Source organism: Nicotiana tomentosiformis, chromosome 4 (assembly GCF_000390325.3).
Source record: "Nicotiana tomentosiformis chromosome 4, ASM39032v3, whole genome shotgun sequence".
Taxonomy (NCBI): domain Eukaryota; kingdom Viridiplantae; phylum Streptophyta; class Magnoliopsida; order Solanales; family Solanaceae; genus Nicotiana; species Nicotiana tomentosiformis.
Window position 1 is genome coordinate 61,172,908 of NC_090815.1, and position 72,089 is coordinate 61,244,996.

A 72,089-nucleotide genomic window follows, 5' to 3' on the forward strand; every position below is an offset into this window, starting at 1 on the left:
GAGACAATACCTTTTTCAGTCAATCATTTCACATCGTACTTCTTTCATATACTTTCAATTCATTGGCACTAGTGATTACGATTACAAAGTTATTCTTGGCACTTGGCCGTATTTCATAGTTCCGGTCCATTTTTTTCCACATTCAAATATCATTATCATTATACACTACAGTAAGGCTTCCCATTCAATACATTAGATTCACATATGAGCAATCTGGGAATCTTAGGCTCATAGAGGCTTTTCATACAATTTGGCATAACAACCTTTTTTTCGATCTTGACATGAAGCCTTAAGATTCCTAACACATATTCCATATTTTGAATATTTTCTCAAATGGCAAGATGACATGATGAAGAATTTAGAATAAACATTGAACAAATATCCTTCAACACAACCACATTAGGAATAGCCAATTCAATAATGATCAAGGACTTACTCCAATTACATGAACACCATGGGATTCGATTCTAAGAAGAAGGGGGTTTAGCCAACATACCTCAATTGAGCTTCTAAGACTTTAATACGATCCAGAATTCTTAGCAACTTCAATCTATTTTAGAAATATAACAAGTTGGACAATAATTATGAAGATGGTCATGATTCTAGCTCATTTGAGCATATTATCAAACACTAGGTGTGCATCAATGTTTTAAGGCCCTTTTGTGAAAGACTCCACCAACCCACACCCCATTATTTTCTATCTTTGACTCACAACCTCCCCATATACCTTAGGAACACATGCATGCAAGTACTCTCATCCCCATGAATTACCTTACTAATGGCCCATTATAGTTACATTTTGAAATTAAGAGTTTGGATGATAGAATCTTAGCTCTTAGGAAGAAGACCAATGTGCCTCTCTTGATAATCTTCAAGGTTTTAAGTGAGAATTGAAGAGCAATTTGATGAAGATCACTTCCTCTCTCTAGGACCCTATCTCTCACTCTAAAAATATCAAAAAATATGATCAAAATGTTCCAAGGTAGGTATTTTAACGGAATAGGGTTGGGTTTAAAAACCCCAAAAATGAAGCTCCGGAACGGGTGCCAAAACTGGAAAAAAAACCTGATCTGGTCTGCAGTCACTATGCGTCCCACAGACCAGTTCTGCGGTCGCATAATGCACCGCAGAACGGTTCTGCGGTCGTATAGTGCACCGCAGAACCTCCCTCCAAAAAGTCTAAGGATGATTATGCCACCAAAGTGCGGCCCGCGAAACAATTATGCGATCACATAATGTCCGCGAAATTGACATAAAAAGTGCCCCAGAAACTGCCCCACTATGCGACCAGGCTGCGGTCCGCAGAGTGGTTCTGCGGCCGCAGAATGGGCCGCAGAAATGCGTACTTCTGCCTAATATTTTTCTTCAACTCCCAACGCACTGTTCAATCCAAAAAGTCCGAACCGTGGCGAGCAAGCTCGCTGGGAAGCATTTCTACTATTATTTACCTCCATGCCTACTTTGGCATCACGGAATACGGGTTTTTAGGAAAAAATTTACGGGGCCTTACATCCTCCCCCACTTATGATCATTCGTCCTCGAATGAGGATCAAGGTCTGCTATTAGCACCTTATGCAACTCAGTTTTTCATACCCTACACCAGCAACCCCAAATTTAACTAACTCCCAAAATGTCCAAAACCTTCGCTAGAGTTTCCTTTGTAACAAGGCCTATCCACCTGTCAGAGAGCCCCAGAAACACATCTTACAAACATATGCACAACCCAACAGCGTAACAAACTTATAACAGTACTAACCGTGGCCTCATAAGCAACATATAATCAAAAGGAATACCTTTACATTAACTGAACAAAGGATACAAAATTCATAGGCGACAAGTTCATAAAAAGAAAGGATTACATGACTATTCAAACAAGTAAGGATGCTTCTTCTTTATTTCTTCCTAGGCCTCCCACGTGGCCTCTTCAACCTGCTGGCTTCGCCATAAGACTTTGACGGAGGCAATTCCTTTATTCCTCAACTTTCAGACTTGAATATCAAGAATGGCAACCGGAATTTCTTCATATGACAATTCTTCATTAACCTCAATGGTATCAACTAGCACAATAGCTGACGGATCTCCAACTACCTTCTTCAACATAGACACATGGAATACCGGGTGCACTAATGACATCTCGGGGGGTAGCTCAAGCTTGTACGCCACCTCACCAATCCTCTGGATGATTTTGTACGGCCCGACATATCTCAGACTCAATTTTCCCTTTTTCCCAAACCGCATAATACCCATTATGGGGGAACCTTCAAGAATACCCAATCATCTTCTTTGAACTCTAAGTCTCTGCCACGGACATCCGAATAGTATTTTTGATGACTTTGAGCAGTTTTCAACCGCTCCTTTATGATCTTAACTTTTTTCATAGCTTGATGTACAAGGTCTGGCCCTATCAACTCTGCTTCCCCAATCGCGAACTACCCAATGGGAGATCTACATCTCCTACCATACAATGCCTCAAATGGTGCCATCTGAATACATACATGAAAGTTGTTGTTATAAGCAAACTCTATGAGTGGCAAATGATTATCCCAGCTACCCTTAAAATCAAGAACACAAGCACACAACATGTCCCCAAGCGTCTGAATAGTTCGCTCTGCTTGCCCGTCGGTCTGTGGATGGAAGGCTGTATTAAGATTTACATGAGTACCCAAACCTTGCTAAAATATCTTCCAAATATTGGTCGTGAATTGAGCCCCTCAATCGGAAATGATTGAGACTGGAGTGCCAGGTAGCCTGACTATTTCCTTGATATACAACTAGGCATACTGTTCCGCTGTGTCGGTAGATTTATCAGGCAAGAAGTGTGCTGATTTTGTGAGTTGGTCCACGATCACCCAAATTGAGTCAAACTTGCACGAAGTGCGTGGTTATCCTACCACAAAATCCATATTAATCATCTCCCACTTCCATATTAGAATTTCTACGTTTTGTGCCAACCCACCAGGCAGTTGATATTTGGCCTTCACTTACTGATAATTCGGACACCTTGCCACAAAGTCCGCCACATTCCTTTTCATGTCATTCCACAAATTAGATTTCCTTGAGGTCTTGATACATCTTTGTAGAACCTGGATGTACGGAATACCTAGAAGCATGAAGCTCAGTCATGATTCTTTTTCGGAGACTATCTACATTCGTAACACATAGTCGCCCTTGGTACCTTAGTATACCATCATCCATGCCAAGAGTAAAAGCCATAGTTTTATGTTTTTGAATCCCCTCCTTCAATTTCACCAAAAATGGATCGTTGTATTGCTTGTCTTTGACTTCTACAACAAGCGATGATTCAGCCCTATTTTGCACAATTACCCCTCCTTTACTAGAGTCCGTAAGACGAACTCCTAAACTAGCCAATCGATGGACTTCCTTGGCCAATGGCCTTTGATATACCTCCAAGTGTGCTAAACTACCCATAGATTTCCGGCTAAGAGCATCCGTCACAACATTGGCTTTCCCCGGGTGGTATAGAATATCGATGTCGTAATCCTTGAGTAACTCAAGCCATCTTCTCTACCACAGATTCAGCTCCTTTTGTTTGAAAATATATCGAAGACTCTTGTGGTCCGTGAATACCTCCACATGGACCCCATACAAATAGTGACGCCAAATTTTCAATGCAAAAACCACCGCCGCAAGTTCTAAGTCATGAGTTGGATAATTCTTTTCATGATTTTTGAGTTGACTAGAAGCATAGGCTATAACCTTGTCGTGTTGCATTAATACACACCCAAGCCTAATTCTTGAAGCATCACAATATACCACGAATTCATCCGTACCCTCTGGCAAGGTCAACACTGGTGTTGTAGTCAATCTTGATTTTAACTCCTGGAAGCTCCTTTCACAAGCATCAGACCATTGAAAATTAACAGCTTTGTGAGTCAATTAGTCAACGGAGAGGCAAGAGTAGAGAACCCCTCCACAAACTTCCTATAATACCCTGCTAAGTCCAAGAAACTGCGAATCTCGATGGGCGTTGTAGGCCTAGGCCAATTCTTTACTGCCGAAATATTTTGAGGATCAACCTTGATTCCTTCTCTAGAGACAACTGTCACGCCCTAACCCCGGGAAGCGCGATCGCGCTCAACCGAGAGAACCCGACCGAGCAAGCCTATTAGATACTTTCTACCCAATTAACCCATGGTTAAGAAAAGACGTGATTTCATTAATTTTTTACAGTAGGAAGCTCATTCTTACAATCCTAAATCGTTTCATTAGTCATTGCGCCTTTAAGTCTCAAAATACACATTTCCTATAGTTCGAGTGGAACAAGTGATCAAACACAACATAACTTGTTTAACATTCCCAACACCCATATCCAACCCACATAGAGTCTACGGAGACTCTAAAGATACAAAAGAGAGTAAAGATAGTGCCGGCAATAAGGCTCTAGCTATACCTCAAAAAGTGACCATAATATAAATAAAAGGTTCAATACATGACCCCGGAATGAAATGGGGCTCACCGAGTCCGCTGAGAAGAGGATGCAGCACTATCTGTGATCAACATTGTATGCTATGTAACCACCTGCATTCATTTAAAGATGCAGCACCCCCGAAAAAAGGGATGTTATTCCGTCGAATCGCACTAGTATGTAAAGCTAAACACCAACTCAATAGAATGAATAATAATACAAGAGGAACATTCACGAATTCAATAAGGGCTTCAAATAATATTAGAACAACAAGTTAAGGATCATATACGTTTTCAAGTCAATTTCCATATTATTAGATTGGGTGATCTTTAGTACAGATATTCCACAATTCACAATACCTCCATATTCTTACACGGAGTCTGATCTCGACCTGATCAGCTAGGTCGTCTCATTTGAGGCATTACCACAATTTTGTTATAATTACCAGCACAGTACTACCATGTGTGCGGCATGGCGTCCGATCATAGCCTAATCGGCTAGGCTATCTCATTTGAGACATCAACCATTTTCATAATTTCATCCACAATGCCACCCTGTTCTTACACGGAGTCCGATCATAGCCCGATCGGCCAGGCCATCTCATTTGAGACATTACCTTTTTTAGTCAATCATCTCACATCGCACTTCTTTCTTATACTTTCAATTCATTGGCACTAGTGATTACGATTACAAAGTCATTCTTGGCACTTGGCCGTATTTCATAGTTCCATTCCCTTTTTTCACATTCAAATATCGTTATCATTATCCACAACAATAAAGCCTCCCATTCAAGACATTAGATTCACATATGAGCAATTTCGGAATCTTAGGCACATAGAGGCTTTTCATACAATTTGGCATAACAACCTTTATTTCAATCTTGACATGAAGTCTTAACATTTCTAACACATATTCCACATTTTTAACATATTCTAAAATGGCAAGATGACATGGTGAAGGATTTTGAATAAATATTGAACAAATATCCTTCAACACAACCACATTAGGAATGGCCAATTCGATAATCATCAAGGACTTACTCCAATTATATGAACACCATGGGATTCTATTCTAAGAAGAAGGGGGATTAGCCAACATACCTCAATTGAGATTTTTAAAACTCTAAGATGATCCAGAATTCTTAGCAACTTCAATCTATTTTAGAAATATAACAAGTTGGACAAAAATTAGGAAGATGGTCATGATTCTAGCTCATTTGAGCATATTATCAAACACTAGGTGTGCATCAATGTTTTAAGGCCCTTTTTGTGAAAGACTCCACCAACCCACACCCCATTCTTTTCTGTCTTTAATCACAACCTCCCCACATACCTTAGAAACACATGCATGCAAGGTAAGCACTCCCATCCCCATGAATTACCTTACTAATGACCCATTCTAGTTACATTTTGAAATAAAGGGTTTGGGTGATAGAATCTTACCTCTTAGGAAGAAGACCTAGGTGACTTTCTTGAAAATCTTCAAGGTTTTAAGTGAGAATTGAAGAGCAATTTGATGAAGATCACTTCCTCCCTCTAGAACCCTCTCTCACTAAACAAATATCAAAAAATATGATCAAAATGGTCCAAGGTAGGTGTTTTAATAGAATAGGGTCGGGTTTAAAAACCCAAAAAAAGAAGCTACGGAAAGGGTTCTGCGGTCGCATATGTGATCACATAATGGTTATGCGGTCCGCGAAATGACCGTGAAACTTGGTGTCAGAACTGGAAAGAAACTGACCTGGTCTGCGGTCACTATGCCGCCTGCAGACCAGTTCTGCAGTCGCATAGTGCACTATAAAACCTCCCTCCAAAACAGTCTAAGCATGATTATGTGACAAAAGTGCGGCCCGCAAAACGGTTATGTGGTCTCATAATGGCCGCAAAATTGACATTAACAATGCCCCAGAAAACTGCCCCACTCTGCGACCAGTCTATGGTCCGCAAAGTGGTTCTTCGACCGCAGAATGGGCCGCGGAAATGCCTACTTCTGCCCAACATTTTCCTTCACTCCCCAGCGCATTATTATTTACCTCCACGCCTATTTTGGCATCACAGAATCCAAATTTTTAGGAAAACTTTTACGGGACCTTACAACAACATGACCCAAGAATGTGACAGATTCGAGCCAAAATTCACACTTCGAAAACTTCACATACAATTGGTGCTGATGAAGAGTCTGCAAAACTGCCCTGAGATGATCGACATGGTCCTGCCGACCCCGTGAATACACAAGAATATCGTCAATGAACACTATCACAAAGGAGTCGAGGAAAGGCTTGAAAACCCAATTCATAAGGTCCATGAAAGCTGCCGGGGCATTTGCTAGCCCAAAAGACATTACCCAATTCAGACTTGACTATCAAGAATGGCAACCAGAATTTCTTTATATGACAATTCTTCATTAACCACAATAGCTGACGTAGCTCCAACTACCTTCTTCAACATAGACATACGGAATATCGGGTGCACTAATGACATCTCGGGTGGTAGCTCAAGCTTGTACGTCACCTCACCAATCCTCTGGATGATTTTGTACGGCCCGCATACCTTGGACTCAATTTCCCCTTCTTTCCGAACCGCATTATATCCTTCATGGGGGAAACCTTCAGAAATACCCAATCATTTTCTTGGAACTCTAAGTTTTTGAGACGAACATCCGAATAGGATTTTTGACGACTCTGAGAAGTTTTCAACCACTCCTTTATGATTTTATTTTTTTCCATAGCCTGATGTACAAGGTCTGGCCCTATCAACTCTACTTCACCAATCTCGAACCACCCAATGGGAGATCTACATCTCCTACCATACAATGCCTCAAATGTTGCCATCTGAACACTTGCATGAAAGTTGTTGTTATAAGAAAACTCTATGAGTGGAAAATGATCATCCCAGATACCCTTGAAATCAAGAACACAAGCACGCAACCTGTCCTCAAGCGTCTGAATAGTCCGCTCTACTTGTCCATCGGTCTGTGGATGGAAGGCTATACTAAGATTTACTTGACTACCCAAACCTTGCTGAAATATTTTCCAAAAATTGGCCGTGAACTGAGCCCCTCGATCGGAGATGATAGAAACTTAAGTACCATGTAGCCTGACTATTTTCTTGATATACAACTGAGCATATTGTTCCGTTGTGTCGGTAGATTTAACTGGCAAGAAATGTGCTGATTTCATGAGCCGATCCATAATCACCCAAATAGAGTCAAACTTGCGCGGAGTACGAGGTAATCCTGCCATAAAGTCCATATTAATTATTTCCTACTTCCACATTGGAATTTTTATGTTCTGTGCCAACCCACCAGGACGTTGATGTTCGGCCTTCACTTGCTGACAATTCGAACACATTGCCACAAAGTCTGCTACATTCCTTTTCATGTCATTCCACGAATAGACTCCATTGAGATCGTGGTACATCTTTGTAGAACCTGGGTGCACCGAATACCTATAAGTGTGAGCCTCGGTCATGATTCTTTCCCGGAGACCATCTACATTCAGAACACATAATGGGCCTTGGTACCTTAGTGTACCATCATCCAAGCCAAGAGTAAAACCCATAGTTTTATGTTTTTGAATCCCCTTCTAAATTTCACCAAAAATGGATCGTTGTATTGCTTGTCTTTGACTTCTACAACAAGCGATGATTTAGCCCTATTTTGCACAATTACCCCTTCTTCACTAGAGTCCGTAAGACGAACTCCTAAACTAGCCAATCGATGGACTTCCTTGGCCAATGACCTTTGATATACCTCCAAGTGTGCTAAACTACCCATAGATTTCCGGCTAAGAGCATCCGTCACAACATTGGCTTTCCCCGGGTGGTATAGAATATCGATGTCGTAATCCTTGAGTAACTCAAGCCATCTTCTCTACCACAGATTCAGCTCCTTTTGTTTGAAAATATATTGAAGACTCTTGTGGTCCGTGAATACCTCCACATGGACCCCATACAAATAGTGACGCCAAATTTTCAATGCAAAAACTACCGCCGCAAGTTCTAAGTCATGAGTTGGATAATTCTTTTCATGATTTTTGAGTTGACTAGAAGCATATGCTATAATCTTGTCGTGTTGCATTAATACACAACCAAGCCTAATTCTTGAAGCATCACGATATACCATGAATTCATCCGTACCCTCTGGCAGGGTCAACACCGGCAGTGTAGTCAATCTTGATTTCAACTCCTGGAAGCTCCTTTCACAAGCACCGGACCATTGGAACTTAATCGCTTTTTGAGTCAATTTAGTCAACGGAGAGGAAAGAGTAAAGAACCACTCCATAAACTTCCTGTAATACCCTTCTAAGCCCAAGAAACTGCGAATCTCGGTGGGCGTTGTAGGCCTAGGCCAATTCTTTACTGCTGAAATCTTTTGAGGATCAACCTTGATTCCTTCTCTAGAGACAACATGACCCAAGAATGTGACAGATTCATGCAAAAATTCACACTTTGAAAATTTCGCATACAATTGGTGTTGATGAAGAGTCTGCAAAACTGCCTGAGATGATCGACAAGCTCCTCCCCACCTCATGAATACACAAGAATATCGTCAATGAACACTATCAAAATAGAGTCGAGGAACGGCTTGAAAACCCGATTCATAAAGTCCATGAAAGTTGTCGGGACATTTGTTAGCCCAAAAGACATTACCAGAAATTCAAAGTGCCCATACCGGGTTCTAAAAGATGTTTTCAGAATATCCTGTTCCCTGATCTTCAATTGGTGGTACCCGGATCGTAAATCAATTTTGGAAAAGTATCTAGCACCCTGTAACTGATCAAACAAATCATCTATTCTTGGTAGTGGGTATCTGTTTTTGATTATGACTTTGTTGAGCTGTCGGTAGTCAATACGCATCCTAGATGATATATCTTTCTTCCTCACAAAGAGGACCGATGCGCCCCATGGTGACACACTCGGTTGGATGAAATCCTTTTCTAACAAATCCTTCAATTGTCCCTTTAGCTCCTTCAATTCTACTGCTGCCATACTGTAGGGCGGAATAGATATAGGATGCGGGCCCGACATCACATCAATCCCAAAATCAATCTCACTATCTGGCAGAATCCCAGGGAGCTCATCAGCAAATACCTCTGGAAATTCATTCACAACTGGCACAAATTCGAGTGTAGGTGCCTCAGCATTAGTGTTCGTAACCCGGACCAAATGATAGATACATCCCTTGTTAATCATCTCCGTGGCCTTAAGGTAAGAAATAAACCTACCTTTTGGCATCACATTATCCCTCTTCCACTCAAAAACTGGCTCATTAGGAAATTCAAACCTCACAGTTCTACGTCGAGCTTAGCAAAACATGAATAAAGCCAATCCATTCCCATAATTACATCAAAATCAACCATCCCCAATTTAATGAGAATGGCCACGGTGTCCTGACCACGCACCGTGATACCACGACCCCTATAAACCTTTGCGACCACAACAGACTCACCAATTGGAGTAGATACAGAGAATGGCTCAGGAAGCTGTTCTGGTTCTATCCAAAATTAAACAACAACATAAGGGGTAACATAGGATAATGTGGAACCGGGATCAATAAGAGCATATACATCATGAGTCTGGACAGTCAATATACCTGTGACAACAACTTGAGAAGCCTCTGCACTATGGCAACCACTCATAGCATAAAAATGGCTGGGTCCTCCTGAAATCTGCGCACCACCCCAAGTTGCACCATGCCCTGCTAGTGCCGGAGGGACTCGAGGTGGGGGGGGTGCTGAAGATGTAGCAGCTGCAGAACTGGATGGCTGTGTTGTGCCCCTGCTCGCACCCTGGCAGGATGAACGACACTCCCTCTGAATATGACCCCTTAATCCGCACCTGTAACATATAGGTAAGTCCATGTAGCAGATCCTCGAGTACATCTTCCCACACCTGGGGCATGGGGGGCTCCGCTACTGCGGGAATCTCCCTCCTGATTGGCCCAGATGGTGGGGTCCCTTGCTGCCCTAATTGGACTTGAAGTGACTCCCCTGCTGCTGATTGTGCCTCACTGGCGGTGCACTAGCTGAAGACTGAGCATGAGACTGGGATGGCCCTAATGACCGTCCCCTGAAAGCTGATCTACCCCCACCAAATGACTCCCCAAAGTTGGCTGCGGACCGGGCCTTGCTAGTACCCTATCGCTCCCTTCTGTTCTTCAACTTACGGTCCTTTGTAGCTTGAGCAAATGCTACCATCTTGCCATAGTTCATGTCTGAATTCAAGGCAGCTGTAGCGGCCTCATTGATAACCAAGGGGCTAAGGTCCTGCAAAAATCGGCACACTCTAGCCTCCATAGTAGGCAACATGTGAATAGCATATTTTGACAGGTGCGCGAACTCCATATGATACTCTCATACACTCTTACTCCCTAGCTTAAGATTCTCAAACTCTATGGCACGGGCTGCCGTAGTCTCGGCAGGCAAGAAATAGTCCATGAAGGCGTCAGCAAACTCACTCCACCTAGCTGGAGGGCTCCCTGCCTCCCAAGAGTCCTCCCACAGCACAAACCAAGAATAGGCCACCCCTCTGTCTCAGTAGCGCGCATAACCCGGAGAGTCTTATGCATCTCATCAATGAAGTCCTGTGGGTCCTCCTCGGGATTAGCACCCGTGAGTAGCGGAGGATCCAGCTACAGAAACCTATTCACCCTAGAACTAGTAGAATCCCCTTGTGGGCTAGAAGATGTGGGTGCAACATCAGACCTTTGGGCCTGTGAAGCCACTATCTGAGTCAGCATCTGAATAGCTCCCCTAAGATCCCCATCAGAAATACCAGAACCGGAAGCTGGGGCTGGAAGTGGAATCGAAATATCGGGTGGAGGAACCGTCGTACCCTTAGTAGGTGTAGGAACTGATGTGGCCTGGTCCGGTGTAGTGGAATCAAGTAGTGTAGTAGTTAGGGGGATTATCCTCACCCCTCGGGTGTTCACCTGCATCATCAAATAAAGGGTCAACTGCCACTCCTAAGGTAGCGTTTACCCCTTGGCCAGTTTTTGCTCTCTTCTTAGGTGCCATATATTGAAAGTTAAGGGATTGCACGAGTTAGAGGAGGAACAGTTTCATAATTAGTTTCGTCGAACGATCCAGAATATGAAAGAAGAGTATTATTCCTAAATGTCCAAGTAGCCTCCAACTTATAGATGTGGTCGACAATACACCGATAAGAAGGACTCTACCAGACATGGCTCCGAGACATCCTAGGACACTTTAAAACCTTAGGCTCTGATACCAAATTTGTCACGCCCCTACCTTGGGAAGCATGACCGGCTCTTAATCGAGTGAACCCGGCCGAGCAAGCCTGTTAGATACTTTCTACCCAATTAACCCATGATCAAGAAAAGACGTGATTTCATTAATTTTACAGTAGGAAGCTCATTCATACAATCCTAAATCGTTTCATTAGTCATTGCACCTTTAAGTATCTAAATACACATCTCGTATAGTTCGAGCGGAACAAGTGATCAAACATAACATAACTTGTTTAACAATCCCAACACCAATATACAACCCACATAGTGTCTTCAGAGCCTCTAAAGACACAAAAAAGAGTAAAGATGGTGCCGGCAACAAGCCCCGGCTATACCTAAAAAAGTGACCACAATATAAACAAAAAGCATAATACATGACCCCGGAATGAAATGGGGCTCAACGAGTCCGCTGAGAAGAGGATGTAGCACTATCTGCGATCAACACTGTCTGCTATGTAACCACCTGCATCTATTAAAAGATGCAGCGTCCCCGGCAAAAGGGATGTTCGTACCGTCGAATAGCACTAGTATGTAAAGCTAAACACCAAATCAATAGAATGAATAACAATACAAGAGGAACAGTCAAGAATTCAATAAGGGCTTCAAATAATATTCCAACAACAAGTTAAGGATCATATATGTTTTCAACTCAATTCCCATATTATTAGGTTAGGTGATCTATAGTACCGATATTCCACAATTCAAATACCTCAGTATTCTTAGACGGAGTCCGATCTCGACCCGATCGGCTAGGTCGAATCATTTGAGACATTACCACAATTTCATTATAATTTCCAGCACAGTACTACCATGTTTGCTGCATGGCGTCTGATCACGGCCCGATCAGCTTGGCCATCTGATTTGAGACATCAGTCATTTTCACAATTTCATCCACAATACCACCGTGTTCTTATACGGAGTCCGATATCGGCCTGATCGGCTAGGCCATCTCATTAGAGACATTACCTTTTTCAGTCAATCATCTCACACCGCACTTCTTTCTTATACTTTCAATTCATTGGCCCTAGTGATTACGATTACAAAGTCATTCTTGGCACTTGGCTGTATTTCATAGTTCCAGTCCCTTTTTCCACATTTAAATATCGTTATCACTATACACAACAATAAGGGTTCCCATTCAAGACATTAGATTCACATATGAGAAATCTGGGAATCTTAGGCACATAGAGGCTTTTCATGCAATTTGGCATAACAACCTTTTTCGATCTTGACATGAAGTCTTAACATTCCTAACACATATTCCACATTTTGAACATATTCTCAAATGGCAAGATGACATGATGAAGCATTTAGTATAAACATTGAACAAACATCATTCAACACAACCACATTAGGAATAGCCAATTCAATAATGATCAAGGACTTACTCCAATTACATGAACACCATGGGATTCGATTCGAAGAAGAAGGGGGTTTAGCCAACATACCTCAATTGAGCTTCTTAGACTCTAATATGATCCGGAATTCTTAGCAACTTCAATCTATTTTAGAAATATAACAAGTTGGACAAAAACTAGGAAGATGGTCATGATTCTAGCTCATTTGAGCATATTATCAAACACTAGGTGTGCATCAACCCACACACCATTCTTTTCTATCTTTAACTCACAACCTCCCCACATACCTTAGGAACACATGCATGCAAGGTAAGCATTCCCATCCCCATGAATTACCTTTCTAATGGCCCATTCTAGTTACATTTTGAAATTAATAGTTTGGGTGATAGAATCTTACCTCTTAGGAAGAAGAACTAGGCGCCTCTCTTGATAATCTTCAAGGTTTGAAGTGAGAATTGAAGAGGAATTTGATGAAGATCACTTCCTCCCTCTAGGACCCTCTCTCTCACTCTAAAAATATCAGAAAATATGATCAAAATGGTCCAAAGTAGGTGTTTTAACGGAATAGGGTCGGGTTTAAAAACCCAAAAAATGAAGCCCCGGAACGGGTCCTGCGGTCGCATATGCGACCGCATAATGGTTATGCGATCCGCGAAATCTGGTGCTAGAATTGGAAAGAAACTGACCTGGTCTGCGGTCACTATGTGGCCCGCAGACCTGTTCTGTTGTCGCATAATGCACCGCAGAACGGTTCTGCGGTCGCATAGTGCACCATCGATATACTAGGTCACTCATCCCAATTACAACCGTAGGAGCATACCTAGCCAAGGAGTTGAATTGCATACTATACTATCGAACACTCATATTGCCCTGCTCCAAACGTAAGAACATGTCTTGCCTTTCTCGATGAAGCTCTATAGGAAAATATTGCTGCAAGAATGCCTTGGAAAACTCCTTCCATCCTGTTGATGGGGGACGAGGTCCCCTAGACTACTCCCATGCTGATACCAAGTCACGGAAATATCCCATAATCTATAAAAAGCAAGCTATACAGAATCTGTACAAGTGGCATGCATAACTCGCAAAGTCCGCTGCATCTGATCTAAAAAGCTTTGAGGATCTGCATTTGGATCTGCTCCTGCAAATACCGGAGGGTCCAGGTTAATAAAATACCTAACTCTCGCGCTGACAGCTCTATCTGCGGTGACAGGGGTCTAATGCTGGGTTTGTTTGGCCACTAGTCGAGTCAACAACTGCACAACACTCCGCATGTCTAAATCCTGATAAGGAGCAACCGGGAGAGGAATCATAGGTACATCAGCTCCTCTATGCCCCTTTGGGGGTGGTGGTGGTGCTCTAGAAGCTTGAGAATGAGCCTCATCATGAGGCCCATGTTGATCTACATGAGTAGGTGGCACCTGACTGGTGCCCTCCCCCACCTCCTCATCTAGACTCTGAACAACCGCATGTCGTCTAGTAGTAGTAGGCATCACTGAGAACATAAACAAGATAAAGATTAGGAGTGAATACTTACGACTCAGCCCTATCGCATAAAGATTAGGAGTGCACAACACACCCATAAACATGACTCTACTCAATACGGCTTGCAGACTCCCTAGGACCAACCTGGATCTGATACCAAATTTGTCATACCCCTACCTTGGGGGTGAGGCCAAAACCCAACACCCAAAGGCCCGAGCGGACCAACTATAGTACCTAGAATCTCTGACATGGTACCTGGGAGGACAAGACATCCAAATAACATTAACAAGACAAGAATGTACAACAACTTGCAAGAAGAAGAGTCTCGACACAGTATATATAGATAACCAAGGCCGACAAGGCCGCAAGGAGAGTATCGTCAACTAACAAGAAGGCCGACAAGGCCATAACAAAATGTATACACGTTGAGCGCTAGTCTACAAGTCTCTAAGAGTGATATAATACATAAATGGTTGGGACAAGGCCTCGCCACACCCAAAATGCCAAAAGTAAATACAATAGTACCTATCGACTCTTGTGTGGCAACTTCGGAGAAGTGGAGTGCGACAACCAACATCTCAGACGGGCACTCTACTGAAGAGGTATGTCACCCTGTCTATCTGTACCCGAACTCAAAAAGAGGCTGCTGAGGGCATACAACTGCTATAACCATGAATTTATATATGCATGTTTGTAAAAATCAAGCAACTGAATGGTGCCATATAATATAGTATCAAGCCGCTCTATGGGAAAAATCATGTCATATTATAATATACACAACATCGAAGAGGACTCGGTCTTACCCGGCCTTAATAGAACTCGGTAATGTCAAAACCAGCTGAAGCGGTGTGCACATTTAGTTGTACCCGGCTGACTATAGCGCGGCTCGATAAGAAAATAGATACTTATATATGCGCAATCCAAGACCAATCGTAATAGATGTCACAATTAGAGTTGGTGTAACCTATTGTCGTAACCCATCCGATTATCGTTATTGTCGCTACGTTCTTCAACCTCAAGATAATCATTATGACACATATCTAATCCAGAAAATGAATTTGATAAGGAGTACACAAGAGCATGATCAATTTCGTCCAGAAAGGCTTAGGGTGATTCAATCTTACGACATGAAGATTATTTCAAAGGAATATTTTCATCGAGTCAGGCCTAGAGAGAAAGTTGCCCTACGTACATTGTTGATGAAGCTAAATACGTTCCACAGATTGTCGCACATCCTACAGGCGATTATCTACATCATACGAATGATTGGAATCAAAGATAGAATCAATAACTATAGGTAGCCTTCACTTAGACAATTTTTAAACACCTTGAGTACATAAAACTCTCAAGTTTATTAATAATGGTAGCTTAACCTCAAGACCACATCTTCCGCCATACTTATCTTTATTATCATTTTAGAAACACAACCAACCAAATCAATAAATTTAACACCAACATACAGTCTCTAACGAGAAACTCACAACACACAACTAAATTCCAAGTTCCTCCAAGAATTTTCTTAACAACCTCTTAGTAATAACACTCCTGCAACTTCACTTATGAACAAGCAAGAGAAGATGGAACTTACCTCCCAGCACAAGAATCCCTAAAATTTTGAGATCACCTAACTTCCGAGGAGTCTCCTAAATCAGCACAGCAAGGGGAAAAGCGATAAGACGACGACCACAGGATTCTTCACGTTGGATTTACTTGATTTGCCTTTGATTTTGGCATTGGATCATATGAGAATTCTTAAAGGGATTTGGGAATGTTTTGTGTCTGGAAATTCTGAAAAATACAAACGAAAACGGGTTGTAGGCGTTTGATATATATCTGAATATTTCCATCATCCAATGTGGGTACCATAAGGAGCTACTTGCGCAATCTCGCAAAAAAGTAAATATCCCTCTACTCCGATGTCATATCAACGAACAATTTAATGCATTAGAAATTAGACTCGTAGGCCTTCCATTTGGTAGGTGGATCACCTAATTGTCAGGCCTCGACCTCAGGGAGCGCGACCGGCGCTCAACCGAGATACCCCAGTTAAGCAAGCCTGTTAGATACCTTCTACCCTACCTTGCCCATTAACAATATAAGAAATCTTACAGGTGATAGACATGAGAAGAGTCAAGTGTTCCATAATATTTTCTACTACTAAAGGATATTCATTTATGATTTCCAAAATATAACAAGTTTAGTGATATGATGAAAACATGTTCCCCCAAATACCAACATTTACTAGTTTAATTCCCAACATGATATACCACCTACAACCCGTCTACAGATCCTCTAAGCACAACGGAAGAGTAGTATGGATGTGCCGGCGACAAGGCCTCGGCTATACCTCAAAATGTAACGTACAACGTCAAATGACATGAAGCCCAGAATAGAGAGTGACTGCTAACAAGGGTCATAACCACCTGCTGACGAATCACCTACATCCATTAAAGATGCAGCGCCCCTGGCAAACGGGACGTTAGTACATATGGAATAGTAATAGTATGTAAAGCTAAATGTCCACTTTCAATATAGAATACCATTATAAGAAAGGGAAAACCATAGAAGCAGCAAGTCACAATCAACAATACCCAAATGCCCAGTTAACACATACCAGCTTTCAAAATATGAAAAATAATATATATTTTGGTTGGGAGATCATTAACACCGATATACCACCGTGTTTTTAACATGGAGTCCATGCACACCCGATCGACTAGGCCATCTCCCCACGAACAATGTGGTTTGACATGTGATGCAAAAAAGGTGTTACTAAGAGTAGTACCACCATGTGCGCAACATGGCGTCTGATCTCCACCCGATCGATTAGGATGCCTTCACACATATGCCGTGTGGGTTAATTTTCCAATTCACAGCTAATATCAATCTCATCCCAAATAAGGGGAATAATCAGAAACCATCACCATCACCCCTACACCGGCACGTGTAGTTTCGGGTGTAGGCCTTATGACCCACCCTTCCTCGGTTTGTTAATGATACTCCCAAAAACTTTTTTTTTGCACACAAAGGTAGTATAATTACAAATGTATTCACCTCATCTTGTTTCACATTGTATAAACCTTGATTAGTATTTTCAACCATTCACAACAATAATATTTCCTTGGCTCTTTTGGCCATTCACAAGATTCATTATTCATGGCACGACGGTCGTACTTCATATTCCACACTTTCTTTTCTTTACCTTCAAGGATCATCAACATATAGAGTATTTCGTAAATCATAACTTTAAGTTTTTAGCAGTGAAGAGTTAAACACAATGAATTCCTTTCAAAGAAATGAAGTAAAATGGTTTGCAATCAAGGCACAAGTTAGAAGCATAAACGAGTAACACATCATTTAATCTTGAAATACTTTTCCCAGAAAAGGCTATTACAATTTCAACCCATTAATATATGTAAGATCTAAAGACACATTGGAAACACTTACAAAGTATAGCATTAGTTAAAACAGCCACGTTTGGACACAAGTATAACACTCATTATTGGCACGGTGGCCACACTATCCATCTCCAGACCCCTTCTTTCACTTTCAAGCATACTTATAGATTATCAACAACAAGGCATTTTAATTCAAGACTTTAGATACACATTTGAGCAACTAACCAAATTAAGGGTCTTAGACACATGTGATTTCTTACACAATTTGACATGCTAGTTTTCATTAAAATCACGCTTCAAATAATGACATATTAACACACAGCCCTTGTTTAATCACCTTCTAAAATAGTACCTCAACAAAGAAGAACATTTGGAATATAATTTGAACCCATATATCTTTTGACACGAGGCTTGTTCGGAATAATCAATTAACAATGAGCAACACGGGACTTACAAGGCCATTGTGAGATTCAATTGTAAATGAAGAGTTTAGCCAACATACCTTGTTTAAGCTTTTCTTAAGTTACTACAACGTCCCAACACTTCTAGCAATAACTATCCATAAGAAGGTAGCGCAAATCGGATAATAATTAGAAGGATTCACATAGTGTAACTCTCTTAGGAATTTTGTCGAACATCTAGTATGCAAAATAGACTACAAAGCTCTACAATGGTAATCTCTTCCTCCCTTAACCAATTTCAACAAGAAACCACCAAACTTGTTCATTAAACCCACACACTACAACCTATTGTCACATGCATGGCCTATTTCCAACCACCATAACCTAATTAAACCCATAACAATTGCATGAAGGTTTTAGGACAAGGTCTTACCGGATAAATGATAATGTAGTGATTGGTTTCCTTGATTCTTGAAGGTTCGCGCAAGATTGGATGATTAGAGTGTTAGGTTTTCTCCTTCTCTCTCTAAAATACTCTTACCTCTCTCTAAAATTATCAGATAATTGCCCCAAAATAAGCCCCAAAGACTATTTATCAAAATGGGGTTGGGTATAAAAATAGAAAAATGGACCCCCCGAACTCAAGTTTGCGATCGCAGAACGGACCGCAGAATAGGTATGCGGTCCACATAATGGACCACGAAACTGATGCCCAAAAACTGGGATGATCTGGACAGGTATGTGACCGGTCTGCGGTCCGCAGACCACTTATGCGGCCGCAGAATCACCCAACCAAATTTCCTCATGCTAACTCTGCGATAGAAGTGTGGACCGCGAAATAGGTATGCGATCGCATAATGGACCGTGAAACAACCCTCAAAATTGAACAACTACCTGCTCAACTCTACGATGCTTTTGCGGCCAACAGAATGGATCTACAGTCGTGAATCTGACCGAATAATTTGCCCTTCAGCAAAAAAAAAAAAAAAAAAAAACTCAACCAACACCTCGATGCATTCTTCAACCCAAAAAGTCTGTACTGCAGCGAGCAAGCTCACCGCGAAGAATTTCTACAACCCTCAAACACATAAGCCTACCTCAAAACCACGAAACCTTAAATTCCTTGGCGAAATTTTCAGGGCCTTACACCAATAACTCCAATTACAATGAGAAAAAAGCTCAGTGACATTAGATCCAAATTTCAGTAAGATTATGAACGTATCTTGCGACAACTTTTGCAAATTTTTGTTTTACAACTTATTTGACTTCAAAGCTTAAGAACAACTATTGTATGATTCAAATACCTTATAACAAGTCCTTATTATCATATTAAGAGCTCTTATTCTTACCTCAAAAGTATGGCTATGGCAATCCACTTCCCTTTGGCGAACTCCGTCAAAAAGTATTTTCTTTGATTCGTATAACCCTGAATTCTTATGAAACTTACTTATCACTTCAATAAACCTCTCTTAACCTTTTTTAGGGATATTAAACTCTCCAAGCTTACTTTTGTTTACTAACAATGCAATCAACGTCAAAAGTATGGGGTGTAACAAATTACTAAGTCGTACTCTCAAATACAGTATTCTACTACAATTCTCTATTATTGAATAATTCTTGCTTTCATATGGATGAAAGGATACAACCATCAATAAGATTTCTATTTCCTTTACTTTCTCAATTTATTTCCTTATTATCCATTCCTTTTTTGTATCGTTTATATTTTGAAAAGTGAATCAAATCGGTTATTAGAAACTCGAATATTTATTTAATTGTTTTGACTACAAAACTATTTTTGGGTTAAACACTAGTGTTGTTTGTGAAGAAGATGGATGGTACAATGAGGATGTGAATTGATTATCGGCAATTGAACAGGGTCACCATTAAAAACAAGTATCGATTGCCTTCTATTGATGATTTGTTCAATAAGCTTCAAGGTTCTATGGTGTTCTCAAAGATTGACTTGAGATCGGATTAACATCAGGTTAATATTTGGGATTCTATATCCCTAATATGGATTTTAGGACTCGTTATGGTCATTATGAGTTCTTTGTGATGTCATTTGGTTTGACTAATGCTCTAGCGGCATTCATGGATTTGATGAACCGGATATTCAACCCTTATTTGGACTCTTTTGTTATTGTGTTTATTAATGACATCTTGATTTACTCGTATTAGTTAGGAGCATGAGAAACATTTGAATATTGTGCTTCATACCTTGAAGGAGAAGCATTATTATTCTAAGTTTTCTAAGGGTGAGTATTGCTTGGATTAAGTCGCATTCTTGGGTCACGTAGTATCTAGTGATGGGATTAAGGTTGATTCTAAGAAGATTGAGGCGGTTTAGAAATGTCATAGATAGCTGCAGAGATTAGGAATTTCGTGGGTTCGGCAGAATACTATCATCATTTTGTGGAGGAATTTTCACTCATTGCAGCTCCATTGGCTAAGTTGACTCAAAAAGGTGTTCCTTTTAGATGGACTGATCAATGTGAGGAGAGATATAAGAAGTTCAAGGTTGCTTGACTACAGCCCCAGTATTGGTGTTGCTCACAGGTTCAAGGCCATATACGGTGTACTATGATGCTTCACGCGTTGGTTTTGGTGTGTTTCTGATGTAGGTTGATTGCTTATGTGTCATGACAGTTGAAACCTTATGAGAAGAATTATCCATTTTATGATTTGGGATTGGAAACGATTGTGCATGCACTTAAGATTTGGAGGCATTACTTGTACAATGTGTCATGTGAGGTTTATACTAAACATCGCAGTCTTCAACACTTGTTTAAGTAGAAGGATTTGAATTTGAGGAAGCAAAGGTGGCTTGAGTTGCTTAAGGATTATGATATCACTATCTTGTATCATCCAGGTAAGACGAATACGTTAGCGGATACCTTGAGTACAAAGGCAGAGAGTACGGATAGTTTGGAATTCATTCTAACAGAGGAAAGACCTTTGGCTATGGTTGTTTAGGCATTGTCAAATAGATTTATGTAACTAGATATTTTTTATCCTAGTAAAGTTATTGCTTGTGTTGCTGCACAGTCGCCCTTATTTGAGCGCATTAAGGCTTGCTAGTATGATGATCCCCATTTACTGGTGCTTAAGGACACGGTGCAGCAAGGTGGTGCTAAGAAGGTAGTTCTTGGAGATGATGATGTCATGCAACTTCAGTGTCGACTTTTTGTTCCTAATGTTGATGTCTTTAGCGATTTGATACTTCGGGAGGCTCACAGTTTGTGGTATTATATTCATCCAAGTGCTATGAAGATGCATCGTGAATTAAAGCAACATTATTGGTGGAGGAGGATGAAGAAGGACATTATTGGGCTTGTTTCGCGGTGTTTGAATTGCCATCAAGTTAAGTATGAACATCAGACACTATATGGTTTGACTCAGAAGATGATTATACCGGAGTAGAAGTGTGAGCGTATCACTATGGACTTTGTTCTAGGACTACACATACCTTGAGGAAGTTTGATGCTACTTGGGTCATTGTTGATAGGTTGACTAAGTCCACGCACTTCATACAGTTGTTAACTACTTATACTTGGAATGTTCAGCCCAAATTTACATTTTGGAGGAGGTTCATTTGTATGGAGTGCCTATTTCTATTATTTCAGATTGTGGCACTCAGTTCGCATCTCACTTTGGAGAGCATTATAACAGGAGTTAGGTACATAGGTCGAGCTTAGCACGACTTTTCACTGGTAGGAGGATTGTCTATTCAAGCAGACTATTCAGATTCTTAATGACATTGGAGGTCAATGGGAGCAGTTCTTACCTTTGGTGGAGTTCCCTTGCAATAACAGTTATCAGTCCAACATTCCGATGGCTCCATTTGAAGCTTTATATGGTAGACAATGTCTTTCTCCTATTGGTTGGACGAGCTTGGTGAGGCTAGGTTGGGGAAGGTAAAGTTGATTCAAGAAGCTCAGAGCAGGCAAAAGAGTTATGCGGACAAGAAGGTTCGTGATAGACCTATATGGAGGGTGAAAAGTTACTCTTAAAAGTTTCACCCATGAAGGGTATGACGAGGTTTGGAAAGAAAGGCAAGTTGAGTCCGAGGTTTATTGGTCCATTTGAGGTGTTGGAGAAAGTTGATGAGGTTGCTGATAGGTTAGCCTTGCCTCCTAGCTTATCGGAGGTTAATTTGGTATTTTATGTTTCTATGCTTTAGAGGTATAATAAAGATAAGTCACATATTTTGGACTACAACATAGTGCATCTAGATGAGAATTTGACCTCTAAAGAAGACACGATTGCTATTTTGGACATACATGTTAGGAAGTTGAGGTCAAAGGAGATCGCTTCGGTAAATGTGATTTGGAAAGGAAAACCAAGTGAGGAGGAAACTTGGGAGATTGAGTTAGATATGCTAAGTAGATATCCACACCTTTTCATCAGTCCTGGTACATTTATAAACCCTTTTGAGGATGAACATTTATTTTAGAGGTGGAGAATGTAATGACCCGGCCGGTCATTTTGAGTTATAGAACTTTGTTACCCAATTTGATGCTTTATGTACGTTGGTTTGATGATTTATGATGCACGAGGATGGGTGTTTTGGTTTTTGAGATATTCGGGAGAGATTCAGAACGCTTAGTTCCTAAGTTGAATCCTACTACTAGAAGAGATGACCAAAGTCAACATTAAAGGTTAACAACCCCGGATTGGTCTTTTGAAGGCTCCAATAGGTTCGTATGATAATTTAGGCCTACTACGTATGTTATTTTTGGGGCTTAGGTGACCCGAGGTTGATTCAGCACTTTTAGTCGGAAGTTAGTATTTGGAATTTAAGAAAGTTTGAGATTTTTGATTTGATGTGCGATTATTGGTGTTGATGATGTTTTAGTAGTTTTAAGCTTTTGAATAAGGTATATGTACTTGTTAGAAGAATTGTATGGGGTCTTGAGGGACTCGGGTGTGTTTCGAGGTGGTTTGGATAATTTTGCGAGTTCGGCAGATTTCTGGTGTCTGGTACAACAGCACCTGCGAGGTTGAGGTCGCAAGTGAAAAAGTCACACTTGCAAAGGGTCTTGCACATCTGCACAGTTGGACTAGGCCAGGAAGGATTGCACCCGCGGATCAGAGGCTCGCATATGCGAGGTCCCACATGCACATTATGGGTCACACTTACGAGAATGCCTACCAGGTTGCTTAAAAATCGAGTTTTAGCTCATTTTCATCATTTTGAGTTTTGGAGAACGAGAGGAGGAGATTCTGAAAAGCGATTTCACTACAATTCTGAGGATAAGTAATTTCTACTTGGCTTTGATCATATATCTTGATTCCCCATAGATTTCTACACCTAAAACATGGAATTTTAAGAGTGAAATTTGGGGGTTTTGTCCACACTTAAGAGAGTATAATGTGAGGTTTTGGACATTGATTTGGACTTGAATTTAGGAACTAAGCATATATTTCGGCTCGTGGAGTTATAGGTCAATGGGATATACCCCTAGAATCGGATTTTGACCATGTTATCCCGATTTGACTTTTATTGACATTTTGAGATTTGAGTAGAGATTGAAGTGTTATTGTTTAAAATTAATTTTCATGACTTTATTTGACCCTGTTAAGTATTGTTTGGTTAGATTTGGATTGTTTGGAGGATAATTTCAAAGGAAAAGCGGTATTAAAGGGTTGAAGCAATCCTAGGAGGAGGTAAGTCTCTTTTCTAACCTTGTTAAGAGGGAATTGTTTATAAATTAGACTTATGTGCTATATGCTACGTGACTTGGGAGTGACGTATATGTAAGGTGACGACCATATATACATGCACTAAGGATTTACCATGTTTAGGGAGTATTAGGCTTCTTTATGTCTTGTTTGGTTGTTTGTTCTTCACGACGTATGCTTTATTCGATTGTATGACTATGTGTGCTAAATCATTCATCTTAGAAGTCACATCTTATTTGGGAATGATGGGCTATTCTTGAGGTGTTGATACATTTTTCGTGTAGCTGTAGTCATACTTTATGTCATAATTACTTATTTACGTCTTTATTTATTATGTCTTTGTGCATTTTATTAGTTATTTCTTAAACATATACTTACATCCTTAGAGGTGGAGATATTAGTAAGGATTGATATGATTACGGCACATTGGAACATTTGAGTAGAATGATATTATTATGAAATGATAGTTTATACTATGTGAATATTATGATAACTATATGTCGTTGGCATGATGAATTTTTGCGTGGAGCTTGGATGTATATCCTTCCCTCCGCAATTAGGTGATTACCCGTGTTACATTGTGCCCTATGAGCACAAGTGATACGCGTATCGAGTTGAGCATGTGGGATGCGTTGGATCGTGTTGGAGCACGTGGGATGGACTCGATATTGGATAAGACTGATTCTTTAGCATGCATCATCATCTTAGACTCATGTAGAAACATTCATATAGATGCTATTCGGTGCATACCATCTTTATATGCAGATTTAAAAATTGTACTATGTTTTGGATATCTTAGTTGAGAAGCATACTTATATTAGTTTTATTTGCACCTCAGTGTTGTATCAGTTATTTTTGGCTATTTTCTGTTACATCATGTAATTATAAACCGTTCAAGTTGAGACAGTAAGTATCATGCTTTTGCCAAAATCTCACCATTACTTCTTTGAGATTAGACTTGATACTCACTAAGTATATGTTATTTTTGTAGCCATAGTATAATTTTACACATTTTTTGTGCATATCTTGGTACTAGACCTAGCGGCTTTCAAGAGGGCGCTTAGAGGTTGTTTGGAGACTTTGTGGTGAGTTGTCATCCTTGTTTCGCAAGTAATGGATTCCCTTTCTTATCTATTTCTATTGTTCTTTGTTTTAGACAGGTACTGTATTATTTATAGACATTTGTATTTTGTCTTAGAAGCTCATGACTTCGTACTATCGGGTTTAGGGATTTATTGTAGTATTTTTTCGATTTGGCTGATGTTCTTGAGATTTATTATGGTTTACTAATTTAATATCAACAATTTATCTTATATTTATCATGATTTGGTTTGCTTGGATTTGGGCTTACCTTACATTTTGGGGTTAGGTGTCATCACGACTTTTGGTAGAATTTTGGGTTGTGATATTGTATAATTACTTGAGCATCTTATTCATGCTACAGATCATGTCTAGGCTCTTTTTACATATTATTTACATGATGGACTATTTGTATGTTGGGTTACATGTTACATCCATAGCCATACATTATGCATATGTAGTATGTCATGCATATTGATCTCTCTTGTACATGTGCATTACACCATGCATTTTGATCTCTCTTATAGATATGCATTACACCATACATATTGATATCTCTCGTAAATATGTATTATATCTTGCATATTGCTCTCTCGCGTGTATTGTGGTCATGGCACATGAGTTGGTCATGCTATTTGAGATGATCATGGCACGTAAGTTATTCGTGCGATTTGAGATGATTATGACATATGAGTTGTCTGTGTGGATTTCTAATTAATTGTTAAGCTAAATGCTCTATGGCGCATGGATTAGATCCATCCCTTCAGTGTCACATGATAACCCATGTTATAATTGGATCGTGTGTGCGCATGATTATGAGAAACTAACTAGTTTTTGGTTTGTTGGACAGTTAAGAGTATCTGATTGATGTAAAATTTGAGTATTTCTCATGCACAAATGCACGCATGTAAATGCATTCATATAGATGCAACTTGATGAATATTTATTTTATATGTCATATTGGTGCATTAGAATATCCAGTGGTCTTTATATCTATAAAAACATGCATCATTTCATATGCTTTATCTGTGCGTATCATTATATGTTTTTAATGTAATTAGCTTATTGTAACGATCCGGCCAGTCATTCTGTGCATTTGGGCCTCGATTCCCCATTTGATATTTCACTTAAGCTTGATTGTTGTTTTGTTACTTAGGGGGATGTCGGTTTGGTTCCGGGGAGGTTTTAGAATGAATTGTTACAATTGACCAAGGTTTGACTTTTGTGTACAGGACCTCGTATTCGTATTTTGATGGTTCCAATAGGTTCGTATAATGATTTTATAGTTAGGCCTATTCCCAGATATAGATTTGGAGGTACTTAGGATGATTTGGCTCCATTTGCCGAGACTTGGCAATTTGAAGGTTTATAAGTCTCATAAGTTTGACCATGGATTAACTTTGAGGCTATCGGATTTGGATTGTTGTTTCTTATTTGGGGCTTGGAATTGGTCTATTTTGTCATTTGGGACTTGTGTGCAAAGTTTGATTTCATTTCCAATTGGTCTATTAGATGTTTGGTTGTGAAATTTGAAGTTCATGAATTTGGAGGATTGCATGATGTTTTTTGGTTCTTGATTCTTTGTTATGGATGTTTTTGTTTTGAGCTTACGAGCAAGTCCGTAAGAAGTTTATATACTTTTATGGATGTTTGGTGTGGGGCCCGAGGGGCATGGTGAGTTTCGGATTGGTTTTGGGGAAGGTTAAGTTTTGCTGGTGCTGCATACCTCGCAATTGCGATGGTCTGTTTGCAATTGCGAAGGTCGGCATTTGCGGGGTCTGCATCACATTTTTGATGGGCGCTTAAGAAGGACAGCTTCGCATTTGCGAAGGTGGAGTCGTAATTGCATCATTGCATTTGCGAAGGGTTTATTGCATTTGCGTCACTTAATTGCATTTGCGACATTCTGGTTACATTTGCGAAGGCTGAGGGAGCCAGTTCACATTTGCAAGCCTTTTATCTCATTGGTGAGGATCGCATTTGCGAACCTCTTGTTGTATTTCTGACTTCTGGTGCTGACTAAGAGGAAGGGGTTTCAGGATTTTAGGTCATTCTCTCATAATTTGAACCCCTAGACTTGGAGAGGGGTGATTTTTCAAGAGGATTTGTGCAACAAGGCTCTGGGGTAAGTGATTTATACACATTTATATCATTATTTCAAGAATCTAAATGTATTATTAACACCCAAAATATGGAATTTCGAGGGGAAATTTGGAGATTTTTCCTACAACCTAAGAAACTGATAATTGGAGTTTTGGACTTGGTTTTGGAATCTAACAACATATTTGGACTCGTAGGGTTGTGGGTAGTCGGGATCTACCCCTTGACTTGGGTTATAATCGTGTGGGCCCGGGGTTAACTTTTGTTGACTTCTTGGGAAATGAATGAAGATCGAAACTTTATTATTGGGAATCGATTTCTATGGTTTTATTTCACGTTATTGAGTTATTGTTTGCAAGATTTGACCCATTCGGAGGCCGATTTGAGAGGTCTCGTATTTTTAGAGTATTGATTCTCACACTTTTAGGTAAGTAACTTGTTTAAATATGGTTGTTAATTTTCCGTTGGCTATGATATTTGATACATGTTGGGGGTGACACACATGCTAGGTGACGAGCGTATATGCGTACCACAGGGTTATTCATAATTTTGGTAGACCTTATGCTATTATATACCTTGTTTGCTATCATGCCCCGTTATTTTTGTGTTTTTTCCACTTGTATGACTACGTGAACTATTATTCATGTTATAAATCATGTTTAGGCTATGTGTTTATCTGTTTGAGACATGATAGGGCTATTCTTGATATATTGAGTTGTCTACCTTAAAATTAGTCATATTCTCAATCATGATGTACATTCACGTATTATCTCTTTGTCTCTATGCACTCTTTATATGTTATCTCACATGTTATTGGTACCCTTATCAGTGCGATACGGATTGAGTTAAGTATTGTGAGATGTGAGCATTTGAGACTTGAGCGGTTGATGACTGAACTTGGTCCGTAAAGCCAATTAGTTATTGATGTGAGGTGACGCGTGCGTCAGGACATACGTTGGGCTGAATGGTATTGATTGTGAGGTAACGCATGCGGCAGGCCCCATATTGGGCTAAGTGATATTGATCATTGACTTGGATGTGATTAGCGCTTGGACTAGGACCTGCCCCTCTAGAGTTAGGTATTAACCTATGGGTGCAGGAACATGGGTTATATATGTGCTTTGTGAAGGACTTATGTCCGGCACCCATAAAGTGTTGTGTTTGGTTGTAAGTAATGATTGAAGGGATTTGTCCATGCATTATACATGTATTGAGATTTGGTGTACTTGATGATTTAACTGTGATATTGTTGATTTTGGCATCTATACTTGTCATTCACATATAAGGTTGTGTTTCTTTGCTCATGCTAGTTGGTACTTGATGTCTCTAAATTGATAAAACCATGTTAGGTGATTTCTATGGAAGAATTTCTGCCTTAACTGTTATTCTTAAAAAGCATGCTTATTTCTCCTCTTATTGTGAAAAGGCTGAAATTGATATTACTTAAGCTATTTTTCCTATCACCATATTATACAGTTATTTTTATTATTGGCTATTGAAAATGAATATTAGACCTTGCCTTGTTTGTCACTGCTTTCAGCCCGAGGTTAGGCTTGTTACTTATTGAGTATAAGGGGTCGGTTGAACGCATACTCTACTCTGCACTTTATGTGTAGATCCAGGTACTGCTTAGAGAGATGATTGCTAGAGAGTGGCATCAGTACCAGTTTTGGAGATTTCAGGGTAGCTGTTGTTCCATTCACAGGCTTTGAAGTCCCTTTTCTTTTAGTTCATGTTATTACTGTTCCATCTTTCAAACAGTACTGTATTTTTTGGTTCAGACTTTGTATTTTAAATTTTGTATAGCTCATGTACTAGATGATACCAGGTTGTGGCATGGTTTTCAATTGTATTATTTCTATTGACTTCAGTTATTCAAGTTATTCTACTGTTGAGACTATTTAGTACTGTTATTTAAGTTTATTCCTCCTTATTGATTGTTGGCTTGCCTAATAAGCGGTGTTAGGTTCCATCATGACTCCTGTGAGATTTTGGGTAGTAACAAGGTGGTATCAGAGAACTAGGTTGCTTAGGTCTCATGAGTTACGAGAAAGTCTAGTAGAGTCTTGATGATTGGTACGAAGACGTCTGTACTTATCTTCGAGAGGCTACATGACTATTAGGAAACAATTTCCCTTTCTTTCATTCTCCGTCCTACGGCTTTGTTTATCCCTAATTTTGAATCTTTGATTTTCTATTCTCTCACATATTGTGAGGACACGATTGTCTGGTGCAGCTGAGCAGGCGTCGGTACCCTAAGCTAGGGCCATGAAATGTCGGGGTAGAGGTAGAGGTAGGGTGGATCACGCACCACAACTAAAGCCCCTGCTCGTGCAACGTTTGTGGAACCACTAGTAGATCGTATTGAGGAGCGGGTCCATGATTATGTGTCACCGATGGGACCAACTCAGGCTCCCCAAGGCTTACTTGTTTCACCGACTGTTCATTCTGCTTTGATCCATATGGTGGGCTTATTCGAGAGTTTGGCTTAGGCCGGAGCATTTTCTACTATACAATATACTTCCCAAGCAGGGGGCAGAGCGCAGACTCTAGCAACTCGTACCCTAGAGCAGGTGACCATGGTTACCTGACCCCCAGAGTATTGCTAGTTGGGGGAGTTTAACCTACTATTGTCATGCAGCTCAAGGATAAGCACTAGATGTCAGTTGATAAGGTGAAGAGATTAGGTAAGTTCATGAAGTTACATCCTCCTCACTTCAGTGGTACACCTGCATAGGATGCCCAAGGGTTTTTGGATCATTATCATGAGATTTTGCGCAATTTAGGACTAGTCGAGTCCAATGGAGTTGACTTCATCGCCTTCTAGATGCAGGGTCCATCCAAGATGTGGTGGCAGGTGTATAAGCAGGGAAGACTCGCAGGGTCATGTCCTCTTACCTTGGCTTAGTTTTCTACGGTCTTTTTGGAGTAGTTTGTGCCACGCACAAAGAGAGAGGAGCTAAGGAGGCAGTTTGAGTACCTTCAGCAGAGTTAGATGTTAGATACTGAGTATGAGATGAGGTTTAGATAGCTATCCCATCATGCTACTGTTTCGATTCTCCCACTGAGGAGGAGCGAGTAAGGAGCTTCATTGAGGGTCTTTACCTTAGTATTCGCCTTGCTATGGTGGAGATAGTTCTTCGTGTTTAGCGTATCCGCAGTGAGACTAGGGAGATGATGTAGGGGGGACAAGAGGTCCCGACATTCAGGTTGTTATGGTAGTGCCTCGTCTAGAGGCAGAGGTTGATTTGGGAGAGTCCTATTATTGGCCAGTTTACATTCAACACCACCCAATCGAGGGGCTTCTGAGCAGTCTCCATTCAGTGCACTTCCAGCACAGAGTTCTCATCACGATCCATCCGTTTAGGTTTCATCAGTACCGGGCTCATCTAGTGGATATACTGGTTCACAAGGTCCAACTCAGACCTCGCAGTCATTTTCATTCAGAGGTTGTTATGAGTGTAGAGATCTGGGGAACGTCAGAAAATACTGTCCATGTCTTCGCAGGAATTCAGAATAACATGGAAGACATACTATGATTCATGTTCCGGTTACTACACCACCTGCTCAGCCAACACGGGGTGTAGGTCATCCAAGACGTGGTCGTCCTAGAGGAGGAGCTCGATCAAGTAAAGGTCAGGCCAGATGCTATGCATTTCCAGGGAGGACCGAGGTTGTTGTTTTCGATGTTGTTATTACCGGTATTATTTTTGTGTGCCACAGAGATTCTTCGATATTGTTTGATCCTTGCTCTACTTATTCATATGTGTCACTATACATTGCTTCTTATCTTGATATGCCACGTGATTTGCTTGCTACCCCTATTCATGTATCTACACCGGTTGGGGATTCCATTCTGGTGCACGAGTATATTGATCATGTGTGGTCATTATTTGAGGTTTTGAGATGATGGTAGACTTTCTATTGTTAAATATGTAGATTTTAATATGATCTTACGTATGGATTTGTTATCTCTGTACCATATTATTCTTGATTGTCACACTAAGACCATTACATTGGCTATGCCAGGGTTGTCAAGGTTAGAGTGGTAGGGTTCTCTTGGTTGCACTCCTAGCAGAGTGATCTAATTTCTGAACGCTCAACAAATGGTTGAGAAGGAATATTTGACGTATTTAGGTTTTGTCAAAGATGTTAGTATTGTCACTCCTACTGTTGAGTCCGTTCCAGTAGTGAAGGAATTTTCGGATGTGTTTCGTGAAGACCGGCCATGCATGCCACCCAACAAGAATGTTGATTTTTGTATTTATTTGGCACCAAGAATCAGCCTATTTCTATTCCACTATATTGCATGGCTCCTGTTGAGTTGAAGGAATTGAAAGAGAAGTTACAGGAGTTGCCAGATAAGGGGTTCGTCAGGCCTAGTGTGCCACCTTAGGGTGCACCACTATTATTATTTGTTAAGAGAAAGGATGGGTCTTTGAGAATGTGTATTGACTACCATCAGTTGAACAAGGTGACCATTAAGAATATGTATCTACTACCATGTATTGATGATTTATTTTAGCAACATTAGGGTGCCAGGGTGTTCTCAAAGATTGACTTGAGATCAAGGTATCACTCATTGATAATTAGGGCTTCGAACATCCCTAAGACTACTTTCACACCTCGTTATGGCATTATAAGTTTTTTGTGATGTTTTTTGGTTTCACTAATGCCCCAGTAGCTTTCATGCATTTGATGAACAATGTGTTCAAACCTTGCTGAAATTCTTTTATCATTGTGTTCATTAATGATATAGTAGGGAGGAGCACAAGCAGCATTTGAGAATTGCTTTAAACTTTGAGGGAGAAGAATGTTACACCCTATATTTTTGTACGTAAATATGCGTCGTAAGCAAACTAATGTAAGACCAAAAATGAAATCATATTTGGAAGTATATAAAGTAAGTTATCATGTTACCTCGGAGGTTACAAATGTTGAAAATCATGAATAACAAGGACAAAGAAGGTTGGAAGGTTTAGAAGCTGTAGGAATTGAAGAAAATAATATTTCGTCAAAAGTCGACCAGTTGGGAATGTTATAACATGTACTTTTGGGGTGAGACTAGGGTGCTTAACATGATAAGGAGGTTATGTTATGAGTCATGTTAGTCGTATTATAGTCGTGTTTTATGTTTTGAAGTCAAGCAAGTTGTGGAACAAAAGTCGATAAAAGTCATCACAAGTTATGTTCGTAAGTTTTACTGAAACTTTGGGTCAAATGTAACTGCAATGTTCAGACTTTTTGGATTGATCGGTGCGCTGAGAATTGAAGGAAAATGTTGGGCTGAAGTATGCATTTCTGCGGCCCATTCTGCGGCAATAGAACTACTCTGCGGACCCCAGACTAGTCGTAGAGTGGGGCAGATTTCTGGGGCATTGTTTATGCTCAATTTCGCGACCATTATACGACCGCATAATCGTCTCGCGGGCCGCATTCTTGTCACATATCCCTCATTGGGATTTTTCGGAGGGAGGTTCTGCGGTGCACTGTACGACCGCAGAACCGTTCTAAGGTGCATTATGCGACCGCATAACAGGTCTGCGGGTCGCATAGTGACCGCAAACCAAATAAGTTCTTTTCCAGTTCTGGCCCCCCATATTCGCGGTCAATTCGCGGACCGCATAGCCATTATGCGGTCGCATATGCAATCACAAAATCCGTTCCGGAGCTTCATTTTTGGGGTTTTTAAACACGACCCAATCCCATTAAAACATACCCCCTACACCATTTTGAGCACATTTCTGATATTTTAGAGTGAGAGGGAGTGTTCTTAGAGTGGGGGAGCAACCTTTAACAATTATCCATCAATTTTTTAGCGTACTATTCAGATGCTTGAGGACATGTTGGGTGCTTGTGTTATTGATTTCAAGGGTAGCTGGAATGATCATTTACCACGCATAGAGTTTGCTTATAACAATAACTTTCATGCTTGTATTTAGATGGCACCATTTGAGGCATTATATGGTAGGAGATGTAGATCACCCATTAGGTGGTTCGAAATTTGGGAAGCAGAGTTGATAGGGCCAGACCTCGTGCATCAGGCTATGGAAAAAGTTAAAATCATTCAGGAGCAGTTCAAAACTGCTCAGAGTCGTCAAAAATCCTATTCGGATGTTCGTGGCATAGACTTAGAGTTCAAAGAAGATGATTGGGTATTCTTGAAGGTTCCCCCATGAAATATATTATGCGATTTGGAAAGAAAGGGAAATTGAGTCCGAGGTATGTCGGGCCATACAAAATCATCCAGAGGATCGGTCAGGTAGCGTACAAACTTGAGCGACCACCCGAGATGTCATTAGTGCACCCGGTATTCCATGTGTCTATGTTGAAGAATGTAGTTGTAGATCCGTCAGCTATTGTGTCGGTTGAGACAATTGAGGTTAATGAAGACTTTTCATATGAAGAGATTCCAGTTGCCATTCTTGATAGACAAGTCCGAAAGTTGAGGAATAAAGAAATTGCCTTCGTAAAAGTGTTATGGCGAAACCAGCAGGTTGAAGAGGCCACGTGGGAGGCCGAGGAAGAGATGAAGAAGAAGTATCCTTACCTATTTGAATAGCTGTGTAATCCTTTCTTTTATGAACCTGTTGCCTAAGAATTTTGTATCACTTGTTCAGTTAATGTAAAGATGCTCCTTTTTAATCCCATGTTGTTTACATGAGGCCACGGTTGGTGTGGTTATGAGTTATGTTATGTTATTGGATTCTGTATATGTTTGTAAGACGTGTTTCCGGGGCTCTCTGACAGGTGGATAGGCCAAGTTACAAAGGAAACTCTGCGAAATTTTTGAATATATAGAGAGTTAGTTAAATTTGGGGTTGCTGGTATAGGGTGTGAAAACTGAGTTACATAAGGTGCTAACAGTAGACCCTGAGCCTCATTCGAGGATGAATGATCTTAAGTGGGGGAGGATGTAAGGTCCCGTAAATATTTCCCTAAAAACCCGGTTCGGAATTTTTGGATTGATCGGTGCACTGGGAGTTGAAGGAAAATTTTTGCAGAAGTACGCATTTTTGCGGCCTATTCTGCGGCCGCAGAACCACTCTGCGGACCCCAGACTGGTCGCAGAGTGGGGCAAATTTCTGGGGCATTTTTGATGCCCAATTTCACGGCCATTATGCGACCGCATAACCGTTTCGCGGGCTGCATTTTTGTCGCATATCACGCCTTGGGGTTTTTCGTAGGGAGGTTCTGCGGTGCACAATGCGGACGCAGAACCGTTCTGCAGTGCATTATGCGGCCGCAGAACAGGTCTGGGGGCGCATAGTGACCGCAGACCAGATCAGTTCTTTTCCAGTTCTGGCCCCCCATTTTTGCGGTCATTTCATGGACCACATAACCATTATGCCGTCACATATGCGACCGCAAAACCCATTTCGGAGCTTTATTTTTGGGGTTTTTAAATACGACCCAATCCCATTAAAACACACCCCATAGATAATTATAGAGTGAGAGGGAGAGTTCTTAGAGTGGGGGAGCAACCTTCAACCATTATCCATCAATTCTTCCTCAATCATTGAGGATTAACAAAGGAATTCTTCACCCTAAAGGTAAGAACCTACGTCCTAGCTCTCAATTTCAAAATTTTGCAAAAATGGGGTAATTAGAGAGGCAATTATTGGGTGTGGGGGTTGTTGTCTTGCATGCATGTTTCCTTGAAGTATATGGGAAGGTTATGAGCTAAAAATAATAGAGAGTGGGTTGGAAAAAGATGGAATCTTCCACAAAAAGGGGCTTAAAACATTGATGCATACCTAGTGTTTGATAATATGCTCAAATGAGTTAAACCATGTTTATTTTCCTAATTTTAGTTCAATTATGTTATATTAATAAAATAGATTGAAGTGGCTAATATTCCAAAACATCTTAGAGTCTTAAGAAGCTCAATTGAGGTATGTTGGCTAAAACCCCTTCTTCTTAGAATTGAATCCCACGGTGTTCATGTAATTGGAGTAAGCCCTTGATCATTATAGAATTGGTGATTTCTAATGTGTTTGTGTTGAAGGATGTAAGTTCAATATTCATTCTAAATGCTTCATCATGTTATATTGTTATTGAGGATGTGTTCAAAAATGTGGAATATGTGTTAGAAATGTTAAGACTTCCTGTCAAGATCGAAATAAAGGTTGTTATGCCCAGTTTGTATGAAAAGCCTTTGTGTGCCTAAGATCGTATTGAGGAGCAGGTCTATGATTATGTGGCACCAATGGGACCATCTCAGGCTCCCCAAGGCTTACTTGTTTCACCGACTGTTCATTATGCTTTGATCCATATGGTGGGCTTATTGGAGAGTTTGGCTTAGGCCGGAGCATTTCCTACTATACAATCTACTTCCCAAGTAGGGGGCAGAACGCAGACTCTAGCAACTCGTACACTAGAGCAGGTGACCCATGGTTACCTGACCCCCAGAGTGTTGCTAGTTGGGGGAGTTTAGCCTACTATTGTCGTGCAGCTTAAGGATAAGCATGTGATGTCAGTTGATAAGGTGAAGAGATTAGAAAAGTTCATGAAGTTGCATCCTCCTCACTTTATTGGTACACCTGCATAGGATGACCAAGGGTTTTTGGATCATTATCATGAGATTCTGCGCAATTTAGGACTAGTCGAGTCCAATGGAGTTGACTTCATCGCCTTCTAGATGCAGGGTCCATCCAAGATGTGGTGGCATGTGTATAAGCTGGGCAGACTCGTAGGATCATGTCCTCTTACCTTGGCTTAGTTTTCTAGGGTCTTTTTGGAGTAGTTTGTACCACGCACAAAGAGATAGGAGCTAAGGAGGCAGTTTGAGTGCCTTCAGCAGAGTTAGATGTTAGATACTGAGTATGAGATGAGGTTTAGAGAGCTATCCCATCATGCTACTGTTTCGATTCTCCCACCGAGGAGGAGCGAGTAAGGAGGTTCATTGAGGGTCCTCACCTTAATATTCGCCTTGCTATGGATAGTGAGACTGAGACTGGGACTTCATTTCACCAGGTGGTGGAGATAGTTCATCGTGTTGAGCGCATCGTCAGTGAGAATAGGCAGATGATGTAGGGGGGACAAGAGGTCCCGACATTTAGGTTGCTATGGTAGTGCCTCATCTCAAGGCAGAGGTTGATTTGGGAGAGTCCTATTATTGGCCAGTTTACATTCAACACCACTCAATCGAGGGGCTTCTATGCAATCTCCATTCAGTGCACTTATAGCACAGAGTTCTCATCACGATCCATCCGTTTAGGGCTCATCGGTACCGGGCTCATCTTGTGGATATACTGGTTCGCGGGGTCCAACTCAGACCTCGCAGTCATTTCCGTTCGGAGGTTGTTATGAGTGTGGAGATCTGGGGCACGTCAAGAAATACTGCCCACGTCTTCGCAGGAATTCGGGATAGCAGGGAGGACATACTATGATTCATGTTCTAGTTGCTACACCACCTGCTCAGCCAACACAGGGTGGAGGTCATCCAAGACGTGGTCGTCCTAGAGGAGGAGCTCGGTTAAGTAAAGGTCAGGCCAGATGCTATGAATTTCCAGGGAGGACCGAGGTTGTTGTTTCCGATGCTGTTATTACCAGTATTGTTTTTGTGTGCCACAGAGATGCTTTGATATTGTTTGATCCTTGCTCTACTTATTCATATGTGTCACTATACTTTGCTTCTTATCTGGATATGCCATGTGATTTGCTTGCTACCCCTATTCATGTATCTACACCGGTTGGGGATTCCATTGTGGTGCATCGAGTATATTGATCATGTGTGGTCATTATTTGTTGTTTTGAGATAATGGTAGACTTTCTATTGTTAAATATGTACATTTTAATGTGATCTTATGTATGGATTGGTTATCTATGTACCATGTTATTCTTGATTGTCACACTAAGACCATTACATTGGCTATGACGTGTTGTCGAGGTTAGAGTGGAAGGGTTCTCTTGGTTGCACTCCTAGCAGAGTGATCTCATTTCTGAAGGCTCAACAGATGGTTGAGAAGGAATATTTGACGTATTTAGCTTTTGTCAAAGATGTTAGTATTGCCACTCCTACTGTTGAGTCAGTTCCAGTAGTGAGGGAGTTTTCAGATGTGTTGGGTGAAGACCTATCGGGCATGCCACCCAACAAGAATGTTGATTTCTGCATTTATTTTGCACCAAGAATCAACCTATTTCTATTCCACTATATTGCATGGCTCCTGTTGAGTTGAAGGAATTGAAAGAGAAGTTACAGGAGTTGCCAGATAAGGGATTCGTCAAGCCTAGTGTGCCACCTTGGGGTGCACCACTAGTATTGTTTTTTAAGAGAAGGTCTATGAGAATATGTATTGACTACCATCAGTTAAACAAGGTGACCATTAAGAATAAGTATCCACTAGCGTGTATTGATGATTTCTTTTATCAACATCAGGGTGCCAGGGTGTTCTCGAAGGTTGACTTGAGATCAAGGTAGCACTCGTTGATAATTAGGGCTTCGGACATCCCTAAGACTACTTTCAGAACTCGTTATGGCATTATAAGTTTTTTGTGATGTTTTTTGGTTTGACTAATGCCCCAGAAACTTTCATGCATTTGATGAACAATGTGTTCCAACCTTGCTGAAATTATTTTATCATTGTGTTCATTGATGATATAGTAGGAAGGAGAACGAGCAGCATTTGAGAATTGCTTTAAACTTTGAGGGAGAAGAATGTTACACCATATATTTTCGTACGTAAAAGTATGTTGAAAGCAAACTAATGTAAGACCAAAAATGAAATCATCTTTGGAAGTATATAAAGTAAGTTATCATGTTACCTCGGAGGTTACAAATGTTGAAAATCATGAACAACAAGTACAAAAAGGGTTGGAAGGTTCAGAAGCTACAGGAATTGAAGAAAATAATATTTCGTCGAAAGTCGACAAGTTGGGAATATTATAACATGTACGTTTGGGGTTACACTAGGGTGCTTAACATGATTAGGAGGTTATGTTATGAGTTATGTTAGTCATATTATAGTCGTGTGTTATGTTTTGAAGTCAAGAAAGTTTTGGAACAAAGATCGATAAAAGTCATCACAAGTTACGTTCGTAAGTTTTACTGAAACTTTGGGTCAAATGTAACTGCAATGTTCAGACTTTTTGGATTGATCGGTGCGCTGAGAGTTGAAGGAAAATTTTGGGCTGAAGTATGCATTTCTGCGGCCCATTTTGTGGCCGCAGAACAACTTTGCAGACCCCACACTGGTTGCAGAGTGGGGCAGATTTCTGGGGCATTTTTGATGCCCAATTTTACGGCCATTATGCGACCGCTAAACCGTTTCGCGGGCTGCATTCTTGTCGCATATCCCGCCTTGGGATTTTTCGAAGGGAGGTTCTGCGGTGCACTGTACGACCTCAGAACAATTCTGTGGTGCATTATGCGACCGCAGAACAGGTCTAAGGGCCGCATAGTGACCGCAGACCAGATCAGTTCTTTTCCAGTTCTGGCCCCCATATTTGCGGTCATTTCGTGGACTGCATAACCATTATGTGGTCGCATATGCAACCGCAAAACCCTTTCCGGAGCTTCATTTTTAGTGTTTTTAAACACGACCCAATCCCATTAAAACACACCCCATAGACCATTTTGAGCACATTTATGATATTTTAGTGTGAGAGGGAGAGTTCCTAGAGTGGGGGAGCAACCTTCAACCATTATCCATCAATTATTGAGCGGACTATTCAGACGCTTGAGGACATGTTGCGTGCTTGTGTTATTGATTTCAAGGGTAACTAGGATGATCATTTTCCACGCATAGAGTTTGCTTATAATAATAACTTTTATGCTAGAAATAGATGGCACCATTTGAGGCATTATATGGTAGGAGATGCAAATCACCCATTGGGTGGTTCGAAATTGGGGAAGCAGAGTTGATAGAGCCAGACCTCGTGCATCAGGCTATGGAAAAAGTTAAAATCATTAAGGAGCGGTTGAAAACTGCTCAGAGTCGTCAAAAATCCTTTACGGATGTTTGTGGCAGAGACTTAGAGTTCAAAGAAGATGATTGGGTATTCTTGAAGGTTCCCCCATGAAATGTATTATGCGGTTTGGATAGAAAGGGAAATTGAGTCTGAGGTATGTCGGGCCATACAAAATCATCTAGAGGATCGGTCAGGTAGCGTACAAACTTGAGCTACCACCCGAGATGTCATTAGTGCACCCGGTATTCCATGTGTCTATGTTGAAGAAGGTAGTTGGAGATCCGTCAGCGTTTGTGTTGGTTGAGCCCATTGAGGTTAATAAAGACTTGTCATATAAACAGATTCCAGTTGCCATTCTTGATAGACAAGTTCGAAAGTTGAGGAATAAAGAAATTACCTTCGTGAAAGTGTTATGGCGAAACCAGCAGGTTGAAGAGGCCACGTAGGAGGCCAAGGAAGAGATGAAGAAGAAGTATCCTTACCTATTTGAATAGCTGTGTAATCCTTTCTTTTATGAACCTGTTGCCTAAGAATTTTGTATCCCTTGTTCAGTTAATGTAAAGGTGCTCCTTTTGATTACATGTTGTTTACATAAGGCCACGGTTGGTGTGGGTATGAGTTATGTTATGTTATTGGATTCTGTATATGTTTGTAAGATGTGTTTCTGGGGCTCTCTGACAGGTGGATAGGCCTAGTTACAAAGGAAACTCTGGCGAAATATTTGAATATATAAAGATTTAGTTAAATTTGGGGTTACTGGTATAGGGTGTGAGAACTGAGTTACATAAGGTGCTAAGAGTAGACCCTGACCCTCATTCGAGGACGAATGATCTTAAGTGGGGGAGGATGTAAGGCCCCGTAAATTTTTTCCTAAAAACCCGGCTCGGACTTTTTGGATTGATCGGTGCGCTGGGAGTTGAAGAAAAATATTGGGCAGAAGTACGCATTTTCGCGGCCCATTCTACGGCCGTAGAACCACTCTGCGGACCCCAGACTGGTCGCAAAGTGGGGCAGATTTCTGGGACATTTTTGATGCCTAATTTCGCAGCCATTATGCGACCACATAACCATTTCGCGGGCCACATTCTTGTCGCATATCATGCCTTGCGATATTTCGGAGGGAGGTTCTGCAGTGCACTATGTGACCACAAAACCATTCTGCGGTGCATTATGCGACCGCAGAACAGGTCTGCGGGCCGCATAGTGACCGCAGACCAGATCAGTTCTTTTCCATTTCTAGCCCCCCATATTCGCGGTCATTTCATGGACCGCATAACCATTATGCGGTCGCATATGCGACCACAAAACCCGTTCCGGAGCTTCATTTTTGGGGTTTTTAAACACGACCCAATCCCAATAAAACACACCCCACAGACCATTTTGAGCACATTTCTGATATTTTAGAGTGAGAGGGAGAGTTCCTAGAGTTGGGGAGCGACCTTCAACCATTATCCATCAATTATTGAGCGGACTATTCGGACTATCCATCAATTATTGAGCTTCATTTTTGGGGTTTTTAGACCTGACCCAATCCCATTAAAACACACCCCATAGACAATTATAGAGTGAGAGGGAGAGTTCTTAGAGTGGGGGAGCAACCTTCAACCATTATCCATCAATTCTTGCTCAATCATTTAGGATTAACAAAGGAAGTCTTCACCCTAAAGGTAAGAACTTATGTCCTAGATCTCAATTTAGAAATTTTGCAAAAATGGGGTAATTAGAGAGGCAATTATTGGGTGTGGGGGTTGTTATCTGGCATGCATGTATCCTTGAAGTATGTGGGAAGGTTATGAGCTAAAAATGGTAGAGAGTGGGTTGGGAAAAGATGGAATCTTCCACAAAAAGGGGCTTAAAACATTGATGCACAACTAGTGTTTGATAATATGCTCAAATGAGCTAAAATCATGTTCATCTTCCTAATTTTGGTTCGATTTTGTTATATTGCTAAAATAGATTGAAGTGGCTAATAATCTGGAACATCTTAGAGTTTTAAGAAGCTCAATTGAGGTATGTTGGCTAAACCCCCATTCTTCTTAGAATTGAATCTCACGGTGTTCATGTAATTTGAGTAAGCCCTTGATCATTATAGAATTGGTGATTTCTAATGTGTTTGTGTTGAAGTATGTAAGTTCAATATTCTTTCTAAATGCTTCATTATGTTATCTTGTTATTGAGGATGTGTTCAAAAATATAGAATATGTGTTAGAAATGTTAAGACTTCCTGTCAAGATCGAAATAAAGGTTGTTATGCCCATTTTGTATGAAAAGCCTCTGTGTGCCTAAGATTCCCAAATTGCTCATATGTGAATTCAATGTCTTGAATGGGAAGTCTTATTGTTGTTGATAATGATAATGATATTGAATGTGGAAAAGGGGCCTGGAATTATGAAGTATGGCTAAGTGCTAAGAATGACTTTGTAATCGTGATCACTAGTGCCAATGAATTGAAAGATATGAAAGAAGTATGATGTGAGATGGTTGACTGAAAATGGTAACGTATTATGTGAGACGGCCTAGCCGATCGGGCCGTGATTGGATGCTATGCCGCACACATGGCGGCACTGTGCTAGAAATTATAATGAAAATGTGGTAATTTCTCTAATGAGATGGCCTAGCCGATCGGGCCGAGATCGGACTCCGTGTAAGAATTAAGAGGTATTGTGAATTGTGGAATATCGGCACTAAAGATCACCCAATCTAATAACATGGAAGTTGACTTGAAAACTTATGTGACCTTTAAATTGATGTTTTAATATTATTTGGAAGCTCTTATTGAATTTTTGACTATTCCTCTTGTATTAATATTCATTCTATTGAGTTGGTGTTTAGCTATACATACTAGTGCTATTCGACGGTACTAACGTCCATTTTGCCGGGGGCACTGTATCTTTAAATGGATGCAGGTGGGTACATAACAAACAATGTTGATCATAGATAGTGCTGCATCCTCTTCTCAGCGGGCTCGGTGAGCCCCATTTCATTCCGGGGTCATGTATTGTACTTTTTATTTATATTATGGTCACTTTTTGAGGTATAGCCGGGGCCTTGTTGCCGACACCATCTTTACTCTCTTTTGCATCTTTAGAGGCTCTGTAGACACTATATGGGTTGTGTATGGGTATTGGGAATGTTAAACAGGTATATGCTGTGTTGATCACTTGTTCCTCTCAGACTTTAAGAAGTGTGTATTTTGAGACTTAAAGGCGCAATGTCTAGTGAAATAATTTAGTATTGTATGAATGAGATTCCTACTGTATAATTAATAAAATCACGTCTTTTCTTGATCATGGGTTAATTGGGTAGAAAGTATCTAACACGCTTGCTTGGCCGGGTTCACTCGGTTGAGCGTTGGTCGCGCTTCCCGAGGTTGGGGCGTGACAGCTCCACCCATCAAATTGAAGATCTATGAGTCTAGTTTCTAACGTATTTAACCATTTGTCAATATGACACCGGAGTAGAGAGAGATATATGCATTTTTATGAGACTGTGCAAGATACTAGGTGACAAGTAGGTGTGTCACCTACTTGCTTAAATGAGAGTCCGTAAATGGGACGGTTCGGGTCGTCCAAAGAGGACTTTTAAAGGCCTATTTCCTACATATATTATACTGATAATAGGGCATAATAACCAGACATAAGCTCTGAAAAAACCTCCCAAAAATTGCCCATAAACCCTATTTGATTTTCTCTCCCTTTCAAGTTCTAATTGGAGAAAAAACCTAGAGTTTAAAGAACCAAGATAGGAGCTGAGTTATCCAACAAATAAGGTAATTTTACTGCTCTCTTTCATCCATTTTTGTCTGCTATAAATGCATGGTATGTCGTTCTTTATTTGTAAGAACTCACGGGGCGGTGATCGAAAGCCGTGAGTTCGCGTTATTCACTTGTAGCGGATTGTTTTATGGACTGTTTTGTGTTGCTGTTGGGCTGCGTGCTTTATTACTGTTTTTGGTGTTTTATAGGAGGAAGGGTGTGGAGAAACACCACATAAATGTAGGGTGGTGGGCTGGTAGTTCGTCGTAATATTTTCGGGTTGTTTGACACTACTACGGTGGTCGTTTTGTGTATGAAGAGATTGGGGTGTGTTGGGCTATTTTGTAGTATTCTGTTGTGCATATAAGGTTGGAAAATAATGCATATATGTTGTTATCGTTGTGTTCTTGTGTTGTTGGTGTTATCTTGAATTTGGAGGAAGTAAGGATTATAGGGGAGATGCTACCCGTTTAAATACAAAATAAGCTTGTCGTTCGTTATGCGATAGTTGTACCTTTCACAACTTAATGATAATATTATTATCATTATTGTAGATTAAGGTGGTAAGAGGCGAGTTCAACTTGGTAATTGGAAAGATTGTGATAAGGTATGTTAAGGCTAATCCCTTCCTTCATTTTGGCATGATCCTGTAACTACATGTGTTTGATAAAGAGGCATAAAGAGAAGTTCATACTCCCGAATTTATATACATTATCCTAGTCTCATAAGTTACAGTATTCTCCCTTATCGGGACTTTATATTCAATTGAGTATTGTCTTTTTCTAGTCAAGAGAGCAGAGGGTCTATATATACAGTATTACAGTATTTTCCCCACCATCGAGCTATAATCGGTGGGCAGGACCCTATTGGACAACCGCTGATCAGATGGTAAGTTATATACCGAGCCTACTGTGGCCGAGCACCTATGAGCGAGCTCGAGATGGCCGAGATGCAGAGCCTAGTATGGCCGAGCGCCTATGAGCGAGCCTACTTGTCACGACCGAAATTGGAGGGCCAGGACTGGCACCCGGTGCCTACTCAACCGAGCGCCATGTACCTTATCCTTCTTTACTATAAGGCTCGTCACAGGCCATTTTATGCCACATATATATATATATATATATATATATATATATATATATATATATATATATATATATATATATATATATATATATATATATATATATATATATATATAGTAACAATATTAGAACTTAACTCACAAAACTAATTCAAAAATATTTATATAGATACATAGGGGCCGACAAGGCCGTTGACATGTCATACCTAAAACTATACACAGGATACTCTCTACAAAACCTCTAAGAAAACATGACCATAATATATAAGTCGGGAGAGGGTTCTCGATATCCTCATAAAATGAAATAACATGTATCGAACATGACTCGGCAATACTCCAGGAAGAAGTGGAGCTCACCAACCAAAAGCTAATATCTGGAGGCAGCCTACAATGGAGGGTCCTCACCTCGCCTATCTACACCTGCGTGGCATGAAGCACAACTCCCCAGAAAAAGGGACATCAAAACGAAGAATATACCGAGTATGTAAGGCGGAAATGAAACATAATAATCGGATACTATCTCGGGGAGGGATAAGAGTCAACTTATAATCTATGACTTGCCGCTGAGGGCCATAACATATAGAATAAGACCCATCTCGTATATATAAATAAAACTACAATATAATTATTACACCTCATATTTTCATACATGAAAGTACGCCATAAGTAAATTGATGAAAGCTCAAAAATGAGATGTTACATTCCGCATTTTCGTACGTTAACGTTTCGTCGTAAGATTAATCGACGTAGGCTCGAGAATGAGATTATTTTGAGATTAATGGTATTACGCTATTTCGAATAAGTGATAAGTAAATTCGTGAAGGTGAGAGGGTAAGTGAATCGAAGAAAGTGAATTTCGTCGAAGTTTAATATTTTGAGATAAAATACGGTCCAAGCTACAATACCACATATTTATGGACTAGTGCCATACAATGTAACACATGACCTTGATAGTGAGGGGTATAAGATGTGTTAAAAATGAGTAGTATTTTAAATAATTTGAGATAATTCTTAATTATGCGGATAATTGGATAATTATGGATTTTTAAGTGGGAGATTAACTTGTAATTGAATTTTGTGGATAATTACTTAAGTAAAGATTTGGATAATAGTTGGGGGGACAATAATCCACGTGGGATCATGAAGGTTTGGCAGCAAATTTCCAACAATATCATGCCTAAGGAGGTGGTGGCACTACTTACATCTATATCACATTTTTGGGTGGAAAAATGCTATTAAGGAAGCCTTTCTAAATTCACAAAGTGAAAGAGTCTTATGACTTTGTGAAATTTCAGCAAACATACGGATTAAGCATCAACAAAAAGGCATACACAAGATTATGATCAAATTTACAAAGTGAGATAGATTGGCAACGTGATTTTACTTCAACAAAATTTCATACGAAGTTATATTGCGTAATAGTAACGAGATTTATAATTCTAAAGGAACACGGTGCAATCTTTCTCAAGAATATTATACGGATTTTCTCCTACTTCGATCCGCCATTACATGTTTCGCCACAATTAATGTATGTTAGAGGAATTGTCAAGAGAATCGGTTCAGGTATATTGAGGCTAAGTCATTCCTTCATTTTGGCATGATCTCATAATTACATGTATTTGATAACGAGGCATAAAGAGAAGTTCATACTCCCGAATTTATATACATTATCCTAGACTCATAAGTTACAGTATTCTCCCTTATCGGGACCTTATATTCTATTGAGTATTGTCTTCTTCCAGTCAAAAGAGCAAAGAGCCTATATATATAGTATTACATTATTTTAATTACCATCGAGCTATAATCGATGGGCAGGCCCCTCTTGGGCAACCTCTGATCAGATGGTAGGTTATATACCGAGCCTACTATGGCCGAGCGCCTATGAGCGAGCCCAGCATGGCCGAGATACAGAGCCTAGTATGGCCGAGCGCCTATGAGCGAGCCTACTATGGCAGAGGAGTTATATATATCGAGCTTTATAAGGCCGGAAAACTATTTTACTTACTATATTGAGAGAGTTGAGTCAGTATCAGCATGTGAGCATATCTTCAAATTATCTTTGACTCCCAGTTACTTTCAATTAGTATATTATCAGTTCACTTTCAGCTTTCAGTATTATTTCGTACTGACGTCCCTTTTTTGGCGGCGCTGCATTTCATGCGTGCAGGTTCAGACAAACAGACGGGTAGACCTCCTCATTAGGTGTTGCCCGAGTTCAGCTTGATCGGTAAGCTCCATGCCCTTTGGAGTTGCCGGGTCTAGAGCTTTATGTACATCTTGTGTATATATGTATATATGATATGAGTAGGTCGGGGCCCTGTTCCAATCACACTATATCCATCAGTAGAGTCTTGTAGACATATTCTGTCAGTTAGTGCAGTATGTTGGGCTTGTAGGCCTTTTATGTATATTTTATTGGTTTGCCAGCTGTAATAGTTATGACGGCCTTGTCGCCCCAGCATTATATTGATGTTTAGTCAGCATTTGCAATTGTCTTGCAATGTGGCCCATGGCCAAAGTATGACATTATATGTTCAAAGTCCCTTAGTCGCAAGTTGGTACGCAAGGATAGGTGAGGCACCGGGTGCCGGTCTCTCCCCCTAGGTTCGGGGCATGACAAAAAGTGGTATCTGAGCAGTTATGTCCTAGGGATTCTATAAGCCGTGTCTAGTAGAGTCTTGTTTATGGGTGTGTCGTGCACCACACTTATAAGCAGGAGGCTATAGGGCATTTAGGACTGTCACTCTTTCTTCTTACTCTAGATCGTGTGGTAGAGCTTAGTTGTAATAACTCAATTTCCTAAACTTTATCCTATTCATAATACGACGAAGCCTACATCCAGAAAGGCAGTTGGTAAGAAATTGAATGTGGCTATGGAAGGGTTGAGTCAGGGAAACTCGATTTTTCATGATGCTTATGATGAATAAATGTAAGGTCTTCAGTAGATCATATGTGTACTAAGACATGTAAGCCTCTTGATAAGGAACCTTAAGGCAAGAATATCTATCCACCCCTATGGTGAAAGGCAAGGAGAGATTCAGAAGATAGATACGAGTTTGAACAAGTAAAAGAAGCAAGATGAAAAAGGATACGAGGCGCCCAGTTAATGAAGATTATCGGTATTTACAATTCAGGTAGAGGAATATAAGCCTTTTGAGTTACCTTCAACAATAACATAGGTATGTACAATTGGCCACACCCATCTCATTTATGCCCTGGGGTTAGAGTAATATAAAATGTTGGATGGATTGCTAGCGTTAGCTGACATTTTCGAAGGATTACAAACGTGGTAATAATTCTCCTTGTGAGACACCTAGATGGTGCATTCTAGAATAGTACAACTAGATATGAACATTACAATGTTCAAAAAATTTCTGTTTACAAAGACATGCACTGGAATCCTGGAAGGGATAAATATTACCTTAGTATGGCTCCTGTCCCTAGTAGATAGAGAATGTTAGGAAACATGAAGAGCCAGTGGATGGAGCAAGGGGAGCTAAAAGCAAAAGAATGTCTTGTTGAAGGTTTCAGAATAAAGTGATAGAAAGAAATGTTAGCAGGGAAATAAGAAGAGAGTTAATGAATTATTATGAGTAAGATGTGATACATGGATGACAACGGTAAATAAAAACAATGATGATACTACAGAGCCTATAGTCAAGTGAAGGAAAATACGAGAGGTGACAGACCTTGAGACAACAAAAGAGTATAGGCCATAAAGTCATATCCTCATTTCCAGAAGTAAGTTCGTGACTCCAACGCGACTACCAGAAGGAAAAGTTAGACCCCAGAGTAATAGAAATCAGTACGGGCTGGTGAACAAGATAAACTAAACATGAATTACGGACTAAATTATTTGATAATAGTCGGCATCACGAGAATTCCAGAGATTGCATTCCGGTGAGAATAGAATGGACGACAGAAGAATAACCTTTAAAGGTCATCCAGGAAGATGCTTCCCTAAAGCAAACAATGTGAGCGAAGTTAAGCTTAAGGGACTATGTGTGCCAGTTACACTAAGAGTCACCCTCGCGAGTAAGGAATTTTGTTATCCTTGGCACAGAAGGATTACCGCAAGGCGAGTAAGGGTCATCGATGATGTGAAAAGACTCCAAAAATGAAGAGGTAAAACATCTATAGGCAGATTGTCGTAGCTCTAACTCTTAGTACTCCCCTAAAAGGGGGAATATGTAGTGACGTGATATTTAGTCTGAATTAAGTGGTTCTAGTTACTATGGAATGGTAAAGAAAGAATGCGATAAAAATGAGAAAGGGACGAAATTTCACTTATTCAAATCCTACAGATATGCTACGATTCCAAAACATTATGCAAACACGACGTCAAGGAAAGGAAGTAAGGGTTCATGCTTGGGATGTTATTGATAAATAAGGAGCCAGTGTGAGAGGTAAGTTAAGACAAAAGAAATAACCAATGAAAGAGTACACGGAATATTGATATGATAGTGGGCCAATGAGTGGTTAGTAGTTGATTCAGGAATAGCCTAGTTATGGCTAGATAAGAGGATACAGAAAAATCAATAGATCGTGCAAGATAAACAGAGTGAACCCCAATATGGGGAATTCAGCCTCGCAGTTATGACATTATAATACTTGAGATATATTCATATAGGAGTTGGGGAAGTTAAAAAGGTACTGTATGAGTGTTACAGAAATAAAAGAGAGTGTCACTGTGAAGAGAGTCAAAATATCAGTTTAGAAGCAACCCTACAAGCACAAGGGCATGGAGGTAAGTAACTACGGATAAGTATAGGCAAGGAAGGACATCAAAAGGTCCGTCGAGTATATAATGTAATAAGCTCACATCTTTATAAGAGTTAGAGGGTCCTCCCTAAGTACTACAATGAAAGACTAGCTAAGGAAAATAAGGAAGAAGGATTCAACCTAAACTCAGTGACCTAAAGAGGAAATGGTCTTATAACAACAGTCTCAAAACAGCATTGTATGCACTTCATAAGAAAGTGGCACCTACCGTGGCTAATGAACGGGAAGTAAAATCAAAAGTAATACTTGAGATCGTATGAGTTGCATGAAATTCCGGCATGCGTGGGAACTAAGATAAGCTAAGTAGGTACGCAACAAGCGGCAGAACGACCAGAAGAAGTAATAGCTTACGTTTAAAGAAAGCTGAAAAGGAACAAAAGGAATTATTTGATCAATGATCCAAAGTTAGCTCCATTTAAAAGTTCAGAGTATTATCCATGCAGCATATATGTTGACAATCATACAGCCTTAGAAGACCCCGGTATAAGTTAAAAGAGAGAATTGAGCCCAGGGCTTAAATAAAGGATTAAATTGTTACAAGATTGTATCCTGGATATTCCGTAGCGTCCATGAAGGGCTAAAGTAACAACTAATACCATGATTCCGTAGCATGATTTATCAAAACATAATTAGATCATGACTTTCATATTGAATACATTTGGCTCAATGGCCCATAAATTGTTTTTTTATTGTTTTTTCTTTTTCACTCGTGATGGGTACAAAGCTTCATAAATATCTGTGACCATAAATACATGACGAAACTCAAAACTTAAGTACATGGCCCACAGTGTACATGGAGCTTCTATGAAAATAGATGCCTCAGTACATAATACCAACTAGACTCGAGTGCCCACTGGAATTGTAGCAGGCTCACCATAATCTGATGCACAAAAGATCCCTACCAAAGATCCATATCATCCTGTAGAAGTATACCTGCATCCATTAAAAGATGCAGCGCCCCCGACAAAAGGGACGTTAGTACTATTGAATAGTACTAGTATGTATAATTAAACACCCTCTCAATAGAACAATTAATATTACAAGGAGGAATAATCACAAAATCAATGAAAGTCTCGAACAATACCAAAACATCAAATAGGTTGAAATATCAAGCCTTATTATACTTGCATCATTCTAAACTTCCTTTAGGGTCAGCTGAGCCATATAATCTATATGCGGAACATATAATATAAAGTAATTGAAACAACACGTACAAACAAGGCCAATCAAAATGGCTCATAATGTCTGCGTTGACAATGCGTCTTACTTGACCGTCCATATCCCTCTCTTATCTTACCCCTATGCATTTCATAGACCGTTCCTAGTGTTCACATATTATATTATACACTTATGCATTTCATAGACCGTTCATAGGATTCACATATACCATACGATACACCTGTGCGTTTCATAGACCGTTCACAGTGTTTACTTACACAATACACCTGTGCGTTTCATAGACCGTTCACAGTGTTTACTTACATAATACACCTGTGCGTTTCATAGACCGTTCACAATATTTACTTACACAATACACATGTGCGTTTCATAACACATCATTATGCATATAACCATGTATAAACTCGAAGCGACATGATTAACATTACATTAAGGTCGTAAGTTCCCGGATCATCGGAACACTTCATGTTCATGCTCATCATGGAGAAACATAGCACATTACATTAGCACATTCATGGTGAATCAATAAGTCAATTTCAATGGCACATAAGCCCAATTTCCTTTCTTAAGGTTCATCATCATTTAGCATAGGACATCTTCCTTCCATCTCTTTATTCACTCACTTTACATCTTGAGGTCATTAGCTAAGTTCATGAGTCTTGAGGACTTAACATCGAAATCATTCACATACATTATTTCATAAGCATACAACTATAGTTGAAACCATTGGGACATACAACAACTTATAATTCTTATTTAGGCGATGTCCCTCTGGGCATCTATAGGTGTACTGAAGTTCTTGCTCGATTCTTTGTCGAACTTACGACTATTGCTATATCTTGTTTCATAGCCCCGGTTATCCAGTCGTGTTACTGTACTGCATCTAGGTAGGTCATACCATAACTCTTACTTCGATTTAACGTTACTGAGACCTGGTACCAAACTCCAGGTTACTCCCATTGCTTATCCTATATAAATCTAAGTTCTTTACCGCTTCTTCATTACCGTTCATCTTAAGAATGATTGCCTAATCTCATCTAATACTTTGTAACTTTTATCCATCCATTATTGATTCACCTCAATGTTGATCTGCAATCTACTACTGATAACTTAAAATCTCTTACGAAATACATTGTCACTAGGACTTACGTCTCATTGGGGGATATCTGAAGTAATTAAACTGATCCACCTGGGGGCGATACTATACTTCCAGAACCCTATTTCACAGCATCCCAATGTGGTTCATCTTACGTGGATATTTTAATCCTGTACAATTTATGAAATCCCCCCCTCCCCTTTTTATTTGTTCTTCAATTCATTACTCAATTGAAGGCTCAAATGTCATCCTTTATCTGTCACAATTACAACCTTATTTTACTACCAGGGCAACATTCTATCTCTTCTAAATGCTACTAGTCTTAGACTGCTTTGAGTTTATTCAGGCTATAATGAGATTTCTATAACTTAGAGAACCCATCAGCTCTCTCTCATTTTTGTGGGCTTAATCCTGAGGGCTTATCCATTCTCGTCACCTTCTCACTCGCCCTTTCTTATTTGTACTTGTAACACCCCGGAAAATTATGAAGTACTTGAGCGCTAGAAAGAAAGTTGATGTGCGCTAATTTTATTATTTTATGTGCAGACAAGGGCTATTATAAGAATGATATCAATTGATCTTGATAGTATATATATGAAGTGCACTAAGAATGGTTTATGGTCTAAGAAGATCCACAAGGCTAAGTCAAGTTGAAAATTTCATGATAGAATAAAGTTTCAAGTGAGTTCGCACAAGACCTAACTGCAAACGAGCATACCTCTCTTGATATGAAGATTTATATGGTGTATTACCTATACAATTAAATCCCTTTGAGTCTAGTTTCCAATGCTTCAAACCATTCATCATTTAGATATTCCTACAAGAAGTTATGACAAAATTACCAAAGGCTGGAAAAATGCGATTATGCGACTAATTCTGCGATCGCAGAATTGTGTAAGTAAACACTGTAAACAGTTTATAAAATTCATAGGTGTATCGAATGGTATATGTGAATCCTATGAATGGTCTATGAAATGCATAAGTGTATAATATGATATGTGAACACTAGGGGTAAGATAAGAGAGGGATATGGATGGTCAAGTAAGACGCATTGTCAACGCAGACATTATGAGCCATTTTGATTGGCCTTGTTTGTACATGTTGTTTCAATTACTTTATATTATGTGTTCCGCGTATAGATCATATGGCTCAGATGACCCTAAAGGACGTTTAAAATGATGCAAGTATAATAAGGCTTGATATTTCAACCTACTTGATGCTTTTGTATTGTTCGAGACTTTCATTGATTTTGTGATTATTCCTCCTTGTAATATTAATTGTTCTACTGAGAGGGTGTTTAGTTATACATACTAGTACTATTCGACAGTACTAACGTCCCTTTTGTCGGGGGGTGCTGCATCTTTTAATGGATGCAGGTATACTTCTACAGGATGGTATGGATCTTTGGTAGGGATCTTTTGTGCATCAGATTATGGTGAGCCTGCTACAATTCCAGTGGGCACTCGAGTCTAGTTGGTATTATGTACTAAGGTATCTATTGTCATAGAAGCTCCATGTACACTGCTGGGTCATGTACTTATGTTTTGAGTTTCGTCATGTATTTATGTTCACGGATATTTATGAAGCTATGTACCCATCACGAGTGAAAAAGGAAAAAAAAACAATTTATGGGCCATTGAGCCAAATGTATTCAATATGTAAGTCATGATCTAATTATGTTTTGATAAATCATGCATGAGTTATGATGAGAGGTTGATGTAACGTAGGCTTGCTCGACTGGGTTCACTCGGTTGAGCACCGGTCGCGCTCCTCGATTTTGGGGCGTGAAAAACTTGGTATCAGAGCATGGTTATGGAGTCCTAAGTGTCATGGAGCTGTGTACGTAGAGTCCCTCTTATCGGTGTGTTGCCAGCCGCACTTATAATAGGGAGGCTACAACGACATTTAGGAAATGTTTCTCTTCTTCTATCCTCAATCGTGCGTTATTGTTCCAAGTTAGTTTCAGAGTTCCCTTGTTAATACCAAGGAATGTAGCACATCGTGCTACGAAATGAGAAAGGCATAGGGATTAAAGGAATGACACACATGACAGTCATAATATATGCGGAACCCAATTGTCCTCGTAATGGACGAAGAAAAAGCCAATGATACAACCAAAGGTAAGAAAGATCATAAAGTTGGCCTCAAGAGTCATAGTTGTTGATTTCATATATATATATATATATATATATATATATATATATATATATATATATATATATGGTGCAAAGGGGTATTATCTATATGTTGTTTAGGATTGATTTCTGGGATTCTCTGATAGTTGGATAGTCCTAGTTACATGGGAAAATCTGCCGAAAATTTTAAGAATTTGTAAAGATAGCCAAATTTTTAAGGGTCCTAAGTAAGTTGAGATTTTGGATAGGAAGTATAAGACCCATGTAGTAATAAGTGCCTATGTATAATGATTGGAGGTAAAATGATGGTAACTCTATTCTTAGAAGGGACTTGTAAAACATTTGAGGACGAATGTTCTTAAGTGGAGGAAAATGTAACACCCCAAAAAATTATGAAGTACTTGAGCGCTAGTAAGAAAGTTGATGTGCGCTAATTACATTATTTTATGTGCAGACAAGGGCTATTATAAGAATGATATCAATTGATCTTGATAATATTTGTATGAAGTACACTAAGAATGGTTTATGGTCCAAGAAGAGCCCCAAGGCTAAGGCAAGTTGAAAATTTCATGATAGAATAAAGTTTCAAGTGAGTTCGCACAAGACCTAATTTCAAATGAGTATACATCTCTTGATATGAAGAGTTATATGGTGTATTACCTATCCAATTAAATCCCTTTGAGTCTAGTTTCCAACGCTTCAAACCGTTCGTCATTTAGATAATCCTACAAGACGTTATGACCAAATTACCAAAGGCTGGAAAAATGCGATTCTGCGACCAATTCTGCGATCGCAGAAGTAGTTATGAGACCGCAAAATAGTCGCAGACCTGTCCAGTGAAGCCCAGTTCTGGGCACCGAATTGTGTGACCATTATGCAACCCGCACACCAATTGTGCGGTGCATTGTGCGACCGCATAGCTGAGTTCGGAGGGTCAATTTTCCTATTTTCATAACCCAACCCCATTTTGATAAATAGGCTTTGGGGCTTATTTTGGGGCATTTTTCTGAGGGTTTTAGAGAGAGGTAAGAGCACTTTAGAGAGAGAAGGAGGGAACCTAACATTATAATCATCCAATCTTCAAGAATCAAGAAATCTAATCACAAGATCTTCATCTAAGAGGTAAGATTCAAATCCTTAATCTTCAATTTCGAGTTTGGGGTAAAAGATTGAGAAGGTAGTAAGAGTTACAAGATTGGAATAATTCCGACCACAGGCCATGGTGTGAGAAAGAGACCTACAGGTAGAAATACCTTGGACTTTGGATTTATTCACAGAACAATTGCCTAGATGGCAGGGAGAGTATTAAAGTATTCACAAGAGCCATAGATTATGAAGATGATAAGTGCATCAGTCAACATTCGAGGACGAATGTTCCAAATGGGGGAAATGATGTTACACCACATGTTTTCATACGTGAAAGTATGACCTAAGTAAATTGATAAAAGCTCAGAAATGAGATGTTACATCCCACATTTTCGTACGTTAATGTTTCGTCGTAAGATTAATTGATGTAGGCTCGGGAATGAGATTATTTTGAGATTATAAGTATTACGCTATTTCAAACAAGTTATAAGTAAATTCGTGAAGGGGAGAGGGTAAGCGAATCGAAGAAAGTGAATTTCGTCGAAGTTTGACATTTTGAGATAAAATAGGGTCCAAGCTACAATACCCCATATTTATGGACTAATGCCATAAAAGGTAACACCTGACCATGATAGTGAGGTGTATAATGTGTGTTAAAAATTAGTAGTATTTTAAATAATTTGAGATAGTTCTTAATTATGTTGATAATTGGGTAATTATGAATTTTTAAGTGGGAGAATAACTTGTAATTGAGTTTTATGGATAATTATTTTAGTAAAGATTTGGATAATTGTTGGGGGGACAATAATCCACGGGGGATCATGAAGGTTTGGCAGCAAATTGACAACAATATCATGCCTAAGGAGGTGGTGGCACTACTTACATCTATATCACATTTTTGGGTGGAAAAATGCTATTAAGGAAGCCTTTCTAAATTCACAAAGTAAAAGAGTCTTATTACTTTGTGAAATTTCAGCAAACATACGGATGAAGCATCAACAAAAAGGCATACACAAGATTATGATCAAATTTACAAAGTGAGATAGATTGGCAACGTGATTTTGCTTCAACAAAATTTCATACGAAGTTATATTGCGTAATAGTAATGAGATTTGTAATTCTAAAGGAACGTTGCAATCTTTCTCAAGAATATTATACGGATTTTGCCCTACTTCGATCCGCCATTACATGTTTCACCACAATTAACGTGTGTTAGAGGAATTGTCAAGAGAATCGGTTCAGGTATGTTAAGGCTAAGCCCTTCCTTCATTTTGGCCTGATCTCGTAATTACATGTGTTTGATAACGAGGCATAAAGAGAAGTTCATACTTCCGAATTTATATACATTATCCTAGTCTCATAAGTTATAGTATTCTCCCTTATTGGGACCTTATATTCCATTGAGTATTGTCTTCTTCCAGTCAAGAGAGAAGAGAGCCTATATATACAATATTACAGTATTTTCATTACCATCGAGCTATAATCGATGGGCAGGCCCCTATTGAGCAACCTCTGATCAGATGGTAAGTTATATACTGAGCCTACCATGGCCAAACGCCTATAAGCGACCCCAGCATGGCCGAGAAACAGAGCCTAGTATGGCCGAGCGCCTATGAGCGAGCCTACTATGGCAGAGGAGTTATATATATCGAGCTTTATAGGGCCGGAGAACTATTTTACTTATTATATTGAGAGAGTTGAGTCGGTATCAGCACGTGAGCATATCTTCAGATTATCTTTGACTCCCAGTTACTTTTAGTTATTATATTATAAGTTCAGTTTCAGCTTTTAGTATATTACCTTACATACTCGGTACATTATTTCGTAATAACGTCCTTTTTCTGGGGGCGCTGCATTTCATGCGTGCAGGTTCAGACAGACGGGTAGACCTCCTTATTAGGTGTTCCCCGAGTTCAGCTTGATCGGTAAGCTCCATGCCCTTTGGAGTTATCGGGTCTAGAGCTTTATGTACATCTTGTGTATATATGTATATATGATATGAGTAGGTTGGGGCCCTGTTCCAATCACAGTATATCCATCAGTAGAGTCTTGTAGACATATTCTATCAGTTAGTGCAGTATGTTGGGCTTGTAGGCCTTTTATGTATATTTTGTTGGTTTGCCAGCTGTAATAGTTATGACGGCCTTATCGCCCCAGCATTATATTGATGTTTAGTCAGCATTCGCAATTGTCTTACTGTAACACCCCATAAAATTTTGAAGTATTTTAGTGTAAAGCCCCGTAATATTCGCAAATGAATTCAAGGTTTCGTGGAGCCGGAGTTGGCTTGGGTTGAACAATGCACCGGAAAGTAAAGGAAAATATCTGGCAGAAAACGCGTTTATGCGGCCGCATAATCACTCTGCGGACCGCATAATGGCCGCAAAGTGAAGCAGTAAGTTTGGCTAACTTGGTCCGTTTTGCGGTCGATTATGCGACCGCATATCAATCGCATAATCCCTTTTGGGTTTTTGCGGAGGGAGTTCTTCGGTGCATTATGCGACCGCAAAACGAGTATGCGGACCACATACTGGTCGCATACCTGGGCCAAAAGTTCAGGCCCCTGAGGGCCATTATTGCGGTCACTTTGCGGGCAGCATAACCCTTATGCAGTCGCATATGCGGCCGCAGACCTGTGTCGGGGCACCCATTTTCTTAATTTAAAACCCAACCCCCATTCTGTTAAAACACCCCTTTAGTCTATTTTGAAGCTCATTTCTGATATTTCTAGTGTGAGAGAGAGAGGGTTCTAGAGGGAGGGCCTAATTTTCATCAATTGATCTTCAATCATCACTCAAAGCCTTGGAAATATTCAAGTAGAGCACCAAAATTCTTCACCCTAAAAGGTAAGGCTTCATCACCCCAGCTCTTAATTTCAAACATAGCTATAATGGGGTATTAGTGTGATACTTCATGGGTATGAGGGTGGTTCATCTTATATGCATGTGATAAAGAGTGTGGAAAAAATAAAAAGTGAACTAGAACAATGAACATTTTCCTAATTTTGGGTTCAATTTGTACATTGCTAAAATAGATTGAGGTTGCTAAGGGTTCCGGATAATTGTAGAGTCTAAAGAAGCGCGATTGAGGTATGTTGGCTAAACTTTCTCTCTTTGAATTGAATTCCATAATGTTCCCATAAGTTTTAAAGTATGGGTTGCGTATTAAAATGTTGTGGCTTTGAGTCGTGTTTTAAATGAGAACTAGTATACCAATTGGGTGAGAAAAACTCGATATGCTTAAAACTCAAAATTTCTAATATGTGTGCCTAAAGTCTTGATTGGAAATGTCTTATCGTTGATAACCTATAAAGGTGGTTACAAATGAAATAAGTGAATTGGGGATATAGAGTGTGGCCAACATGCCAAGAATTTAAGTTATGACTGTGGCTAGTAGTGCAAATGATTTGATAGAATGCGATAAAGAATATGAAATGAGCCTCGACTCAACTGTGTTAAAAGTGATTTGGAAAATAAAATTTGCCTAAGCGCGTTTGTACTCAATTCATGCCCATTAGTAGCTGCTTTAACTAATGCTTTGCTTTATAAATATATCCAGTGTGATTCGAGTTCTATATACTCATGTATTGAAATTGTACATTGTCATTTCTGGGGAAGAGTATTGCAAAAGTAAATGGTGTATTGATTGTTTATTGTTTTTCATGTGTGTTTCTATTGTTGGTTGGTATGCCTCATTCTTTGGGAAGAAACCAATTGTGTTTGAAGTTCCCATTTCAAATGGATTTGAAGTATATGATTTCTAAAACTTTCTATATGTTGATATTTGATGGTTATCTTTGAAATTGAAAGAGGTGAAAGTGTGGAATATGAAATACAGCCATCGTGCCAGGAATAAAGAATCTTGTGAATGGCCAAATGAGCCAAGGAAATATTGTCATTATGAATTACTAGAAATACTAATCAGAATTTATACAATGTGAAAGATGTTGAGGTGAGTATAATTGTATTTATGATATTTCTATTTGCAAATCAAATCAAAAATATTTTTGGGAGCATCATTAGCAAAACTGAGGAAGGGTGGGTCATAAGGCCTATATCTGAAACTACATGTGCCGGTGTAGGGGTGGATTGTGATTATTCCCCTTATTTGGGATGAAATTGGAACCTTTGGGAAATTTTGATATTATTCCCCTTAATTGGGATGAAATTGGAACCTTTGTGGATTGGAAAAGTCAACCCGCACGGCATATGCGGCCTAGCTGATCGGGTGGAGATCAGACGCCATATTGCGCATATGGAGGTACTACTCTTGGTAACAACTTTCTTTCGCATCACATGTCAAACCATATTGTTCGTGGGGAGATGGACTAGCCGATCGGGCGTGATTGGACTCCGTGCTACCAAAGATGGTGGTATATCGGTGCTAATGATCTCCCAACCAAAATTGTATATGAAGTTCGTATTTTGAAAATTATTATGTTTTAACTGAACATTTGGATATTGTGGATTTTGACTTGTTGTTTCTATGGGTTGCTTTTTCTTATATGGGCATTCTATTTTGAAAGAGGATTTTTAGCTATACATACTAGTGCTATTCGACAGTACTAACGACCCTTTTGCCGGGGGCGCTGCATCTTTAATGGATGCAGGTGGTTCTACAGCAGGCGACATTAATCAGTGATAGCAGTACACTCTTTTCAGCTGATTTGGTGAGCCCCACTTCATTTCGGGGTCATGTATCTTTTGCTTCTCATGTACAGTGTTTTGAGGTATAGCCGGGGCCTTGTTGCCGGCATTTTCATATTACTTTTCTATTGTATTTAGAGGCTCCGTAGACAGGTTGTGGGTTATGGTTGATGTTGGGAATGGAACTAGAAATGTTGGTACTTGGAAATTATGTTTTTCATTAATTCTATAAACGCGTAATGTTTTTGAAATTATGAATGAAGCTACTAATGGAAATGAAAAGGAAGTTGTTAATAAAATCTTTTCAGTGATTGATTAATGGAGTACATCTTCTCTTTATTCATGGATGAGTTTGGGTAGAAGTAAGTCTAATAGGCTTGCTCGGCCGAGTTCTCTCGGTTGAGTGCCGGTCGTGCTCCCTGAGTTTGGGGCATGACAAACTTGGTATCAGAGCCTAAGGTTTTAAAGTATCCTAGGATGTCTTGGAGCCGTGTCTAGTAGAGTCCTTCTTATCGGTGTATTGTCAACCACATCTATAATGAGGAGGCTACTTGAACATTTAGGAATTTCACACTTCTTTGATGCTCCAGAGTCGAGCGATAGAGCTCAAGATAGGTAGCTAATTTCCTAAGTATGTCTCCTGATATTTTTCAGATGAGTAATCCACTAGTTCAAAACAACGAGGAAGGAATGACCGCTCCATTGAATCTGGAGGAAATTACACAAAAGTTCGTTGGGAGAATGCATCGAGCCATGGAGCGGTTGGAAGAACTTGTTGCTAAGGGAAGTGTCCTTATTCCTACCACTGTCATTGCACCACCAGATTGAGTGGTGAGAGAATCTAGGAAACAAAAGAGGGTTGTTGGTGCTAATGAACCAGATTGTGTGATTTGCAAGAAGCAACACTTGGGAACATGTTGGATGACCCTTGAAATATGTTATGGCTGTGGAAAGAGGGGGCACAAGAAGAACAAATGCCCTAGGTTGGGTACACCCATCCAGTTATGTCCGTCATGCGGGGAGGAACATTTGGCGTCATGTTGTGAGTATGCTCAGCAGCGCTAGAGGTGGTATCTTTGGGCAATTCTAAAGACCCACACAACAATCCGGTGCTGGAATTGTTAATCTCGCATTAGAAGCTGGGAGGAAGGATAAGGGTTATGCTTTTGATGTATGCAAAAAGGGTAAATATCAGGTCAGTGAGACGAGTCAGTTCAGCGGACCTCATCCCCGTTGTGTGAAGTGTGGGAGATGCCATCCAGGAGTGTGTCACTATGGTACAAAGGTATGCTACAAGTGTGGTATGACGGGCCACTTTCAAAGAGATTGTTATTTGTCTCGCCAGAGCATGGGCAAGGGTATGGCACAACCAGCCAGTTCTGTAGCTGCTACATCCACAACGCATCCCCCAGCTAGAGGTACTATAACGCCTGCATGGCGTGGAACAGCTAGGAGTGGTATTCAGAGCTCGGGAGGGCCCAATAGGTTTTATGCTATGAGGAGACGTCAAAAGTTTGAGGCTTCTCCAAATACGGTTACAGGTATATTGACTGTCCGATCATATGATGTGTATGTTCTTATTGATCTCGGTTCCACTTTGTCATATGTCACCTCTTATGTTACTATGGAAGTTGGGATAGAACCGAAACAACTTTATGAGTCGTTCTCTGTATCTACTCTTAGAACGAGGCACAGTATTCATGAAGCCTCTTTATCACAATTGCTTATATTTACAACCTCTTGAGAAATTGAGTTCTATAATGGGTTCCTTGAATTGCATTATAACCCTAGGTTAAAACTTCCCACTGCTTCCCTAAATTCTCAACAAGGGACAATACCTGATGAATTTCGTACCGAACCTTTTGATTCAAATGGATAACATCTGCTCATTTGTGCCTATACATGCATCACCATAATATTTACCTACGCGGTATCATATCCAATGGAAAGCAGCCTAGTGTTGAGATCCTTCTTGAGTCACTGTTTTTCTCTCCGGTATATGTGACTTCTATGGTTGGAAAAATTATTCTACTCCTTTATGAATAGTATCATGAATCCTTTTCATTGTCTAGTAACATGAGAGTATATCTTAGCACCTATCATGTGCATACATGCCAATTGAAAGGGGCCACTTATCCGCATAAAGTTTCTGAGCAACTTGAGATTTATCACAAATTCGTCACAGGGAGGTCTTGTTGTTTACCCATCTTAGTATGACTTTCATGTCGACCTAGATCATGCCTCAGTGAGTAACTGACTTTCTTCCTAGTATTGTAGTTGCCCGTGAAGTTGCCTGATACGACAGCTTGAGAGTTGTTATTGTAGAAACATGTCTAGCTCATAGCAGAGTGTTCATTCTCTCTAACCAATACATGATTCCACCCCAATATTGGGATGTCCTATCTATGTGGTTTCACTCGTGAAAGGTTGAAATTAGATACTTTTAGATTTTGGCATATATCATGAACATATTTATTTGAAAAACAAGTTTGTTGTATCTCTAGTCCTCTCATATAGGAGCAACCACCAGGAAAGGTCAAGTTGTCAGAATGATAATAATCTCACAAGTGTTCAACTTCTTTTTCATCCCCATGGGCTTGTAACATAGATTCCTTGTGTCAGTTAATATTAAGAGCGTAAAGCAATTTCATGCATTTTGAAACCCCTATCACATTCGGGGTGCCAAAATATTCTCATTCCAAGTTAAACTGCTTTTTCCCAACACTCCAGGAGACGATTGGTGTCACGTACTTGGGTATTTCTCTTTGAGGCCTACTATTACCAAACAAAGCATATATGGAATAAAATAATTGTTGTTGTCCTTTTCATGACTCATGGTATTCCAAGAATAACTGACACTAATGTCTTTATCCTTTCGATTATGCCTCCCGTATGTCACATGTCAAAGAAGAAGCGTCATCTCGTGATCAAATATATTGAATAAGAAACTTTATCGTCATATTCAAGCTAGCACATCTTAGACTAACTGTTGGAGGTTGCCAAAGGTCTAGTTTGGGTGTTCGGCGTGGAGATTTAGAGTTGAAGAAAGTGAATGGGTTATTCTCAATATTTTCTGCATGAGGATGCTATGTGAATTATTAATAAAGGTAAAGTATGTGAAGTCACATTAGGCCTTATGGAATTTTGAAAGGAAATAGGCTAAACTATGAGTATGATATTTCTCTATTATTGTTCTTCGTTTACCCGGTGTTTCATGTGTCTATGTCTAATAAGGTGAAGATAAGGGATAATAAGATTGCGAGGAGCAACTATTTGCTATCCTTGTTAGAAAAGCCCGGGAGTTGAGATTGTCTCCGTTAATGTGTTATGGCGAAGTTTGTAAGTTGAGGAGACCACATGAAAAAAAAAAGGTGTTAAGGAAATAAAATGTTCCCACTTGAGTGTATAGTTAAATGATTATGATTTGAAAGGTACTTATGTGTGTTATGATTTAAATATGTGCAGCCCATGTCCAGATACCACTCTTGATAGTATAATGCCTGTAATGATGAGATTAGTGACATTGTTATACATGGTGATGTTTTGTCAAGTTGCGGATGTGTTGTTAAGAATTGTTTTGGTGTTACTCTGGCAGGTGGATAGGTCCAGTTACAGGGAGACTATGGCAAAATTGTTTTTGGATATTTAGGGAGTTAGCTAAATTTTGAAACTACTGGTGTGTGAACCAACAGTTGAACCACATTGAATGCTAATGACGGATTTTGACCCTCATTCGAGGACGAATGATCCTAAGCGGAGGAGAATGTAACACCGCAAAAATTTTTGAAGTATTTCAGTGTAAAGCTCCGTAATTTTCGTAAATGAATTCAAGGTTTCGTGGTGCCGGAGTAGGCTTACATGTTTGAGGATGGTATAAGATCTTCGCGGCGAGCTTGCTCACCGCAGTTCGGACTTTTTGGGTTGAACAATGCACCGGAAAGTAAAGGAAAATATTTAGCGGAAAAGCGCATTTACGCGGCTGCATAATCACTCTGCGGACCGCATAATGGCCATAGAGTGAAGCAGTAAGTTTGGCCAACTTGAGGTCCATTTTGCGGTCGATTATGCGACCACATAATCGATATGCGGACCGCATATCAATCATATAATCCCTCTTGGATTTTTGCGGAGGGAGTTCTGCGGTGCATTATGCGACCGCAGAATGAGTATGCGGACCGCATACTGGTCGCATACCTGGGCTGAAAATTCAGACCCCTGAGGGCCATTTCTACGGTCACTTTGCGGACCACATAACAATTATACGGTCGCATATGCGACCGCAGACCTGTGTCGGAGCACCCATTTTCTTAATTTAAAACTTGACCCCCTTTCCGTTAAAACACCCCTTTAGTCTATTTTGAAGCTCATTTCTGATATTTCTAGTGTGAGAGAGAGAGAGTTCTAGAGGGAGGGCCAAATTTTTATCAATTGATCTTCAATCATCACTCAAAGCCTTGGAAATATTCAAGTAGAGCACCAAAATTCTTCACCCTAAAAGGTAAGGCTTCATCACCCCAGCTCTTAATTTCAAACATAGCTATAATGGGGTATTAGTGTGATACTTCATGGGTATGAGGGTGGTTCATCTTGCATGCATGTGATAAAGAGTGTGGAAAAAATAAAAAGTGAACTAGAACCATGAACGTTTTCCTAATTTTGTGTTTAATGTGTATATTGCTAAAATAGATTGAGGTTGCTAAGGGTTCCGGATAATTGTAGAGTCTAAAGAAGCGCGATTGAGGTATGTTGGCTAAACTTTCTCTCTTAGAATTGAATTCCATAATGTTCCCATAAATTTTAAAGTATGGGTTGCGTATTAAAATGTTGTGGCTTTGAGTCGTGTTTTAAATGAGAACTAGTATACCAATTGGGTGAGAAAAACTCGATATGCTTAAGACTCAAAATTGCTAATATGTGTGCCTAAAGTCTTGATTGGAAATGTCTTATCGTTGATAACCTATAAAGGTGGTGGAAATGAAATAAGTGAATTGGGGATATAGAGTGTGGCTAACGTGCCAAGAATTTAAGTTATGACTGTGGCTAGTAGTGTAAATGATTTGATAGAATGCGATAAATAATAAGAAATGAGCCTCGACTCAACTGTGTTAAAAGTGATTTGGAAAATAGAATTTGCCTAAGAGCTTTTGTACTCAATTCATGCCTATTAGTGGCTGCTTTAACTAATGCTTTGATTTATAAATATATCCAGTGTGATTCGAGTTCTATATACTCATGTGTTGAAATTGTATATTGTCATTTCTGGGGAAGAGTATTGCAAAAGTAAATGGTGTATTGATTGTTTATCGTTTTTCATGTGTGTTTCTATTATTGGTTGGTATGCCTCGTTCTTTGGGAAGAAACCAATTGTGTTTGAAGTTCCCATTTCAAATGGATTTGAAGTATATGATTTCTGAAACTTTCTATATGTTGATATTTGATGGTGATCTTTGAAATTGAAAGAGGTGAAAGTGTGGAATATGAAATACAGCCATCGTGCCAGGAATAAAGAATCTTGTGAATGGCCTAATGAGCCAAGGAAATATTGTCGTTATGAATGACTGGAAATACTAATGAGAATTTATACAATGTGAAAGATGTTGAGATGAGTACAATTGTATTAATGATATTTCTGTTTGCAAATCAAATCAAAAATGTTTTTGGGAGAATCATTAGCAAAACCGAGGAAGGGTGGGTCATAAGGCCCGCACCTGAAACTACACGTGCCGGAGTAGGGGTGGATTTTGATTATTCCCCTTATTTGGGATGAAATTGGAACCATTGGGAAATTTTGATATTATTCCCCTTAATTGGGATGAAACTGGAACCTTTGTGGATTGGAAAAGACAACCCGCACGGCATATGTGGGAAGGCGGCCTAGCTGATCGGGTGGAGATCAGACGCCATATTGCGCATATAGTGATACTACTCTTGGTAATAACTTTATTTCGTATCACATGTCAAACCACATTGTTCGTGGGGAGATGGCCTAGTCGATCGGGCGTTATCGGACTCCGTGCTAACAAAGACGGTGGTATATCGGTGCTAATGATCTCCCAACCAAAATTATATATGAAGTTCGTATTTTCAAAATTATTATGTTTTAACTGAACATTTGGATATTCTGGATTTTGATTTGTTGTTTCTATGTGTTGCTTTTTCTTATATGGTCATTCTATTTTGAAAGAGGATTTTTAGCTATACATACTAGTGCTATTCGACAGTACTAAAGTCCCTTTTTCCGGGGGCGCTGCATCTTTAATGGATACAGGTAGTTCTACAGCAGGCGACATTGATCAGTGATAGCAGTACACTCTTTTCAGCTGATTTGGTGAGCCCCACTTCATTTCGGGGTCATGTATCTTTTGCTTCTCATGTACAGTGTTTTGAGGTATAGCCGGGGCCTTTCCGGCATTTCCATATTACTCTTCTATTATATTTAGAGGCTTCGTAGACAGGTTGTGGGTTATGGTTGATGTTGGGAATGGAACTAGAAATGTTGGTACTTGGAAATTATATTTTTTATTAATTCTATAAACTCGTAATGTTTTTGAAATTATAAATGAAGCTACTAATGGAAAAGAAAAGGAAGTTGTTAATAAAATTTTTTCAGTGATTGATTAATGGAGTACATCTCCTCTTTATTCATGGATGAGTTTGGGTAGAAGTAAGTCTAATAGGCTTGCTCGGCCGGGTTCTCTCGGTTGAACGCCGGTCGCGCTCCTTGAGTTTGGGGCGTGATACTTACAATGTGGCCCATGGTAAAAGTATGACATTATATGTTCAGAGTCCCTTAGTCGCAAGTTGGTACGCAAGGATAAGTGAGGCACCGGGCGCCGGTCTCGCCCCCTAGGTTCGTGGCGTGACAATAATAGTTCTGATTACACAATTCTTGTGATGTTAACTGCCCAACTGATCAGTGGTAACTGCCCGAACGGCCGTAGCGCAGTGGTAAATGAATGACTGCCCGACCAGCCGTAGCTTGGTGGTCAATGTGTAACTGCCCAACTGGCCGTAGCTCGGTGATAAATGCATGACTGCCCGACTGGTCGTAGCTCGATGGTAAATGATGATGTACATAATACCATTATGAACATTTACATCTTTATTGAATACCTTAAGAGAGAGTTAGGAACATACTTAGGCATGCTTTGAATATCATGTTACATGAATGAACAACGTAGACCTTCTTAGTTAGTAAGAGTAGAACCATTTATGAAATAACATTACGTTTATGTATCGTTACTTTGATCATGCCAAAAGGAAAGAAGGGATAGCCTTAACATACCTGAGCCGATTCTCTTAACAATCCCTCTAACACACGACTTTTGTAATAAAACAAGTAACGTCGGATTGAAGTAGGCATAAATCCGTATAATATTATAGAGAAAGGTTATACCGGGCTCCCTTAGAATTTGCAATTCACGCTGCTATAGCATTGTAAGGGTTCATATGAATTCTTTTTGGAGAATTCCCATCCGTAACTTTAGCAAGCATCTCCATTTCCATTTAATGATGTAGGGAGGTAATTTCTTTATCAAAGTGGGTGGGCCCCACTTCTAGGATTACTTGGCCAAAGAATTCTCTAATCTTGCCACCTAGCTCCAAGACTTTCCTAGTTAATATTGAATCCCTACTTGCTGCCACGTTAATGCTTATCCACACCAATAATTGACCACCAAATTCTTAATTAGCTTAATTGCTTAGTTAATCTTCCACTAAAAACCAAAAATTACCCAATTATCTACATAATTAAGAATTATCTCAAATTACTTAAAATACTAATCACTTTTAACACACTTTATACACCTTACTATTATAGTCATGTGGTACCTTGTATGGCACTAGTCCATAAATACCGGGTATTATAGCTCGGACTGTATTTTATCCCAAATTGACAACCTTCAACGAAACTCATCTTCTTTGATATATTTACCTTTTAACCTTCACGGCACTTACTTATCACCTGTTATAAATAGCATAAATGCTTATAACCTCAAAAATAATCTCATACCCGAGTCTGCGTCGATTAACTTACGACGAAACTTTAACGTACGAAAACACGAGATATGACATCCTTCCCCCCTTAGAAACATTCGTCCTCGAATGTTTAAACTTGCAAGATGTACATAACATACTCATCAATTATAAATGTATATACCTTCACGTGCTATACTCCAGTGAAACAAATACCGAGCTCTCACGGGGTCAGGACATCGCCCATCCATAAAACTACTTCCTAATCCATTCGTCACCTACGATTCTGTTAATCTATCTTCTAGGCACTGACACCTAATAGTTGTAATCTTAATAACCGGGTTCATAACTTTCTACTCAATTATACTGACTTTCCCAAACTTTTGCGTACTATATGTTGTTTCCTCCCTTGGGCGTTAGAGCTATCAGAGTTCTAACTTCTTAATGTCCTAGTTTACTCCCATCTTCTCCCTTAGTCTATTATTCTCGGGTTCTTACTTTGCTTTCAAACTAGTCTTGATTTCCCTCAACCCTTCGGACGTAATGCCAACTCACTGTACTACACTCCGCATATCCATATCCTCATAATGAGCAATAGGTGGAGGTACTAGGTTCCTCCTCATCTCCTCGGGTGATGACGAAATCGGAGAACTATGCGAGGGTGTCACACTTCCCCTCAGGGCCTCACTCTAGCCCTCACTAGACATTGGTGCACTACTCATGCCCTCATCTACCATTACTTTACCCTTTTGACTAGCTGTAGCTTTCATGGTCATAGGAATCGCTGTATATATAAAACAAGTCGAAAGTCTTGGCTTTATTCCCTACGACTCTGCTCTATTGCACGATTTAATATCAGGAAGGAAGGGTAACCGGTCCCTAAATGCCCTGTAGTTTCCTGTTTATACAATGTGCTGCACAACATATTTATAAACAAGACTACTAGATACGGCTTGCAGACAACCCTAGGACAGATTCGCTCGGATACCAAGTTTGTCATGACCGAAATCGGAGGGCCACGACTGGCACCGGGTGCCTACTCAACCGAGCACCACGTACCTTATCCTTCTTTACAATAAGACTCATCACGGGCCATGATAGGCCACATCAACATATATATATATATAAGTAACAATATTAGAACTTAACTCACACAACTAATTCAAAAATATTTATATAGATACATAGGGGCCGACAAGGCCGTTGACATGTCATACCTAAAACTATACAGAGGACACTGTCTACAAAATATCTAAGAAAACATAACCATAATATATAATTCGGGACAGGGTTCCCAACATCCTCATAAAACGAAATAACATATATAGAACGTGACTCGGCAATACTCCAGAAAGAAGTGGAGCTCACCAACCAAAAGCTGATATCTGGAGGCAGCCTACAGTGGAGGGTCCTCACCTCGCCTATCTACACCTGCGTGGCATGAAGCACAATGCCCCAGAAAAAGGTATGTCAGTACTAAGAATGTACCGAGTATGTAAGGCAGAAATAAAACGTAATAATAAGATACTATATTGGGGAGGGATATGAGTTAACTTATAACCTCTGACTTGCCGCTGAGGGCCACAACATATAGAATAAGACCCATCTCGTATATATAAATAAAACTACAATATAATAGTTATGATTACATCATTCTTGTGACGTTAATTGCCAATTGATCAGTGATAACTGCCCGACCGGCCGTAGCGCGGTGGTAAATGCATTACTGCCCGACCGGCCGTAGCTCGATGGTAAATGGGTAACTGCCCAACCGGCCGTAGGTTGGTGGTAAATGCATGACTGTCCGACCGGCCGTAGCTCGGTGGTAAATGATGATGCATATAATACCATTATGAACATTTACATCTTTATTGAATACCTTAATAGAGAGTTAAGAACATACCTAGGCATGCTTTGAATATCATATTACAGGAATGAACAACGTAGACCTTCTTAGTTACTAAGAGTAGAACCATTTAAGAAATAACATTACGTTTACGTATCGTTACTTGGATCATGCCAAAAGAAAAGAAGTGATAGCCTTAACATACCTGAGCTGATTCTCTTGACAATCCCTCTAACACACGTCTTTTGTTTTTGTAATAAAACATGTAACGTCGGATTGAAGTAGGGAAAAATATGTATAATATTCTTGAGAAAGGTTATACGGGTCTCCCTTAGAATTTGCAATTCACGCTGCTATAGCATTGTAAAGGTTCATATGAATTCTTTATGGAGAATTCCCATCCGTAACTTTAGCAAGCATCTCCATTTCCATTTAATTATGTAGGGAGGTAATTTTTTATCAAAGTGGGTGGGGCCCAGTTCTAGGATTTCTTGGCCAAAGAATTCTCTAATCTTGCCACCTAGCTCCAAGACTTGCCTAGTCAATATTGAATCCCGACTTGCTGCCACGTTAATGCTTATCCACCCCAATAATTAACCACCAAATTCTTAATTAGCTTAATTATTAGTTAATCTCCCACTAAAAATCTATAATTACCAAATTATTCACATAATTAAAAATTATCTCAAAATACTTAAAATACTAATCACTTTTAACACACTTTATATACTTTACTATCATGGTCATGTGGTACCTTGTATGGCACTAGTCCATAAATACAGGGTATTATAGTTCGGACTGTATTTTATCCCAAATTGAAAACCTTAAACGAAACTCATCTTCTTTAATATTGTTACCCTCTAACCTTCACGTCACTTACTTATCACCTGTTATAAATAGCATAAATGCTTATAACCTCATAAATAATCTCATTACGGAGTCTACGTCAATTAACTTACGACGAAACTTTAACGTATGAAAATGTGAGATGTGACATCCTTCCCCCCTTAGAAACATCTATCCTCGAATGTTTAAACTTGGAAAATGTACATAACATACTCATCAATTATAAATATATATACCTTCTCGGGCTATACTCCAATGAAACAAATATCGGGCTCTCACGGGGTCAGGACATCGTCCCTCTATAAAACTACTTCCTAATCCATTCGTCACCTACGATTCTGTTAATCTATCGTCTAGGTGCTGGCACCTACTAGTTGTAATCTTAATAACCGGGTTCATAACTTTATATTCCATTATACTGACTTTCCCAAAATCTTGCGTACTATATGTTGTTTCATCCCTTGGGCGTTAGAGCTATCAGAGTTCTAACTTCTTAATGTCCTAGGTTACTCCCCTCTCCTCCCTTAGTCCACTATCCTCGGGTTCTTACTTTTCTTTCAAACTAGCCTTGGTTTCCCTCAACCCTTCGTACATAATGCCAACTCACCGTACTGCACTCCGCATATCCATATCCTCATCATGAGCAATAGGTGGAAGTACGGGGTTCCTCCTCATCTCCTTGGGTGCTGACGAAATAGGAGAACAATGCGAGGGTGTCACACTTCCCCTCGGGGCCTCACTCTGGCCCTTACTAGATATTGGTGTTCTACTCATGCCCTTATCTTCCACTACTTTACCCTTCTGACTAGATGTAGCTTTCCTGGTCATAGGCATTTTTGTATATATAAAACAAGTCGAAGGTCAAGGGCTTTATTCTCTACGACTCTACTAGACATGGCTTCTGATATTGCACGATCTAATATCAAGAAGAAAGGGTAATCGGTCCCTAAATGCCCTGTAGTTTCCTGTTTATACAACGTGGTACACAACACATTTATAAACAAGACTCTACTAGACACGACTTACATACAACCCTAGGACAGATCCACTCGGATACCAAGTTTGTCACGACCGAAATCGGAGGGCCACGACTAGCACCTGGTTCCTACTCAACCGAACGCCACGTACCTTATCCTTCTTTACTGTAAGACTCGTCACGGGCCATGATAGGCCACATCTATATATATAAGTAAAAATATTAGAAATTAACTCACATAACTAATTCAAAATGATTTATCTAGATACATAGGGCCGACAAGCCGTTGACATGTCATACCTAAAACTATACACAAGACACTGTTTGCAAAACCTCTAAGAAAACATGACCATAATATATTAGTCGAGACAGGGTTCCCGACATCCTCATAAAATGAAATAACATATATAGAACGTGACACAACAATACTCCAGGAAGAAGTGGAGCTCACCAACCAAAAGCTGATATCTGGAGGCAGCCTACAATGGAGGGTCCTCACCTCGCCTATCTACACCTGCGTGGTATGAAGCACAACACCCCAGAAAAAGGGACGTTAGTAAAAAGAATGTACCGAGTATGTAAGGCGGAAATGAAACGTAATAATAAGATACTATCTCGGGGAGGGATAAGAGTTAACTTATAACCTCTCACATGCCACTGAGGGCCATAATATATAGAATAAGACCCATCTCGTATATATAAATAAAACTACAATATAATAGTTATGATTACATCATTCTCGTGAAGTTAACTACACAATAGGTCAGTGGTAACTCCCCGACCGACCATAGCGCCGTGGTAAATGCATGACTGCCTGACCGGCAGTAGCTCGGTGGTAAATATTTAACTACCCAACCGGTCGTAGCTCGGTAGTAAATGCATAACTGCCCGACCGGCCGTAGCTCGGTGGTAAATGATGATGTATATAATACCATTATGAACATCTACATCTTTATTGAATACCTTAATATATAGTTAGGAACATACTTAGGCATGCTTTGAATAGCATGTTACAAAAATGAATAACGTAGACCTTCTTAGTTACTAAGAGTAGAACCATTTATGAAATAACATTACGTTTATGTATCGTTACCTGGATCATGCCAAAAGGAAAGAAGGGATAGCCTTAACATACCTGAGCTAATTCTCATGACAACCCCTCTAACACACGTCTTTTGTAATAAAACACGTAATGTCGGATTGAAGTAGGGAAAAATCTGTATGATATTCTTGAGAAAGGTTATACCGGGCTCCCTTAGAATTTGCAATTCACGCTGCTATAGCATTGTAAGGGTTCATATGAATTCATTTTGGAGAATTCCCATCCGTAACTTTAGCAAGCATCTCCGTTTCCATTTAATGATGTAGGGAGGTTATTTCTTTATCAAAGTGGGTGGGCCCCGCTTCTAGGATTACTTGGCCAAAGAATTCTCTAATCTTGCCACCTAGCTCTAGCACTTGCCTAGTCAATATTGAATCCCTACTTTGTGCCACGTTAATGCTTATCCACCCCAATTATTAACCACCAAATTCTTAATTAGCTTAATTACTTAGTTAGTCTCCCACTAAAAATCCATAATTGCCCAATTATTCACA

At 39.8% G+C, this 72,089-nt stretch overlaps 2 protein-coding genes across 2 annotated transcripts; both read left to right on the forward strand.

Moving 5' to 3' along the window:
• Window positions 1-14,762: 14,762 nt before the first annotated feature.
• LOC138909780 (uncharacterized) lies at window positions 14,763-21,733 on the forward strand. Its single transcript, XM_070200995.1, has 5 exons — window positions 14,763-14,847; window positions 20,751-20,830; window positions 20,960-21,059; window positions 21,183-21,277; window positions 21,422-21,733. Exons 1-5 carry the CDS (start codon window positions 14,763-14,765, stop codon window positions 21,731-21,733), a joined length of 672 nt encoding a protein of 223 aa, XP_070057096.1.
• A 17,229-nt stretch (window positions 21,734-38,962) lies between these two features.
• Window positions 38,963-39,534, forward strand: LOC138909781 (uncharacterized). Its single transcript, XM_070200996.1, has 2 exons — window positions 38,963-39,175; window positions 39,358-39,534. The coding sequence occupies exons 1-2, from the start codon at window positions 38,963-38,965 to the stop codon at window positions 39,532-39,534; spliced, it is 390 nt and encodes a 129-aa protein (XP_070057097.1).
• The last annotated feature ends 32,555 nt before the right edge of the window (window positions 39,535-72,089 follow it).

Coding starts and splice junctions, on each gene's coding strand:
- LOC138909780 (XM_070200995.1), top strand. CDS start 14,763: ATGGTACCTGGGAGGACAAGACATCCAAATAACATTAACAAGACAAGA. Junction 14,848..20,750: donor AGAAGAAGAGTCTCGACACA/GTATATATAGAT, acceptor CACTCATTGCAG/CTCCATTGGCTAAGTTGACT. Junction 21,278..21,421: donor AGGAAAGACCTTTGGCTATG/GTTGTTTAGGCA, acceptor CTGGTGCTTAAG/GACACGGTGCAGCAAGGTGG.
- LOC138909781 (XM_070200996.1), top strand. CDS start 38,963: ATGGCACCATTTGAGGCATTATATGGTAGGAGATGCAAATCACCCATT. Junction 39,176..39,357: donor AGTTCAAAGAAGATGATTGG/GTATTCTTGAAG, acceptor ATGTTGAAGAAG/GTAGTTGGAGATCCGTCAGC.